The sequence below is a fragment of the Hemiscyllium ocellatum genome, chromosome 33 (assembly GCF_020745735.1).
Source record: "Hemiscyllium ocellatum isolate sHemOce1 chromosome 33, sHemOce1.pat.X.cur, whole genome shotgun sequence".
Classification (NCBI taxonomy): Eukaryota; Metazoa; Chordata; class Chondrichthyes; order Orectolobiformes; family Hemiscylliidae; genus Hemiscyllium; species Hemiscyllium ocellatum.
In genome coordinates, this window is record NC_083433.1 from 9854523 (window position 1) to 9926611 (window position 72089).

Consider the following 72089-nt stretch of genomic DNA (forward strand, 5'->3'; position numbering starts at 1 on the left):
CCTGTCACAAATAGCCATTGAGCATCATTCATTGCTTCCTGCCATCCAGTCAATTTTGGATATAAGTTGTAACTTGTACTTGCACCTTGAGAGTTTCACTTTTATGCCCAGTCTACTACATAGGACCTGTAGACCTGGAGATAACCTTTCTACTTGAGGGCAAGATGCTAGATAATTACTCATAACTCTAACAGGGAAAAAAGGAGAAATGTCTTTGCTCAGTGTTATTGGGATGTGGAGTTCACCATTACAGGAAGTGTTTCACACAATAAGCTAAGGGTACTTTCAAAAGGAAGTTTTAAAATAGTGGTAGAAAAGGATAGACCGGATTTGAAATTTAAAGGTCTAAATTGAAGGAAGGCCAATTTTAAAGATGTTAGGCAAGACCCTTCAAAAGTTGATTGGAGGCAGATGTTTGCAGGGAAAGGGATGGCCGGAAAATGGGAAGCATTCAAAAGTGGGGGAGTCCAGAACTAGAGAGTGTAGGTTTAGGGTGAGAGGGGAAAGATATAAAAGAGACCTAAGGGACATCTTTTTCTCGCAGGGGGTGGTACGTGTATGGAAGTGGTGGAGGCTAGTACAATTGCAACATATAAAAGGTATCTGGATGGGTGTATGAATAGGAAGGGTTTGGAGGGATATGGGCCGGGTGCTGGCAGGTTGGGATATCTGATTGGCATGGACAAGTTGGACTAAAGGGTCTGTTTCCGTGCTGTACATCTCTATGATCTAAACAACTCTGCAACACAGTGAGTTTAAGAGACTTGAGAACGTGCAGTAAATTCTCGATCTGTCCTTTTCACTTTTGAAGTTGCTCACAGGTCTGGATCTCAAAAAACAACCATTGCTGACCAACTGAACAAGGGGAAACCTGCATAAGATTTCACCAGGATTTCTAGACTCATGACAAAGACCAAAAAGAAGAGCAAAGTTGTTGACATTTTGTATAGCAACATAAAAAGGAATATCGATCTCACAAAGTCATCGAGATGTACAGCACAGAAACAAATCTTTTGGTTCAATTCGTCCATGCCGACCAGGTATCCCAAACCAACCTAGTTCCACCTGTCAGCACCTGACCCATATCTCTTCAAACCTTTCCTGTTCATATACCTGGAGAAAGTGAGGACTGCAAATGCTGGAGATCAGAGCTGAAAATGTGTTGCTGGAAAAGCGTAGCAGGTCAGGCAGCATCCAAGCAACAAGAGATTCGACGTTTCGGGCATACGCCCTTCCTCAGGAATGAGGAAAGTGTATCCAGCAGGCTAGGATAAAAGGTAGGGAGGAGGGACTTGGGGGAGGGGCGATGGAGATGTGATAGATGGAAGGAGGTCAAGGTGAGGGTGATAGGCCGGAGTGGGGTGGGGGCGGAGAGGTCAGGAAGAAGATTGCAGGTTAGGAAGGCGGTGCTGAGTTCAAGTACCTATCCAGATGCCTTTTAAATATTGCAATTGTACCAGCCTCCACCACTTCCTCTGGCAGCTCATTCCATATACGTACCACCTTCTGTGTGAAAATATTACCCCTTCGGTCTCTTTTTTATCTTTCCCCGCTCACCCTAAACCTATGCCCTCTAGTTCTGGACTCCTTATCCCAGGGAAAAGACTTTGTCTATTTACCCTATCCATGCCCCTCATAATTTTATAAACCTCTATAAGTTCACCTCTCAGCCTCTGATGCTTCAGGGAAAATTGCCCCAGCCTATTCAACCTCTCTCTACAGCTCAAATCTCCAACCCTGGCAACATCTTTGTAAATCTTTTCTGAACCCTTTCATGATGGCGAACAGAAAAATTTCTGGCTGTAACAGCTGTTCCTTTTTTGAGGTATTTTAGGTGTTAGAGGTGATTTCCTTGAATTTCAGGAGCAGCATTTACTGTTTTAAATGCTGTTGCATTGTTTTGGAACTTTAGGTGTTGATCTGGTAGAAGGTGACCAGTGGCAGGGCTTATGCCTGAAACGTCGATTCTCCTGCTCCTTTGATGCTGCCTGACCTGCTGCGCTTTTCCAGCAACACATTTTTAAGCTCTGATCTCCAGCATCTGCAGTCCCCACTTTCTCCCAGTGGCCACCAATCCAAGCAGGGCTCAAGAGGAGAAGAGTGACCAGGAAAGTGCTACTATTCGTTAGTATTAAATCAAAAGTCCATGAATGAAAACAAAACATTTCAGATGCTGGATATTTGAGGCAAACATGAGAATACGAGAGAAGATTAGATTCCCTGCACTATGGAAACAGGCCCTTCGGCCCAACAAGTCCACATAGACCCTCCGAAGAGTAACCCATCCAGACTCATTCCCCTACATTTACCCCTAACTAACGCACATATCACTATGGATACTATGGCATAGCCAATTCACCTGATCTGCACATCTTTGGACTCAGCAGGTCTGGCAGTACCCAGACCTGCTGAGTTTTTCCAGAATCCTCAGGGTTTGTTGCAAAACTTCAGCAACTCCACCAAGAAACACATATTTTGAACACTGAAGGCATTTCAAAATGATAGATGTCTTTACTAGTGGAGTAAAGATGCCTTGGAACAGGATACATAGGGGATTCTCAGAGGTATACAGGAGTGTACTGCCAGGGCTCAGTCAGTGATGGGGTGGCCAGAGATCTCAAAAGGGATCAAACACATTGTAACTTATTGTGAAACCTGAGATTATACACAACTGCAAAACAGTCCTATCGCCATTGAAGAAAATTCAGCTGATAGACATCAGCAAAGTTGGAAAGGAGTAAAACAATAAGCAGTACAATCTACTTGAGCTCATTGAGATATCTTCAACTGAAGTTGTTCAGAAGAGATTTACCAGGATGTTGCCAGGAATGAGGGCTTAAGTTATAAGGAGAGGCTGGATAAGACCGGGACGTTTTCCATTGGAGCATAGGAGGTTGTGAGGTGACCTTACAGAGGTTCATAAAATCATAAGGGGTATAGGTAGAGTGAATGGCGGGTGTCATTTTCCGAGGGTATGGGACTTCAAGAGTGGAGGACATAATTTTCAGGTGAGAGGAGAAAGATTTTAAAAAGACATGGGGCCATCTTTTTAACATCGAGAGTGATTCTTATGTGAAATGAAATTCCAGGGGAAGTGATGGATTTGGGTACAGTTACTTTTAGACAAGTATATGAATAGGAAAGATTTGGAGGAAAGTGGACAAAGCGCAGGCAGGTGGGACTAGTTTAGTTTGGGATCATGGTCAACGTGAACTGGTTGAACCTTTGCGTCTGTTTCCACTCTGTATGACTCTATAACTCTACGACTTTGATGTCAGTAATAAAACAACACAAGTTCAAGAGCAACATTTCGATCCTTTGTCTTCCAAAGATGGATCTTGCCAGTTACAGCGATAATCCAAAGAAAGCAGCAGACCTGAGGATGTGAAAACATTGAGTTCACCAAGATGACAGATTAAGAAATCCAAGCTGTTTAACTAGATGAAGTGAGGTGTTAATATACTTCAACAAAGATATCTTTGCAGATTGAGAATGAAGGTTCACTTGCACAAAATGAAGTTGTGCTGTATCGAGTTACACAGAAACTTACCCAGAATGCAGAAGTCAGGATACTGTTCAGAAAAAAAACTCCCTCGGATGTAGGTTTGCTCACTGAGCTGGAAGGTTCATTTTCCAATGTTTCGTCACCATACTAGGTAATATTAGATTAGATTCCCTACAATGTGGAAACAGGCCTTTCGGCCCAACAAGTTCACGCCAACCCTCCGAAGAGCAACCCACACATTCCCCAGCATTTACCCACGACTAATCCACCTAACACTATGGACAATTTAGTATGACCAATGCACCTGACCTGCACATCTTTGGACTGTGGGAGGAAACCAGAGCACCCGGAGGAAACCCACACAGACACGGGGAGAATGTGCAAACTCCACACAGCCAGTTGCCCGAGCCAGGAATTGAACCTGGGTCCCTGGTGCTATGAGGCAGCAGTGCTAACCACTGAGCAACCGTGCCGCCCTAATATCTTCAGTGAGCCTCTGGATGAAGCATTGCTGATGATTCCTGCTTTCTATTTTGTATGTTTGCTCAGAAATCCATGATACCATAATGAAATAAAACATGTGTTCCCATGGAGCAGACATCTTCCAGGGGATCTCCCACAAAAAAATCTCCCAGACCATACACAACCTCATCACCTCACGGGACCTCCCACAAAAAAACTGCTCTGAAGATCTTCCATGATGGACATGCATGAGATTAGAGTTCTCCCAGAAGATATTACAAGGCAAATACTTGAGTTGGCAGGGATAACTTCCTCTGCAAAGGGAGTTAAGGAGGTTCAAAATACAGAAAATGGCTAACTAACAGGAGCATAGAAGGGCCAATGTCCTCTACAAAGGATATCCAAGAGATTAAAAGATCTTCCAATGCAGGAAGGATTTACAAATCAATCAAGGTCAATGGTTCTCAAGTCAATCTTCCAAATTCAAAGAAACCATGTTCTGGAGAATTCGTGAAATTTCTGAACTGCCAGAATTTGTGAAGCCAGAAAACTGGGGGTGGGGAGAAGGTTAGTGGTAAATGTGAACTACACTTGGATGTATAAATGTTAATTAAAGGGAGAAAGTCTTGAGAGGAGCTGTTGTACAAGGTAATATTTCTGGAAGGGTTAATGTTGGAGATTGTGTTAAGCTGCATCCAATTTGGTAACGTTACTTAGGGAAGAGGAGGAATCTAGTTTCGGATTCCAATGAAGACAGACATGCCATCATTGTCTCTTAGTAGTTTTAGTGATTATGTTGAACTAGCTAATGTAACTTATATCCGTTGTAATCCTGCATAAACCACATCGCGTTCAGACAAGTGCCTCTTCTTGGTAAGAATCCCTTGTGGCTCATCCTCGATTACTGTTAACTAAACAGAAGAAAGAATGATTGATAACAACACTCTTCCTCATCCATTACCCAGGAGTGGCAGGTTCCACAGTTCATACAACAACCCAGCGCTTTGTTCTTTACTACACCCAATTCCTTATCTTAGTCTTGTTCTTTAATCTCTCCTGCCATGAACCTATCTGATCCCCCCCACCCTGCCCCTGTTTCAATAGCATAAACCTTGACCCAGTTCTATGTTCCTTCCAGTCTGAACGTGAATTACCTCCAACACAAATACTATTTCTTGTACTGGTTTCTCCCTTCATAGACGCTGAATAATTCCAGCATTTTTTGGGTATTACGAAATTGGAACTGGGATAGGTTCAGCCCCTTGAACCCATTCCAACCTTTGAGAAGACCATGGCTGATCTGACTGTGGTCTTAACGCCACTCCCTTATCCACCTTCCATACCTTCACCCATCAAGTATCTTTCAGACCCAGCCTTAAGAATATTCAATGACCTCACCTCCAGTGCTGTCGTGGGGAACATGCTTCCCTAGACCATTGACCCTCTTCACTATTAAATTGGAGGCCTTTTACTTTTAATCTGTGTTCCCTTCTACTAAACCGTCCCACAAGGAGATAGAGTCTCAGCACCAATCCTGTCAAGTCCCCTCAGTTTTAAAAAGGTGCACCTCTTTCTTTGCAATGGGCAAAAACCCAATTTTCCAACCGTTCTTCATAAGAAAACCTCTTGTCCCGAAGCATAATTATAAAGCAAGTGCAGGAAGTGACCAGGAAAGCAATTAGAATGTTGTCAGCTACTGCAGGGCAAATGTACCTATGGGCAGGGATGTTTTGTTATTGTCCCAGGTATTCGTGAGTTCAGGCAAAAGTGAGGACTGCAGATGCTGCGGATCAGAGTCAAGATTAGAGTGGTGCTGGAAAAGCACAGCAGGTCAGGCAGCATTCCAGGAGCAGGAAACTCGACATTTTGGGCAGGAGCCCTTAATCAGGAATGCTAATGAAGGAATTCCTGATGAAGGGTTCCTGCCCGAAATGCCGATTTCCCTGCTCCTCAGATGCTGCCTGATCTGTTGTGCTTTTCCAGCACCACTCTAATCTTGATTAGTGAGCTCAGACCCTAGAGTAAGGCCTCATTAATTTAGAAAAGAACATGAATGCGTTAGGTGAAGTGCGGAGAAGGAAGAATCAAGGAGAAAGTTAGCTTGTGGAGAGGTAAAGACTCTGCAAGAGGTGGAGGAAATATTTCACCCAGGCCCACAAACACTGCTGTAAATCTGAGATACATGGCCTCATTAGTGCAACAACATCTCTCACCTAAGGTAGGAAAGTGGAATTGATAGTTATCAGATCAGTTAGTTTTGAATTATGGAACAGGTCCAATGGGTCAAATGGTCCACTTCTGCTCCTATATCTTAACGGTCTTCCTAAATGCTACCTTAACACTTAACTAGCCACGCTTAAAGTATTGGGGAATCAAATTCCCTGTTTCAGAACTTAAGACCCCTTACCCAACCACATTAAGAGGTTTAAATTGTACCTCTTCCCACACAGACTAACCCCCCACCTCTCCTGCACTGTGTCCCCTAGACCACCCCTGTCTCAATCCTGATTTCTGTCTCTTTTACCTGCGCAAAGAATATGATGTCAATTGTATATACAGACAAATGCCACCCTCTGGTGGTCACACTAAGCATTGCACCACATAATATTGCCAATGCAGAGATAGTGAAAGTACAGCTTTTCTGAACTTTGAACCCACTTCTTATTCAGTATGAGTGCAGCTGCCATGTATCTTAACACAGCTCTACCATGTGGGCTTTCCTTATCACCCCAAACGTCAAAGGTCTATCAAAGGCACAGGAAGTCGATACAGCTAGGGGCGGCACGGTGGCACAGTGGTTAGCACTGCTGCCTCACAGCGCCAGGGACCTGGGTTCGATTCCCGCCTCAGGCGACTGACTGTGTGGAGTTTGCACGTTCTCCCCGTGTCTGCGTGGGTTTCCTCCAGGTGCTCCGGTTTCCTCCCACAGTCCAAAGATGTGCGGGTCAGGTGAATTGGCCATGCTAAATTGCCCGTAGTGTTAGGTAAGGGGTATATGTAGAGGTATGGGTGCGTTGCGCTTCGGCGGGTCGGTGTGGACTTGTTGGGCCGAAGGGCCTGTTTCCACACTGTAAGTAATCTAAAAAAAAAGCTAACATCATTAATGTGCATCTAGACCAGGCAATTAGCATCCCCTCCACCAATAGAAAGATAGATGAGAGGAACAGAAGTAGGCCATTCGGCCCTTCGGGCCTGCTCCACCATACATTATGATCAGAGCTGAATACCCTATCCCACCCTACTCCCCCAGATCCCTTGAGCTATTTCTAACTCCTTCTTGAAAAAATGTAACATCTTGGCCTCAACCACTTTCTGTGGTAATGAATTCCACAGGCTCGCCCCTCTCTGGGTGAAGAAATTTCTCCTCAAATCAATCCTAAAAGGATTTAAACCATGACCCCCCCCCGATTCTGGATTCCCCCACCATCAGGAACATCCTTCCTGTGTTTACCCTGCCTAGTCTTGTTAGAATTTTAAAAGTTTCTAATGGATTCCTACTCCTTCTTCTCAACTCCAGTGATTACAGGCCCAATCTCTCAGGCGCATACAGAGTCCTGTCGATGTCAGTGTTATGCTCACAGCGCCATTGTGAATTTCAGCTGATGTTCCAATTACTCAACTCTCTGCCTCACTCCAATACTCCACATCTTCCCCCAGCTTGACTCTGTAAAGTCTACAGACACATTAGAAACTAAGGGAACAGATTAGAAACCACACATTTTATGATTCATGCTGTTGCTAAAAATAGCTCTGAGTTGCTCGATGTTATGGGTGGTCAGAATCTTTGATGCATGAGAAATGGAAAAGCAAATTTTTGTTTTCAAATTGCTGTTATTCAGAAGGATCAGGATGTTCTAGGACATGGTGTATTGTTAGACTGCAAGTACCTAATGGGTTCTTTAAAGTCTGGTCAAAGTGATTACAAGAGACGCGTGCCCTTTAACATGAAGCAAATTTATCAGCTCAATATATATTGGAGACATATACAAACTAATGAATTAATCTGAGGTTAAATTGCATAATATATATATATATTATGCAATTGTAAGGAGTCTCACACTGCCTTCTACCCATCAGAGACTTTGGTGACAGTGGCATTTGGAGAGTTATCTCAGATCCCATAGCGCTGGTCTCACTTATCCCAGCCCAAAGGAGAAAATCCAGATGAGTGGGGCAAAGTTCCTAACATTAATTATACTCTGAATTTAAGATTATGTGCTGAATCTCCTTTTCTCAATACTTCACATTATTTTACATATTTTCTTGCACTATAAAGAAACTATGGGCTGAATGGCCTGCTTCTTCATGGTGGGATTCTATGGTCTAGTCTGAAGATATCGTTTTTAAGCCCAACAAAACACAAGATCTCTTGATATCCTCAAAACAAATGATTTACACTTTATGCAAACATGTACGTATTGTTCAATAGTTGTAAGTTAGTTAGAGAGGCAATACAATTTACAGGCCATTACACAGGTACATAAGAACAAGAAACAAACAATTAAAAATAGTACAGCAACTGGATGCAGTATGCATGAAAGTACTGCTGAACATTTAAGTGACCACTCCTTAAGTATGTCCCAATGATAGAACAATACAGTGCAGAACAGGCTCTTTGGCCCTCGATGTTGCGCCGACCTGTGAGCTAACCTAAGCCCAAGCCCCCTGCACCATCCCATCATCATCCATGTGCTTATCCAAGGACTGTTTAAATTCCCCTAATGTGGCTGAGTTAACTACATTGGCAGGCAGGGCATTCCACACCCTTACCACTCTCTGAGTGAAGAACCTGCCTCTGACATCTGTCTTAAATCTATCACCCCTCAATTTGCAGCTATGCACACACCCGCTCCGCCCTGTACAAGTTGACATCATCATCCTAGGAAAAAGACTCTCACTGTCCACCCTATCTAATCCTCTGATCATCTCGTATGTCTCTACTAAATCCTCTCTTAGCCGCCTTCTATTCAATGAGAACAGACCCAAGTCCTTTAGCCTTCTCACATAAGACCTTTGCTCCAGACCAGGCAACATCCTGGTGAATCTCCTCTGCACCTTTTCCAATGCTTCCTGTAATGGGAAGACCAGAAGGTAAGGTAAGGGTCCCAAAATAGTCTGCTATGTGTATCAATGGGTCATGGCAGTTTATTGCCATAAGAAGTCATGGTGTACTGCTGCTAAATGAGATGCTATGCAAGGAAAGCCTGCAACTTCTTAAATGTCACATGTGAAGAACCCCTCCCCAGTCGATTGGTGGCACAATAGACAGTTACTGCTTTCCATTCTTTGATTAATGATATCCTTCTGACACAAAGCTAGTCCCCTTTTTTTCTAAAATCTGGTCCTTGGCTCAAGGAGACTCTGTCCTTGATTTTTTTTCAGAAGGGCGATAAACCAGGCTGGGCTCCGATCAGTCTGGTTTGGTACAGAGGTGAAAAGGATTTTGAGAGGCCTTTTGTTTATATGTAAACAGATGAGACTTCAGGCCAAAGTGGTCATGTTTTAGAAGTGACCTGTATAATGAAAGGGGAGCGGTCAGCTCTCTGGCTGAGCAGTTTAGTTTAGTCTTGAACTGGTGAGGATTTCAACAGGGAGCTGTGTGTAAACTCTATCCCTTTCTGCCCTTCAACTTTACCTTGTATACATGTGTTCCATTTATACTGGTTCTTAAAGGGAGTTTGCTTATTGGGACTGTTGTGTATATTCGGAACAGCATACTTAAGTCTAGTTTGGATAGACTGAATTCTATAGGAGTTCTTTATTTTGTTCTTGGTGTTTCATTGTGTAATTTTGTGAATAAATGTTTGTCTGGTTTAAAATCTCTTAGTCAACCTAGCTAACCTACTCCTGGTATTTTTCATTGTACACTTCCTGAAACCAAGTTGCAAAGTTATGGTCTGGGCTGCCTGCTTAAAAATGTTTTGAGTGGTCTGGCCTAGTCCATAACAGACCCTTTGTGAGATTTTAAACACCGGGTAGTAGGTGATATGCTTTTTTTGGGGGGGGGGGGGGGAGGGGGTCGTGCATTGGGTTTGGCTTGGAATAAGATTGGGCCTTTCAATTGCCAAAGGTTTTCTGGATATGGATGCGGTGACTTTGGAGGTTTTGCAAAAAAGTGAATAAAATCAGGAATTAGCAGAGAAGCTGGAATTGGGTCTGCCTGCTTCTGTGAGGAAGGGAGAGAGAATGACAGCAGTAGCTCAGCATTTAAACTTGCGGGAGAAACCATCAGAATCTATAGAGATGGCAAGAATTCAGTTGCAAATGAAGTAGCTTGAGTTAGAGGTGAGAGATCAGGTCAGGGCAGCAGAAATGGAACAGTTTGAGATACGATTAAATGCAGAAGAGAGGGGAAAAGAGAGAGGAGAAAAAGAGAGAGCAGAGAAAAAAAAAGAGAAAGTTTTTGAACATCAAAAACCAACACTTAAAAAGGAAAGTCATCTTAAAAGGCTGGAGATAAAGGCTGATGGTAGGCTTTAGTGTGGATGAGCAAGCCCCTGGTAGCCCAGAGAGAAACTGTTTAAATATGTTCAAGCATTGCCAAAATTTGATGAGAAGGATGTGGAAGCCTTTTTCATTTCATTTGAAAAGGTGACTAAACAAATGCAGTGGCCAGCGGAAATGTGGGTTTTGTTGATCCAAACAAAACTTGTAGGTCAGGCCAGTGAGGTATTCACATCACTATCCAAGGGGGGTATCTGGGGAGTCTGAGGAGGTGAAGAAAGCCATTTTTAGTGCATAAGAGCTTGTACAGAAGCCTATAGACAATGTTTTAGGAATCTAAGGAGGGACCCTGTATTGAGTCTGAAAGGATCAAACAGAGTAAATTCAATAGATGGATTAGAGCTTTAAAAATTGAGCAAACCTTTGATGCCCTGAGAGAGGTTATTATTTTGGAGGAATTCAAAAATTCACTGCCTGAAGTAGTGTGAACTCATGTGGAAGAGCAGAGAGTTAAAACAGCGAGGTTAGCAGCTGAAGGGACTGATGGTTATGAGCTGATCCACAAAACTCAGTTTGACTTCCAGAATCAATTTCGGTCCATGAGGGATAGAAATTGGGGCAAAGAGAAATCGTCACGTGGAAAGGAAAAGGTAGATCTCAGTAAAGATCATCAGGATAACTTACCACAGAGTAAAAAAGAAACCCTTGAGGGGGCCAAAGAAGTTAAAAGGCTCCGGTGTTTTCATTGTAATAAAGTGGGCCACACGAAATCACGCTGTTGGCAGGCTAGGAGAAAACCAGATGTAGGAAATCTGGACAGGCCTTGGAGTTTTGTTGGACTGGTAACAAAAAGCACAAGGGAGGTTAGACAACTGCCTCAGAGTGTACAAGATGATCAGGAGGAAGTGCCAGATCTGCTTAAAAAATATACATGCAAGGGTAAAGTTTATTCACATAGGTCAGGAGCAGTAGGTAAGGAGGTTACCAATATTAAGGGACACAGGATCTCCTCAGTCTGTGATGCTGAAGAATGAGGAGATATGCACTCCTGAGGGACTATTGCCAGAAAAGGTACAGGGAACAGGAATCCATGGTGAGACAAAAAGCGCTCAATTATGTCAAGTGAGGCTAAAGAGTCCAGAGAAGAGTGGAGACTTTGTGGTAGGAGCATTGGACAAACCCTCAGCTCCAGAAGTACAACTTGTCTTTGCCATCGATATAGCTGATTCACTGGTAGGCGTGCTGCCTACTCTCGCTGAAAAGTCAATGGAGACACAAGCTTTAAAAACCTGGAGAATGTCAATCCAGGAATCACAAGATCACAGAGACACAAGCTGAAGCAAAAAGGGATCAAAAGGCACAGATAAGGAAGGTGACATAGCTTTATCAGAAACGTTCTTCGATCAGGTAAGTGGAACAGAGCAGGAGCAAATAGGTAAACATACAAGTATGTAGACAGGACAACAAGGGGCGAAGCCACATTAGATTTGGTACTGGGTAAGGAGCCAGGCCAGATGTTAGACTTGGAGGTAGGTGAGCACTTTGGCGATAGCGATCACAATTCTGTTATGTTTACTTTAGTGATAGAAAGGGACAGGTGTATACCACCGGGCAAGGGTTACAGCTGGGGGAAAGGCAATTACGATGCAATTAGGCAAGATTTAGGAAGCATAGGATGGGGAAGGAAACTGCAGGGGATAGGAACATTAGAAATGTGGAGCTTATTCAAGGAAAAGCTCCTGAGTGTGCGAGATAAGTATGTACCTACCAGGCAGGGAGGAAGCTGTAGAGCGCAGGAGCCATGGTTTCTGAAGTAAGAGGAATCTCTGGTCAAGAGGAAGAAGAAGGCTTATGTTAGGATGAGATGTGAAGGCTCAGTTAGGGCGCTTGAGGGTTACAGGGTAGCCAGGAAAGACCTAAAGAGAGAGCTCAGAAGAGCCAGAAGGAGACATGAGAAGTTGTTGGTGGATAGGATTGAGGTAAACCCAAAGGCTTTCTATAGGTATTTAAGGAATAAAAGAATGACGAGAGTAAGATTAGGGCCAATCAAGGATAGTTGTGGGAAGTTGTGTGTGGAGTCAGAGGGGATAGGGGAAGCACTAAATGAATATTTTTCAATAGTATTCACTCTAGAAAACAACAATATTGTCGAGGAGAATACTGAGATACAGGCTTCTAGACTAGATGGATTGAGGTTCACAAGGAAGAGATATTAGAAATCCTGCAGAGTGTGAAAATAGATAAGTCCCCTGGGCCAGATGGGATTTATCCTAGGATGCTCTGGGAAGCCAGGGAGGAGATTGCCGAGCCTTTGGCATTGATCTTTAATTCGTCATTGTCTACAGGAATAGTGCCAGAAGACTGGAGGATAGCACATGTGGTTCCTCTGTTCAAGAAGGGGAGTAGAGACAATCCTGGTAATTATAGACCAGTGAGCCTTATTTTAGTTGTTGGTAAAGTATTGGAAAAGGTTATAAGAGATAGGATTTATAATCGTCTAGAAAAGAATAAATTGATTAGGGATAGTCAGCACGGTTGTGTGAAGGGTAGTCGTGCCTCACAAACCTTATTGAAGTTCTTTGAGAAGGTGACTAAAGAGGTTGATGTGGTGTATATGGATTTCAGCAAGGCATTTGATAAGGTTCCCCACAGTAGGCTATTGTACAAAATGCGGAGGAATGGGATTGTGGGAGATATAACAGTTTGGATCAGTAATTGGCTTGCTGAAAGAAGACAGAGGGTGGTGGTTGATGGGGAATGTTCATCTTGGAGTCCAAGTTACTAGTGGTATACCACAAGGGTAGGTGTTGGGTTCATTGCTTTTTGTCATTTTTATAAATGACCTGGATGAGGGCATAGAAGGGTGGGTTAGTAAATTTGCAGACGACACTTAGGTCGGTGGAGTTGTGGATAGTGATGAAGGATGTTGTAGGTTCCAGAGAGACATAGATAAGCTGCAGAGCTGAGCTGAGAGGTGGCAAATAGAGTTTAATGCAGACAAGTGTGAGGTGATAGACTTTGTGGAGTAACCGGAATACAAAGTACTGGGCTAATGGTAAGATTTTTGGTAGTGTAGATGAGCAGAGAGATCTCGGTGCCCTTATACACAGATCCCTGAAAGTTGCCACCCAGGTTGACAGGGTTGTTAGAAGGCATACAGTGTTTTAGCTTTTATTAATACAAGGATCGAGTTCCAGAACCATGAGTTTATGCTACAACTGTACAAATCTCTGGTGCAGCCACACTTGGAGTATTGTGTACAGTTCTGGTCACCGCATTATAAGAAGGATGTAGAAACTTTGGAAGGGGTGCAGAGGAGATTTACTAGGATGTTGCCTGGTATGGAGGGAAGGTCTTACGAGGAAAGGCTGAGGGACTTGAGGCTGTTTTCGTTGGAGAGACGAAGGTTAAGAGGTGGTTTAATAGAGACATATAAAATAATCAGAGGGTTAGATAGGGTGGACAGGGAGAGCCTTTTTCCAAGTATGATGACAGTGAGCACAAGGGGGCATAGCTTTAAATTGAGGGGTGATCGATATAGGACAGATGTCAGAGGTAGTTTCTTTACTCAGAGAGTGGTAAGGGTATGGAATGCTTTGCCTGTAACGGTAGTAGATTAAGTACATTTAAGTCGTCATTGGACAAGGATATGGATGTACATGGAATAGTGTAGGTTAGATGGGTTTCAGATTGGTATGACAGGTCAGTGCAACATTGAGGGGCGAAGGGCCTGTACTGCATGTAATGTTCTATGTTCTATATCTTTAGCTCTGCTAAGCTGATTGAATTACAGCAGAGAGATGAAAACTTAAAACAGTTGTATCAAAAGGCATTTACAGCGAACGAAAGTGAATGCACCCCTGTGTGTTATTACTTAACAAATGATGTTTTAACGAGGAAATGGAGACCATCACGCATTCAAGCAGATGAGAAATGGGCAGAGATTCATCAAATTGTTTTGCCAGTAGAAGTGCTGCAAGTGGTGCATGGGTGACCACTTGGAGGTCATTTAGCGGTGAGAAAAACACAGGCTAAAATACAAAGACATTTTTACTGGCCTTGGCGACACAAGGATGTAGTTGAATTTTGCCAGACGTGTCATCTAATTGGAAAACTACAGGCAGTAATAAAACCTGCACCTTTAATACCTATTCCAGCATTTACAGAACCTTTCACAAGAGTCTTGATTGATTGCGTAGATTCCCTAACGGAAACAAAAAGTGGGAATAAGTATTTATTAACAATAATAGATGTGTCAACTAGATTTCTAGAGGCAATTACATTATGCAACATCACAGCTAAAAGGGTTGCAGAAGAACCACTTAATTATTTTACTAAATACGGACTACCAATAGAGATCCAGTCAAATCAAGGATCAAACTTCATATCTAAACTATTTAAGGAAGTTATGGATAACTTGAGAATAAAGCAATTCAAATCTACTGCATACCATTCAGAATCACAGGGAGCACTAGAGAGATGGCATTAAACACTAAAGACAATGTTGTGGGCTTTTGGTCAGGATTATCCAGATAAGGGAGTTACATTTGTACTATTTGCGATCAGAGATGCACTGAATGAATTGACCAAATTCAGTCCATTTGAATTAATGTTTGGGCATGAAGTAGGAGGACCATTAAAATTGAATCAGGAGAAATTAATAAGTCAGAATTCAGAGATCACCCATTTGGACTATGTGTCAAATTTTAGGGAATGATTAAATAGAGCTGGAGAGTTGGCTGGACAGCATTTAGAAGTACCACAGCTACGATGAAACAGGAAGTGGATAAGAAATCCATAGTCATGGTGCCAAAGCTAAATGGTACCCAATGGTTATGTGTGGACTATGCCATTCGAAAGACTGATGCATATCCAATTCCACGGTTAGAGGACTGAGTCGAAAAAGTGGGACAAGTAACTTACTTACAAGTTGGACTTGCTCAGAGATTACTGGCAAAGTACCTCTGTTCAAGAGAGCAAAGGCAATTTCAGTTTTCATAACGCCAAATGGACTATATCAGTTCAAAGTCATTCCATTTGGTATGAAAAACACTCCAGCCACATTTCAGAGAATGACTAATAAGGCCATTGCCAGATTACCCAACTGTGTGGTGTATATTGATGACCCGGTGATTTTTAGTTACTCATGGAAGGAACATTTACAGCATTTATCGGACTTGTTCGATCAACTTTGAAAGGCAGGTTTGGTGGTAAACCTGGCTAAAAGTGAATTTGCCAAAGTCCAAATCACCTTCCTGGGCCATGTTATTGGACATGGATAAATGGTCCCATGGGATGCAAAAATGAAAGTAATTGGGAAATTTCCCACACTGGAAAAAAAGCAGTACTACCGTACCTGAGGTTGAGTGGATTTTACCGAAGGTTTGCCGAATTTTAGCAATGTGGCTGCACAACTCACCGAACTGTTAAAAAAGGCCAAGAAGTTTCAGTGGACAGCGCACTGACAGCCTAAAAACTGTGTGAACCACTGCCCCAGTATTAGCCACAGCTGATTACACAATGTCTTTCAAGTTGGCTATCGATGCCAGTGATGTGGGTGTCGGTGCAGTGCTCCTGCAGGAGGGTGACGAGGGAATAGAAAGACCCATCGGGTATTTTTCCAGGAAGTTAAATGTTCATCAACAGAAATATTCAACGGTTGTTAAAGAGACTTTAAGCTTGGTGTTGGCATTACAACATTTCAGTGTTTATATTACCAGCAATGCATCTGAGACAATCATATACACTGATCATAACCCATTGATATTTGTAGTGAAATTTAAGGACAAAAATGCCAGCCTGTTTAGATGGAGCTTGTTGTTACAGCCATTCGATTTGACAAGGTCGCAAAAACGTGAATGTTGATGCATTTTCAAGACTTGAATGAGATACGGAGATGTTCGGTGGTGGGTGTACCACGGCCTGAATTTGCGTGTAGTTGTGCATGTTTGCATGTGTATAGTTAGTGTACTGTACATGTGTGTTTAGACTACTAACTGGGTTTTGAAGTGTTAAAAATGAAGCCATCTTTTGGCATTGATGATTCATTTTTTTTAAGGGGGGAGGTGTCACAAAGCTAGTCCCTCTTTTTTCTAAAAGCTGTTCATTGGCTCAAGGACATTCTGTCCTTGGTGTTTTTCAGGGGGCAATAAATCAGCACCATGCTCTGATCAGTCTGGTTTGGTACAGAGATGAAAATCATTTTGAGAGGCCTTTTGTTTATATGTAAACGGATGAGACTTCAGGCCAAACTGGTCATATTTTAGAAGTGACCTGTATAATGAAAGGGGAGTGGACAGACTCTGGCTGAACAGTTTAGTTTACCTTGAACTGGTGAGGAGTTCACAGTAAGCTGTGTGGAAACTCTCTCTCTCTTTCTCTCCTTCAACTTTAACCTATAAACATGTGTTCCATTTATACTGGTCTTTAAAGGGAGTTTGCTTATTGGGACTGTTGTGTATATTCGGAACAGCATACTTAAGTCTAATTTAGATAGACTGAGTTCTGTAGGGGTTCTTTATTCTGTTCTTTGTGTTTCATTGTGTAATTTTGTGAATAAATTTTTAAAATCTAGTCGTCAACATAGCTAGCTTACTCTGGGTAATTTTGACTGTATATTTCCTGAAACAAGTTGCAAAGTTATGGTCTGGGTTGCCTGCTTAAGAATGTTTTGATGGGTTTTGTCTGATCCACAATCAATCTGGTTGGATATCGAAGCCTCCCAAATAAAATATCCACTTATTAACCTTTTATTTTCAGATAAGAGGAAAATCATTACAGACCACTGTAAAAATCCCATAATATTAAACACAATTAAGGCCTGGAATATAATGCGGCAAAATGAGGGTAACTCACATAAAACGTCCCCCCATGCACCAATAGTAGGCGCATGGGGATTCCAACCGGGGATTACAGATGCCACCTTTAAACTCTGGAGATCCAGGGGCATCTCATGCTTAGGGGACCTATTTAAAGATGGGATCCTGATGTCCTTTGAGCAGCTGCGTCTGAAATTCGGAATACCTAATGGGGATCTCTTTCGATACTTCCAAGTTCGCGATTATATACAGAGGAAGACTACATTAATAGATAGTCTTTATAAATCAGACAGAGAACGTAATGTCCTACGACCAGCGGGGGTATCCTCCGTTAGTACTATATACCATTTGCTACATGATGGAATCTCAGGAGACATGGATGACCTGCTTAAAACATGGGAGCAGGACTTGGGGCTAGAAATCTCTGAGGATATGTGGAATGACATTTGGGAAAATGCTAGAAGAATTACTATCTGTAACAGAACTCAGGCTATCCAACTAAAGATACTTCATAGGGCCCATATAGCTCCGGCTCGACTGGCAAAATTTAAGGCAGGAGCATCTCCAATGTGTCCCAAATGCAAAATAGAGGTGGGTACTCTTGCACATTGTCTGTGGACTTGTCAGAAAATCCGTAGATACTGGACTAAAGTAGCAAGTACCCTGACAGAAATTTTAGGAACGGAAATTGGGGTCGACCCTGTATCTCTCCTTTTGGGCTTTTCAAACCTTTCATCTCTGGATATGCACGGGAAGAGACTATTTTCTATTCTCTCTTTCTGTGCAAGGAAAAATATTTTGGTGAACTGGGTGGCTGAGGGCCCCCCTGGACTTTCAAATTGGCACAGGTTAATTATGGAATATATCCCCCTTGACTTCCTCACAAATATAGTGCACCGAAAGACTGAATTATTTTATAAAATATGGCAGCCCTTTTTGAATTATATAAATGCAGATATTTCGGCTATCCTAACAAGGGCTTTTATTTAGTGAAGATTTCAGACCGGGCTGCTCCGGGGCCCCTTGGGAGAGGAATCCAGCACGAATGCGGGTTTTATTATATTTGATGTTAATACATTCCGAGCATGTAAGAGACTTAGGTATACACTCTGGTTAGTTATAGGTTAGATTAGTAGAAAGTTGAGTTTTGTATTTTTTTGGTTCTCGTTTTTTTTCTCTTTTTTTTCTCTTTTTCTTCTCTTTGTTAAATTTTGACTATTGTATATATGATTTAATTGCACATCAATGTTTGTATTTGAGAGTTTTGTTTATTTTTGTAAATTTGCAAAAATGTTAAATTTCCAATAAAAATATCTATATAAAAAAAAGAATGTTTTGAGTGGTCTGGCCTAGTCCATGACACTTTCTATAAAAGGGTGGCCAGCATTGGATACAATCATCCAGAAGACACCTCACGAACATCTTGTACAGCCTCAACATGACGTCCCAACTCCTATCCTCAAAGATCTGAGCAATGAAGGTTGTTGTCATCCAACCATTTGTCGTAAAACCTAAAGTCTCCAGATAGCAATGAAGTGGTGAGTTCATGCTACTGTGTCAAACCATATAGCTCTAACAAACTGCAGTGCTTTTGAATGGCTTCAGCTCTAAGATGAGTGTGCTATATTACCCCAACGGTGCTCTCAGCAAATCCCCAAACTATGTTGGTCAGAAACCAATTTGCTAAATCTCTATGTGCCAATGTTTGTTTCATACAGCTGATAATGTAACAGCTCCCCAGTGAGGTACTCAACCTTATCAATCTGATTTTAATAGGGTCTCAATAGTCATCGAATTTAATGCACCTCTTCCTGCTTTCAGTAAGCAGCAAACATTTCATTTTGTGTTATCATCTGTTTACTCTTTCCACCTTTTTATCCCAGGGTTCCCTTACTCCACTTCCTGCACTATGTGAGTCTTAGCTCAGCCTTCTTGTAGACACGCTAACTGTCCTAACACATTACAATGTCACTGATTGAATATCTACATGCATCATTCCATCACCACTGAAGATGGGGTTACTAGATTATCTGATTGAGGATAATTATGATGAGTCCGAGTCCATGTCCCTTCATCTCCGTAACATTTTGACATAATAGCCAATCACCCTTTTATTTTAATTTTATCTCCTTTTCACTAATACCATTTCCATTAATTTTAAGCCACTTTCTCTGGATTGTGTCAGTGCCTTAACATTTAAACTATGTTTCTATGTGCTCTTTCAGGCCATAATAACCATTTTTGCGAGGTAGGTGTTCATGGGCATCACACTGTACTTGGGTGCCATGGTGGCTCAGTGGTTAGCACTGTTGCCTCACAGTGTCAGGGACCTGGGCTCTATTCCACTCTAGGGTGACTATGCGGAGTTTGCACATTCTCCCTGTGCATGTGTGGGTTTCCTCCCACAGTCCTAAGGTGTGCAGGTTAGGTGGATTGGCCATGCTAAATCATACCATGGTATCCAGGAATGTGTAGGTGAGATGGGTTATCAATGGGAAATGCAGGGTTATGTCTGAGACACATACTTCAGTGCATGTTCGCCATGCATTCCCCCATGTTTGTTACTTCAAACATAGCAATTACTGTTGCACACTTACATTGGTATCCCAAGATCATGCCACACATCCTTGATTTTCAGCCAATCTTTTGAAAGATTGTAAATCGATGGAGGGATCCTGCGTATTCTCCCCGCCTGGTCCAGTGTTCCAGATAGTGGCCATATCAGTTCAGTTTTCAATTGGGGAGAGTCCTTGTGTATATTTAAGACAGAGATGGACTCTTGATCAGTCAGGGAATCAAGGCTTACAAGAAAAGGCAGGAAAGTGGATGTGAGGAATGTTGGAGCAGCCATGATCCTATTAAATGGCAGAGCAGGCTGGAGGGGCCAAACAGCCCAATCCTGACCGTATTTCTTATGGTCTTATCATAGAATCCCTGCAGTGTGGAAGCAGGCCATCCAGCCTATCAAGTACAAACCAACCCACCCCATCCCTGTATTTCCCCTGGCTAATCCTCCTGGACACTATGGGCAATTTAGCATGACCAATCCATCTGACCTGCACATCTTTGGACTGCGAGAGGAAACTGGAGCACCCAGAGGAAACCCATGCAGACACGGGGAGAAGATGCAAACTCCACACAGACAGTCACCCAAGACTGGAATTGAACCCAGGTGCCTGGCACTGGGAGGCAGCAGTGCTAACCACTGAGCCACCATGCCATCCTGTGTCATCTTATGGTCGTACAACGCTGCTGACCGTACAACACTCCCTCAGCACCGCATCGAGGATGGTCAGCCTGCATTTCTGCACAGGCCTATAGATTGGGTTTCGAGTCAGGAGGGGAACTCCCACTGAGCCAGAGGTGATCAAAGGGTTACAAAGTGAGACAAGTGAGGTATGCCTTTAACGGGAGAGGCTGCACAGTTTACATTCCCGAGGGAAACTAAATCCATAGCAATTCTTTAATTTGGAAATGTAAGTAATGCAGTTTATAAGTCTGCTTTGCAGTGTCAAAATAAGACACTAGAGGGCGGTCTCAGCCTGTTGGAAACATTCACATTGAACCATGAGCTTTCGAACTCACAAAATGCACACAAATTGGGCACATACAGTCATAGAGTCATGTACAGCATGGAAACAGACCCTTCGGTCCAACCCATCCATGCCGACCAGAAGTTAAAACAAAATAAGTACGACATAAGTCAGGCAAAATTCCTGAAAATCAAACTGTAACTCCCAGGTGGGATATCAGAGCAGGCACAATGGGCTAAATGGCCTCCTTGACTGTAAGATTGTGTGATTGGGTGTGATCTTGAACACTGTGATGGAGCCCACTCCTCACTGCATTTCAATGTGTTGATAATCAGGCAACCAATTTCTGCCTGGGGTTGGATCTACATTACTTCAGTTATACAGTGCAGAATCAGGCCATTCAGTCCAACCAGACCACCTTGGCATTTATTTTCAATTCAAGCCTACTCTTGGGGAAAAGAAAAAAAGAGTCCACCTTACAGGAAAGGTGGCGTTGGAGGGGTTAAAACACATAAAGGCCAATAATTCACCCAGACCTGATCAAATGCATTCCAGGACATTGTGGGAAGCTCAGGAAGAAATTGTGGAGCTCCTAATAGGGGTATTTGTATCATCGACAGCAAAAGGTGAGGTGCCAGGAGGATGGTTAATGTTGTGCCATTATGTAAGAAAGGCTTCAAGGAAAAGCCATGAAACTTTAGACTGGTGAGCCTGACATCAGTGATGGTTAAGTTGTTCAAGGGGATTCTGACAGACAGGATTTACATGCATTTGGAAAGGCAGGGATTAGAATCCCTACAGTGTGGAAACAGGCCATTTGGCCCAACAAGTCCACACCGACCCTCCGAAGAGTATCCCATTCCCAGAACCATTCCCCTACCCTATTATTCTACATTTCTCCCGATTTAATTAGGGATAGTCAGCATGGCTTTGTGCATGGGAAATAGTGGCTCTCAAACTTGATCGAGTGTTTTGAACAGGTGACAAGAAGATAGATGAAGGCAGAACGGCAGACATCATCTACGTGAACTTTAACAAGACCTTTGACAAGGTTCCTCATGGGAGACTGGTTAGGAAGGTTAGATCACATGGGATCCAGGGAAAGCTAGTTAATTAGATACAACATTGGCTTGACGGTAGGAGACAGAGGGTAGTAGTAGAGAGTTGTTTTTTTAGATTAGATTAGACTTACAGTGTGGAAACAGGCCCTTCGGCCCAACAAGTCCACACCGACCCGTCGAAGCGCAACCCACCCATACCCCTACATTTGCCCCTTACCTAACATTATGGGCAATTTAGCATGGCCAATTCACCTGACCCACACATCTTTGGACTGTGGGAGGAAACCGGAGCACCCGGAGGAAACCCACGCAGACACGGGGAGAACGTGCAAACTCCACACAGTCAGTCGCCTGAATCGGGAATTGAACCCGGGTCTCAGGCGCTGTGAGACAGCAGTGCTAACCACTGTGCCACCGTGCCGCCCATGTTGTTCAGACTGGAGGTCTGTGACCAGCGGTGTGCCACAAGGATCAGTGCTGGGTTCACTGTTGTTTGTCATTTATATAAACAATTTGGATGAGAATATACAAAGCATGATTAGTAAATTTGTGGCTGATACCAAAATTGGTGGAATACTGGATAGTGAAGGTTACCTAAGAGGTACAAGGGTTCTTGATCAGATGGGCCAGTGGACTCCCCTCCCAAGGGGAAAAAATATTGGTTATTCACCTTATCCAAGTCCCTTCATGATTTTATAAACCTCTATAAAGTCATCCCTCAGCCTCTGACACTACAGGGAGAATAGACCCATCATATCCAGCTTCATCTTATAGCTCAAACCTTCCAGTCTCAGTAACATTAGAATGGAGATACGGAGAAACGTCTTCAGCCAGAGAGTGGTGAATCTGTGGAATTCATTGCCACAGGATGCTGTAGAGGCCAGATAATCGAGTATATATAAGATGGAGATAGATAGGTTCTTGTTTGTCAAGGGGTTCAAGGGTTACAGAAAGAAAGCAGGAGAATGGGGTTGAGAAATTTGTCAGTAGTGATTGAATGGCGGAGCAGACTCAATGGGCTGAATGGCCTAATTTCTGTTCCTATGTCTTATGGTACGAGGAATGGCAGGTGGAGTTTAATGCAGATAAATGTGAGATGTTGCATTTTGGTAAGACAAATCATGAGAAGATTTAAACAGTTAATGGTGGGGCATTGGGGACTGTTCTGAAAATGTGTTGCTGGAAAAGCGCAGCAGGTCAGGCAGCATCCGAGGAACAGGAGTATCAACGTTTCGGGCATAAGCTTGGGGACTGTTGTTGAACAGAGATGTGCAGGTACATAGTTCCTTGGAAGTGGCATCAAAGGTAGTCAGGGCAGTGAAGAAAGCGTTTGGCATGGTTGCCTCTATGGGTCAGAGCACTGACTACAGGAGTTGAGATGTCATGTTACAATTGTACAGGACATTGGTAAGGCCACATGTGGAGCACTGTGTTCAATTCCGGTCGCCCTGCTATGGGAGGGATGTTATTAAACTGGAAAGGATGTGAAAGAGATTTACAAGGATGTTACCGAGACTGGAGCGTTTGAGTTATAAGGAGACTTTCTTCCCCCTGTAGTGTCAGAGGCTGAGAGATGACTTTATAGAGGCTTATAAAATCATGAGAGGGCATGAACAAGGTAAATAACCAAGACTTTTTTCCCTAGGGAGGTGAGTCCAAAACTAGAGTTTAAGGGGAGAGGGGAAAGATTTAAAATGGACCTGAATGGCAACTTTTTCATGCAGAGGGTAGCACGGATATGGAATGAACTGCCAGAGCAAGTGGGAGAGGTAGGTACAATTACAACATGAAAAAGACAGTTGGACAAGTACATAGATAGGAAAGGTTTAGAAGGATAAGGCCAATGGAACTAGTTCAATTTATGGAACCTGGTCAGCATGGAGGAGTTGGACCAAAGGGTCTGTTTCCATGCTGTATGACTCTATAACTCTATGACCCCATTCTTCTCATCTAAATCTATCAGTTTATCCGCAGTCTATCAAAACCATCCTCCTCAAAGACTTGTCCAGCTTCCCTTCAAACACATTATACAACATTATTCCCTTCAAGCACTTGCTTTGGTAATGAGCTCCATATTTTCACCAATCTCTGAGTGAGGAAGCTTTTCCTAAATTCCCGGTTAAGTTTAGACCATAAGACCCAGCAACCAAAGTAGACCATTCAGCCCATCTAGTCTCCTCTGTCTTTCAAGACCAAGGCTGATCTAATCATTTTCAACTCCACTTTCCTGCTTTTTTGTCATAACCCTTGATTCCCTTACTGATTAAACATCTGTCTATCCTGACTTTGAATATACTTAAATACCCAACCTCAACAGCTCTCTGTAAGATTAGATTCCCTACAATTTGGAAACAGGCCCTTCGGCCCAACAAGTCCACACCAACCCTCCGAAGAATAGCCCACCCAGAACCATTCCCCTACATTTACCCTGAACACTACGGACAATTTCGCATGGCCAATTCACCTGACCTACACATCTTTGGATCGCAGGAGGAAACCAGAGCACCCGGAGCAAACCCACACAGACACGGGGAGAATGTGTAAACTCCACACGGACAGCCACCTGAGGTGGGAATCGAACCCGAGTCCCCGGTACCATGCGATAGCAGTGCTAGCTACTGAGTCACCGTGCCACCCCTCTGTAATAAACAAATCCACATGTTTACTACTGTCTGGAGGGAAAATGTCCTTTGCATCAAAGCAGGTGACCCTATACTCTGGTCAAACCCTCTCACAGAACCCCTCCAGTGCAGAAAGAGGAAATATAGCCCATTGAGTCAGGATCAATTACTCTGAAGGGCCATCCCATCCAGACCCCTATACTATCCCTGTAACCCCACATTTTCACCACCGCCAAATCTATCTAACCTACACATCATTGGACTATGGGAGGAAATCAGAGCACCCAGAGAGAAAACCCATCCCTACACATGGAGAATGGACAAACTCCACACAATCACCCAAGGCTGGAATCGAACCTGGGTCAATGGCACTGTGAGGCAGCGGTACTAACCACTGAGCCACCACGCCACTCCTGTTTTAGGCTTTCTTGTAAGGGTAAACATTTTCTCCAACACTGCCCCGTCAAGCTCACCAACAATCCCACAAGTTTCAATAAGGTCGCCTCATTCTTCTCAACTCCAATGAGTAAGAGAACGTATTCACTGATGGTCTCAAATTATACTCTCCCTTACAAAAGGAAATATCCTCTTAATATCCATTCTGTCAAAATCTTTATTACCGTAAAGGTCTCTGCTTTGTAACCATCCACCCACTCCAGCCTTCTCTCTTCAAGAGAGAAGAAAAACAACTTGTTATTTCTTTCCTGATACTTCTGGCACCATGCAATGCTGCATCCCCTGTCTGTATCCTTTTTATAATGTGGTCACCAGAACCCCTTACAGTGTCAGTGAGAGTGGCAGCTCTGATGGCTCACAGGCAGGGGATAGAAGTCCTGAACATAAATAAACAAATACAAAGCCACAAAATTATGACACCACACAACTTTCAACAGACTTCAAAAATATTTAATCGCTTGTAAAGCATTTTATTATGTCAGGAAATCTTGATAGGTGCTGTATAAATGTACACGTTTCTCTTATTTTGGTACAACTTTCCTCTTCTGCCAGGTATCATTCCCTTCATCACAAACAGATTAGTGTTACTACTTGGCAACAAATGAAGGAATAGCAGACTATCACATGGAATTGCTAAGACAGGATTTTTTTTAATTTTTCTGCTTTTTAAATGTGGCCTCCAGTGGGAAAAGAACGATTTTAAAAACCAAGTATTGTCAAAGGGTTCCTGCCATTTTCAACAGCAAGTTGTTGTAAGCTCGGTTTACCCTGTTGTTTGTTCAACTGGTTGGAGGGAGGTTAGCTGCAGACAAACTGGCACCAGGGAGTATATGCAAAATGAGATTCAATTGGCAATAATTACCAGATTGATCATAGAGTCATAGATTCCCACAGCACAGAGACAGGCCCTTTGGCCCAAACTGGTCCATGCCGACCAAAATATCTGTCCACGCTAACCCCATTTCCCTGCCCTTGCTGCATATCCTGTAAAACCTTTCCTATCCATTTATTTGTCCAAAGCCCTTTTCAATGTTGTTAATGTACCTGCCTCAACCACTTCTGCTGGCAGCTCATTCCATCTATATCACCTTCTGTGTAAAAGGGTTGCCCCTCAGAGTTCCCTTTTATTCTTTCCCCTCTAACCTGAAACTGATGCCCTCTAGTCCTCGAATTCCCACCCCTGGGAAAAAGACTGAGTGCATTCATCTATTCATGATCTGAGACACCTCTGTAAGGTCCCCCTTCATCACCAGCACTCTAAAGAAAAACGTCTTAACTTGTCCAACTTTTCCCTATAACTCAAACCATTGAGACCAAGCAACATCCTTGCAAATTTCTTCTGCACACTTTTTAGTTTAATAGCATCCTTCCAATAACAAGGTAACCAAAATTTCCTGAAGAAGAGCTCATGCCCGAAACGTCGATTCTCCTGTTCCTTGGATACTGCCTGACCTGCTGCGCTTTTCCAGCAACACATTTTCAGCTCTGATCTCCAGCATCTGCAGTCCTCACTTCCTCCAACCAAAATTCATCACAATACTCCAGGTCCAGCCTCACCAACATCCTGTATGACTGAAGCATAACTTCCCAAATTCTACATGCAATGCCTTGATTGATGAAGGCCAGTGTGCCAAAAGCCTTTGTCACTGCCCTGTCTACCCGTGACTGTACTTTCAGAGAACTGTGAACCTGAACTCCAAGATCCTTCTGTTCCACTACACTCCTTTAGGTCCAACCATTCACAGTGAAATTCCAATCTTGATTTGACTTTCCAAAATGCAAGACCTGACACGTATCTATATTAAACTCCATTTATCATTCCTCGGCCTACTTCCCCAGCTGATCAAGGTCCTGCTGCAATTTCTGATCACCTTCCTCACTGTCCACGATACTGCCTATTTTAATGGAATCAGCAAAAATGACTAATCATGCCTTGTACACTCTCATCCAAATTATTGATATTGATAACAAACAGTAATGAGCCCAGCACTGACCCCTGAGGCATTCCTCTAGTCACAGGCCTCCTGTCCGACAAACATACTTCCACTACTACCCTTTGCTTCCTACCATCAAGTCTACGGAATGATAACCAGTTATCAATGACGAAGACCTTCTGCCTGCTGACAATTATGTGATTGGCTCCCAGGCAACTGAATAGCTTGTGGGAGTGAATAATTAGTCAGAAGCCATTGGACTCCCAGACCAGGAAGGTACCATCCTTCTCTCAGCATGTTTAAAATAAGCACTTAAAATCTGAAGAAAACTAGATTATTTTCCCTCAACAGTTGCTCGTAAGTCGTTATTTTTAACTAGTAAGTCTGATACTTTCAAAGTTGTGCCTCCTACAGGCAGGTGAAAACACTTGGAGAATTGAGAGACTGACAAGTAGCCAATCTTTGTCAGTCAAAAAGATTATCTCAGTGAATGCTGTGATGCGGGACCATTAAATTGCCTTGCCTGGTTTCCCCTCCATCCATAATATTCGAGTAAAAAATGAGGTCTGCAGATGCTGGAGATCACAGCTGCAAATGTGTTGCTGGTCAAAGCACAGCAGGTTAGGCAGCATCTCAGGAATAGAGAATTCGACGTTTCGAGCATAAGCCCTTCATCAGGAATAAGAGAGAGAGAGCCAAGCAGGCTGAGATAAAAGGTAGGGAGGAGGGACTAGGGGGAGGGGCGATGGAGGTGGGATAGGTGGAAGGAGGTCAAGGTGAGGGTGATAGGCCGGAGTGGGGTGGGGGCGGAGAGGTCAGGAAGAGGATTGCAGGTTAGGAGGGCGGTGCTGAGTTGAGGGAACCGACTGAGACAAGGTGGGGGGAGGGGAAATGAGGAAGCTGGAGAAATCTGAATTCATACCTTGTGGTTGGAGGGTTCCCAGGCGGAAGATGAGGCGCTCCTCCTCCAGCCGTCGTGTAGTTGTGTTCTGCCGGTGGAGGAGTCCAAGGACCTGCATGTCCTCGGTGGAGTGGGAGGGGGAGTTAAAGTGTTGAGCCACGGGGTGATTGGGTTGGTTGGTTCGGGCGGCCCAGAGGTGTTCTCTGAAGCGTTCCGCAAGTAAGCGGCCTGTCTCACCAATATAGAGGAGGCCACATCGGGTGCAGCGGATGCAATAGATGATGTGTGTGGAGGTACAGGTGAACTTTTGGCGGATATGGAAGGATCCCTTGGGGCCTTGGAGGGAAGTGAGTGTGGAGGTGTGGGCGCAAGTTTTACATTTCCTGCGGTTGCAGGGGAAGGTGCCGGGGGTGGAGGTTGGGTTGGGGGGGGGTGTGGATCTGACAAGGGAGTCACGAAGGGAGTGGTCCTTGCGGAACGCTGATAGGGGAGGGGAGGGAAATATATCCTTGGTGGTGGGGTCCGTTTGGAGGTGGCGGAAATGGCGGCGGATAATACGTTGTATGCGCAGGTTGGTGGGGTGGTAGGTGAGAACCAGTGGGGTTCTGTCTTGGTGGCGGTTGGAGGAGCGGGGCTCAAGGGCGGAGGAGCGGGAAGTGGAGGAGATGCGGTGGAGGGCATCGTCGATCACGTCTGGGGGGAATCTGCGGTCCTTGAAGAAGGAGGCCATCTGGGTTGTGCGGTGTTGGAATTGGTCCTCCTGGGAGCAGATGCGGCGGAGACGAAGGAATTGGGAATATGGGATGGCGTTTTTACAGGGGGCAGGGTGGGAGGAGGTGTAGTCCAGGTAGCTGTGGGAGTCAGTCGGTTTATAATAGATGTCTGTGTTGAGTCGGTCGCCCGAGATAGAAATGGAAAGGTCTAGGAAGGGGAGGGAGGAGTCTGAGACAGTCCAGGTGAATTTCAGGTCGGGATGGAAGGTGTTAGTAAAGTTGATGAACTGTTCAACCTCCTCGTGGGAGCACGAGGCAGCGCCGATACAGTCATCGATGTAGCGGAGGAAAAGGTGGGGGGTGGTGCCAGTGTAGTTGCGGAAGATGGACTGTTCCACATATCCTACGAAGAGGCAGGCATAGCTGGGGCCCATGCGGGTGCCCATGGCAACTCCTTTAGTTTGGAGGAAGTGGGAGGATTGAAAAGAGAAGTTATTCAGGGTGAGGACCAGTTCAGTCAGTCGAAGGAGGGTGTCAGTGGAAGGGTACTGGTTAGTGCGGCGGGAAAGGAAGAAGCGGAGGGCTTTGAGTCCTTCGTGATGGGGGATGGAGGTGTACAGGGACTGGATGTCCATAGTGAAAATAAGGCGTTGGGGACCGGGGAAGCGAAAATCCTGGAGGAGGTGGAGGGCGTGGGTGGTGTCCCGAACGTAGGTGGGGAGTTCTTGGACTAAAGGGGACAGGACCGTGTCGAGGTATTGGGAGATGAGTTCGGTGGGGCAGGAGCAGGCTGAGACAATGGGTCGGCCGAGGCAGGCAGGTTTGTGGATTTTGGGCAGGAGGTAGAAACGGGCGGTGCGGGGTTGTGGGACTATGAGGTTGGAGGCGGTGGATGGGAGATCCCCTGAGGTGATGAGGTCCTGGATGGTCTGGGAGATGATGGTTTGGTGGTGGGAGGTGGGGTCGTGGTCAAGGGGGCGATAAGAGGAGGCGTCCGCGAGCTGGCGTTTGGCTTCAGCGGTGTACAGGTCAGTGCGCCAAACTACCACCACGCCTCCCTTGTCTGCGGGTTTGATGGTGAGGTTGGGATTGGAGCGGAGGGAGTGGAGGGCTGCACGTTCTGAGGGTGAGAGGTTGGAGTGGGTGAGAGGGGTGGACAGGTTGAGTCGGTTGAATACAGGTCAGTGCATAATATCCCAAGTTATTTTTTGTCTGTGTGTGTATACAAAGTAAGTTTTAAAAACAGTTAGTGTTTTAACTAGAGTTATATGTCAATGGTTCATAATAGAGCTAGAACCTACTGGTTAGTCATAAATAACAATTCTTGTTAAGTACAGAAACTGGGTCCAAACTTCTTTTCAACCTAGGTCTGAAAGACAGGTCATTTAGGAGACTTGGAGTGTTTTTCTGAAATCTGTAAACTTTGTAATGAGTCTGGAAATAGCAAGAATCATACCGCCCAGATATCCCAACCTAATCTAGTCCCATTTGCCAGCAATTGGCCCATATCCCTCCAAACCCTTCCTTTTCATATTCCCATGAGATGCCATTTAAATGCTGCAATTGTACCAGCCTCCATCATTTCCTCTGGCAGCTCATTCCATACACGCACCACCCTCTGCATGAAAACGATGTCCATTAGGTCCCTTTTATATCTTTACCCTCTCACCCTGAATCTATGCCCTCTAGTTCTGGATTGTACATCTCTATGACTCTATAATCCCTACAGCGTGGAAACAGGTCATTTGGCCATCAAGGCTACACCAGCTCTCCTACCCTCACCTCCCTACCCTGCATAGCCTATGGCTAATCCACATAGCCTGCATATCCCCAGACACTATGTGCAATTTCTCATGCCCAAGTCACCTAACCTGTATATCTTTGGACTGTGGGAGGAAACCAGAGCACCGGGAGGAAACCCATGCAGACACAAGGAGAATGTGCGAACTCCACACAGACAGTCACCCGAGGCTAGAATTGAACGCAGAGCCCTGGTGCTTTGAGGCAGCAGTGCTAACCACTGTGCCAGAAGGTTGATTGCCTGCATGCTACCTGAGTGAGGTGAAACAAAACATTATCTTCTAAAGTCTCAAGGGCAGACAATGAATCCAGTTGATGGGGGCCATTCATCCCATTTTCATTCCCGACCCAGCATCATCAATATTGCTGTTTCTACTGGTTTGCTGTTCTAGAGTTGCAGCTCCATCTTTCAGTTCCACATGTTGATCATTCTTTGTGTGAAGATTAGCTTCCTAGCTTCAGTTCAAAAAGTGCCTTTTAATTGTCCTCTTCCTGTGATTTTTAAGTTGCGGTCCAGGTCCAACACGACAGTAACAGAACCTCAGGAGAAAATGAGGACTGCAGATGCTGGAGATCAGAGTCGAGAGTGTGGTGGAGGAAAAGCGCAGCAGGTCAGGCAGCATCCGAAGAGCAGAAGAATCGACGTTTCAGGCAAACCTTGCAATGTTCAGAGATGGTAATTAGAGCTGTTAGCCAGCAGAGGGCAGTGAATGAATACAAATGTTGTGGAGATTCTCATGATTTTTCTCTTTATCTAATCCAGTGCTGTCCCTGTCCTGGGGATGGTTGATGGTGACAGTGTAGAGGGGGCCTTACTCTGTATCTAACGCTGTGCTGTCCCTGTCCTGGGGATGGTTGATGGTGACAGTGTAGAGAGAGCCTTATTCTGTATCTAACGCTGTGCTGTCCCTGTCCTGGGGATGATTGATAGTGACAGTAGAGAGAGCTTTATTCTGTATCTAATCTTGTGCTGTCCCTGCCCTGGGAGTGTTTGTTGGAGACTGTATCATCTGATGTTGATTGATTTGATTAGATTAGATTTGATTTATTATTGTCCCATGTACAGGGAAAGGTTTTGTTTTGTGGCAGATCACACCACACAAAATGCATCAGGGTAATAGAACAGAGCAAGGAATACAATGTTACAGCTGCTGAGATGTACAGAGAGCGAGATCAACATTAAATTTAAAATTTGAGAGGCCCATTCAGAAGTGTAAAAACAGAGGGGAAGAAGCTGTTCTTGAATCTTAAACTTTTGTATCTTCTGCCCGATGGAAGAGATCATCACGTTAGCTGCATTTCCAAGGTAGCGGGAAGTACAGACAGAGTCAACGGTTGGCTTGTGTGATGGACTGGGCTCTGTTCACAATTCTCCGTAATTTCTTACGATCCTGGGCAGAACAATTGCCATACCAGCCTCTGAATAGAATGCATTGCTCCATGACTGGTGACCATACCTTAATGTGCGAGGAGTTTAAATTATGGGATTACCACCCTATCCCTCCACATCTCCCTCCCCTCCTTTGATGGTCCAAAAAGCAAACCCACCCCCTTGACAAGGCTTGTCCTAAAACCGGTGTTTGGATTCACAGTTATGCTCCCAGGAAGCTCCCTGGGTCTTTATACATCCAAACTCCTGTATAAATGTGAGCTGCCGCTGCTGAAACATGTGGATTCCTTGCTGGAACATGTGAAAATTGCAGTGAGGATAGGCCCAGGGTCAGCCAGGCTGCCTCTTGAATTCAGTTAGGCAACATGCAGTCAATCCTGACCCAAGCCAGCCCTTGAGAAAGAAACCAAGACACCTTCTTTTCTAGATCGAGTTTATTAACCCCCTCAGTCTTATAGCTCCTTCCACACAGTGGTCAGTGTATGGGGAGGGACAACATTCAAAGGTCATGACCCACCAGTAAAAAGAGACATGGGTTTCTTGTTGCAGAATATATAGAAAGCTAGAAAAACATTGAAATAGTGGGACCTCATAGATTGTAATCTCAGAATTATCCTGGTGCCATGTGTTAGTGAGATCAGGAATGGGAGTACAGATTTACTGAACGTGTGACTTCAGTGATGGTGTAGAAGGGAGGGATTCAGTTTCTTAAGATATTGGTTGTCATTCTGGAGAAGATAGGATACAGACAAGCTGGGTGGGGTCGATACCAACAGGGCTGGAACCAATATCCTCACTGGGGCACTGGAACCAATATCCCCACCCCTCGCGAGCAAAGTGAGGGTTTAAACTTGGGAGATGGGAACCTGAGCAGAGAATCAAGACTGAGGTAAACAAAGGTGGAAATGAAAGATGCAAATACAGAAAGCAGAAGTAGAAGGCAAAGGAGACAAGGACTAACAACAAAGAGCGAGAGTACAAAACAAAGCGCGTAAATATGTCAAAAACCTTCGATCTTTAGAAGGATAGGCAAAATGGGAAAGGAGGTGGAGTGGCAGTTTTATTGAAAGATGAAATCAATGCAGTAATGAGAAAGGAAATCTCGATGTGGAATCAGTCTGAATGAAGCTCAGAAACATACAAGTGACAGAAACTGTTAGCAGGGTTTGTCTATGTCCCTTCAAACAGAAGTAGTGAGGTGAGGGTCTAGCATTAAACAGAAAATTAGGAATGCATGCAACAAAATTGTTACTGTAATCATGGTATTTTAATCTACATATAAAATGAGCACACCATATTTATGGTAATACCGTGGTGAATGAATTCCTGGAGCGATTACAAGATTTTTAGATCAGTGATCAAGCTACTTAGGGGTGGCTATCCTAGATTTGGTTGTGTATAATGAGAAGGGATTAATTATAAGCCTTCCACAAGGACCAGTCCCTCCTGGACACCCTGGTTCACTCTTCCTTCACTCCCAACATCCCTCCTACAACCCCATGGCACCTTCCGCTGCAACCACAGAAGATGTAACGCCTGCCTGTTTACTTCCTCCCTGCTCAGTATCTATGGGCCCAAACACACCTTCCAGATGAAGCAGCGCTTTACCTACATTTCACTCAATCTAGTCGACTGCATTCACTCTTCACAATGTGGCCTCCTCTACGGTGGGGAAACAAAGGGTGCACTGGACGTCTGCTGTCGTCTTTACAGAACACCTACAATCTGGCCATAAAAAGGATCCTGAGCTGCCAGTTGGCTGTCACGTTAACACACTCACATGTTCCCTGGCCGACATTTCTGTCTCGGGCTCATTGCAGTGCTCCAGCAAAGCTCAGCACAAGCTGAAAGAACAGCATCTCATCTTCTGCTTAGGAACTCTACAGTCTTCTGGACTCAATATCAAGTTCAACGACTTTAGGGTTAAGGCACCGTCACCCAAGTCCTTACTCCAGCCCCCACACACCAGGCCTTGTTACCACATGTCCTGTTACTACACACAACCCATTGTTAGTCACTAACAGTGTCCATTAATATCTATTCACTCTCCCAGCCTGATTGTTACCCACTTCTTTGATTGTCCAACTGTTCTCTCTTTGGGGTCTATCATTTACTCCTTACGTCCCACCCCCACCTTATCTTCTGTATAAAAACAAACTTTTCCCAGCCACCATCAATTCAAAGGAAGGGTCATTGGACCTGAAATGTGAACTCTGATTGCCCCTCACAGATGCTGCCAGACCTGCTGAGCTTTTCCAGCAATTTCTGTTTTTGTTTCTAATCAATTAGCTTGTTCTTCAGGAAAAAGCAATGGTAATGTCTTAGAATTCATCACTGGAATAGAAAAAGATGCAGTCCAAACCAAAACACAGGTCCTAAATCTAAGCAAAGAAAACTACGTAGACATGAGGGGTTGAGTTGTCTGTGATAAACTGGGTGACTTCATTAAAAAAAGCATGTCAGTGGACAAGCAATGTTCCTGAAAGGAAAGCACACGCACTGTGTGGCAGTTAGACATTTGAATGTGGCCATCAGAAAAACACAATAGGAAAAGTGGTCCAACCGTACATCACAAAAGAAATTAAGGATAGTATTACATCGAAGAGCAAACCCCATCAAGAGAAATATAAACTTTGAATTGATTTGATTTGATTTATTGTGCTTAAAGGTGAAGCTTAATGGAGATTTGAAATTGTTCTTTTTTTTTCCCTTTCTTGGCACAGTGAAGATTCCAGCAGTAGTTTTTCTGTTCAATTTTAAAGCAATCAACCTCTTAAATAGGATTAATAAACTATTGTAAAATCCCATCTTGTTCTAATGCCTATAAACATGTTGAACTTTACTACATGAAACATGAAGTCTAATTTTAAGACCCATGCTTGATAATGTGCATTGCCCTTCATTGCTCAGACCTTTGAGTATAGGCGTTAGGATAACATGTTGCGGTTGTACAGGACAATGGTGAGGCCTCTTCAGCAGTACGGTGTCTATTTCTGGTCGCCCTGTTGTAGGAGGGGTATTATTAAGCTGGAGAGGCTTCATAAGAGCTTTACCAGGATGTTGCTGGGAATGGAGGGTTTGAGTTATCAGGAGAGGCTGGATAGGAGGGGACATTTTCTTCAAAATGGAGCATTGGAGGTTAAGGGAGGACCTTTTTATAGATTATAAAATCATGAGGGACATTGATAAGGTGAATGACAAGAATCTTTTCCCAAGGATGGGGTGAGCATATTTTGAAGGTGAGAGGAGAAAGATCTAAAAAGGACACGAAGGGCAACTGTTTACAGTGATTCATGTGTGGAATGGACTGCCAGAGCAAGTGATGGGTGCAGGTACAGTTATAATGTTTAAAAGACACTTGGGTGAGTTCATGAACAGTTGAAAAGTGTGGCACTGGGAAAGCACAGCAGGTCAGGCAGCATCCAAGGAGCAGGAGAGTTGACGTTTCAGGCATAAGCCCTTCATCAGGAATTGGTGGGGAAAGGGGGCTGAGAGATAATTAGGAAGGTGGGGGTGGTGCTGGGGCTAAGGTAGCTGGGAAGATAATAGGTGGGTACAGGTATGGGGGGAGGGGTGATGGTGATGGGTCAATGGGGAGAGTGGAGTGGATAGATAGGAAGGAAGATGGATGGGTAGGACAGGTCAAAAGGGCTGTATCGAGTTGGAGGGTTAGATCTGGGATGAGGTAGGGAGAGGGGAGGTTTGGAAACTAGTGAAGTTGATATTGATGCTGTGTGGTTGAAGGATCCCAAGGTGGAAGATGAGGCGGTCTTCCTCCATTCATCAGATAACTTGGATTTGGCGGTAGAGGCGGCCCAGGACTCTGATTTGCAGTCTCACTTTCTCCTGGGTTCATGAATAGGAAAGGTTTGGAGGGATATGGCAAAAGTGGGTACTGCAGATGCTGGAGATGAGAGTTAAGATTACAGTGTTGCTGGAAAAGCACAGCAGGTCAGGCAGCATCCAAGGATCAGGTAAATCGACATTTCAGGTAAAAGCCCTTCATCAGGAACGATGGAGGGGTATAAGCCAAGCGCAGGGAGGTGGGGCTAGTTTTGTTTAGGATTATGTTCACCGTGGATCAACTGGACTGAAAGGTCTGTTTCCATGCTGTATGACTGTATGACTCCATATAAATTACCAGAAAAAGTAGTAAGCCTGAGGACTGGGAGCAGTTTAGAATTCAGCAAAGAAAGACTTTCAGGTTGATTGAAGAAAGGAGTGGACCCAAGTGATGGTAAACGGAGAGGGCAGAGGAACCTTAGGTAATTTGGGCACACACAACTATTTGTACCAGGGATGGCGGTGAAGATACTAAATTAGGGGATTCCAGGGACAAGAGTTCATCAATGGGATAATTAGGCCTCATTCCTAAAACATATCCCTCATCCCCAGCCACAATCCCTTGGAATGCCAGTAGGATTGTGAGGCAGCTTCTTCTCAACCCACCCTATAGAGTTCTGATGCAAAATGACAGAGACCCCTGTCTGCACTGAAGGTCACTCAGCAAGGCAACTCTGCAAAGCAGGCCCTTGCCAGTCCTTTCAAATTTGAACAATCACCACAGCAACCAGTCCAACAGCCAAATGTACCGGACTGTTCCCAGTAAAGCTCCAGCAGAGGCAATAAAGATCTTTCCTTTGCATAGCGCCCCTGAAACCTCAGAGCATCCAACCACAGCTTTACCACCAGTGATGAGCAAATCAGCCGGGAATTGCTTCAATAGTAGCCTCCATATGATGAAGCAGAGATAATGAAGGCAGGGGGAGGGGGGGAATGTTAAAGTAAACAGTTATAATTGATATAAACATCAAATGTGTTTCTGACCTTTCCCTGGGCAATTAAAAGTGTGTGTTTCACCCTCTGATTAAGAGCTGCTCTAATCTATTATTTAGTGAGTGGGTGACCTGCTGTTTATCGAAGTGGCTGAGAGTGGGCACAACACTCAGTCCACTTTCAGACAGCTTTCGCTGGTGAAGGCCTCCAGATGGAACGGAGACAAGGAATTGCATTTGCCTCATTGACATGAAAGCATTTCACATACGGCAGTGAACACCCCGTGTTAATGGAAACACAAGGCTGCTCAGTCTCTTCGGATCAGGCAAAGGTGTCGTCAAGGTCTAAGGGTACAGGGTGGCTCGCTTAGGACTCCGATGAGGAGAAACGTCTTCTCCCAGAGAGATGGAGGGGGGGGAGCCTGTGGAACTCTCTGCCACAGAAAGTGATTCAAGCAGGAGTCAGATATAACGATTGTGGAGGTGCCAATGTTGGACTGAGGTGGACAAAGTCAGAAGTTACATGATGCCAGGTTATCATCCAACAGGTTTATTTAAAATCAAACTTTTGCAGCAGGGCTCCTTAGTCAGTTGAAGTCTGCAAATAAACCTGTCGGACTTTGACCTGGTGCTGTGTGACTTCGGAGGTAGACATAGTTCCCAAGGTTAAAGTGGGAAATGAGGGGAGGCGGGGAACTGAGTTGGAGGGATGATGAAGGGTCACTGGATTCGAAATGTTACCTCTGCTTACTTCCCACAGACACAGAGTTTCTCCAGCAATTTCTGCTCTTGCTTCAGACCTCCATCGTCCACATTTCTTTGTTTTAACTGAGCTGGAGGGGGTCGTGTTGTGGGGGAAGGGGGGGGATGTGAAATTTCTCAGCGAACACCTGTGAAGATTCGTAACTGAAGCATGTGCAGTGGAAGGTTAATGAAAGGTTCTCGAACAGGAAATACCTGCACCCTGTCTAAAACACGGCCTACCACAGGAGGCAGCTGGCTCATGAAAACATCAGTGTTGTGCTCCACAGCAAGTGCTGGCAGCTGAGTGATCAAATGAGGCATCGCGGTGCACAAATTAACAGTGATGACCCCCCCTCCGCGCCATTCGCATTCGTTCTCTGTTGGCCAACTGCACGGAAGCCTGCCAGGAGTTCCTCATGGGCACAGTTTCGTGTCATGTCACTGAGTTCCTGTCTGCCAATCCTATCCATCTTTTCTCTCAGGAATTCCAATAGCTGGCTTAAACTTCCCATTTTGCCTTGCCTTCACATCAAAGTGCAATAGGCACTCTGCAGGACACCCGCAAGGAGTCGTCCAGAGGAGAAAGTGAGGACTGCAGATGCTGGAGGACTGAGCTGAAAATGTGTTGCTGGAAAAGCGCAGCAGGTCAGGCAAGGGCTGAGAAGGGCTCATGCCCGAAACGTCGATTCTCCTGCTCCTTGGATGCTGCCTGACCTGCTGCGTTTTTCCAGCAACACATTTTCAGCTCAGTCCTCCAGAGGAGTCCAGAATGCAGCGACATGCAACGCCAATGTGAGAGAACATTCTGGAACCCTCATTCTCACCACAGCACACCACCATTTGCCGCACAAGTCACATGCCCAGGCAACAACACTGTTGTTTCATATCGCAGTTAACAGACAGAGTTTTAGTCTTTCAAGAACCCAAGAGATTTGAGGATTAGATGGAAAAGTGGTTTATTTTATTAATTCACGGGATGTGAAGATCACAGGCTAGGTTCAGCATTTATTGCCCATCGCTAATTGCCCAGACTACATTGCTGTGGGTAGGGAGTCACATGTAGGCCAGACCAGGTATGGGCAGCAGTTTCCTTCCCTAAAGAACATTAGTGAATTTAATGGGTTTTCTCCTAACAATCAGCAACAGTTTCATGATCATCGTTAGATCCCTGATTCCAGATTTTTACTGAATTCAAACCCCTCCATCTGTTGTGGCAGGATTCAAACTCAGAACATTTGCTGGGTCCCTGGATCAATAATTTTGAAATAATACCACTAGACCATCACTTTGCCATGATGTAGAATTGTCTCATAGTCTTGAGGGGCTGAATGGTCCACTCCCGTTATTCCATGTGTTTTAAGCATGGTCTATTTCACTACTAAGTTTCTTTGTTGAATGTAAAGTAACTATTACTTTCACCACGGTGGTTCAGTGGTTAGCACTGCTACCTCAGCCCCCGGGACCTGGGTTCAATTCCTGCCTCGGGCAACTGGCTGTGTGGAGTTTGCACATTCTCCCCATGTCTGCGTCGGTGTGCTCCGGTTTCCTCCTACAGTCCAAAGATGTGCAGGTTAGGGTGAATGGTCAGGCTAAATTGCCCCATAACATCCAGGAATGTGTAGGCTAGGTGGATTAGTCTTGGGAAATGCAGGGATAAGGTAGGGTGGTGGGTCTGGTTGGGATGCTCTTTGTCGGGTCAGTGTGGACTTGATGGGCTGAATGGCCTGTTCCACATTTTAAGGATTCTATGATTCAGAAGAAGATTGGAATGATTTTATAACACACTTAAAAATATTCCAAATAGACACAGTCTATTGATATTTATAACGTGAAAATATCTATGTCTGGCTTCATTCAATAATTTATTTAAGCCTAATAAAACATAAATGGGCACAAATTTATCACATTTCATACATGAGAATGCAATAAATTATTTCTAATGGGTTGAGGAAGGGGCAATCAACCCAAAACATTAACTCTACTTTCCCTCAGATGATGATGCCAGAACCGCTGAGCTTTTCCAACAATTTCCGCTTTTGTTTATGAAATATTTCGAGTTTCCTTAAGTTATCATTAATTCTGATGAGCATTTATTTTTAAAAGGGGAAAGCAGCGGTGGTGTAGGGCTGGTAGGAGTCTTCTGCCCTGGCGAGGAGTCCCCAGGGGAGGGTGGGATTATTATGGGATGGCAGTTATGTCAGCCTGGGAGAAGCCAGGAGCAACCAGAAAGGCTGGGTCTGTGAGGCAGGTTCCAATCTCTCCGTCTCCAGCTCCAGCCCTCTCTCGACTGCAGATGCTATCCAACATAAAAGCCTGGGTGTTCGTCAGAAGCGAAACCTGCCAAAGGATAGCTCGGTCGGGGGCACAAAGGGCTCATTTACCTTCTTTGATTCGTGCTCTCCCACTGGAATCCATGATGAGATGTCAGTGTCCAGCACACTTCACTGCAAATTTAACATTTCGTTTCAAAGTCTTTGAAGGGAAACAAAGATGGACTCTGAGAGAACAGAGCGATAATTCTGTCTCCCATAACCAGTCCACAGTTTGCATTGTTTAACTGCGCCGCTACTGTTTACATAAATTAAGAGCCCTCCTTCCGGGAAACTCATATACATTTCACACCAATCTCCGATTAAACTGCTCAGACTGGGAACTTGGAAGAGGCGGGGAAAGCTATTCTGACCGACCGCGAGTTCAGGTCTCATGCTTAATTGGAAGTTTACGTTCCAATTCATTTAGCAAAGTTAATTATCTTTCTCCTCACCACTGCTCACGTTTCCAGTGGCTCGCTCTCAGACAGAAGATGAGTACTTGCATTTGTGTAGCACCTCTTCACGACCTGCTTCACAGTCACAATACTTTCCAAGTGCTGTTTCCGGGCTGCTGGGGAAATCCTAGATCATTGATCCCTCCATTTATCTGATAACTGATTAATAGGTTGTGTGTACTTTAATGCAGAACGCTAGTTTAGACAAATACCAATTATTCCAGATTTTTAAGGCAAGTTATGAAATTTTATTGACAAGCAATCCAATTATTTATACAAACAGTAAAAATTTTTAAAAATTTTGCATTTGTTCTGGTCAGCATCCAGATTTTTCTCGAAAAACAGATTTCACCATAGTGTAATACTCTCCAGAAAAAAAATCCTTCAAATTAACAGAAGGCAGAAGTAAAACAAGTCTTGAAAGTCATTTATATTTGCTTCATTGAGCTAGATTCAGGGTAGGGTCCTCAAATATTCAGGTAAAAGGATGCCTTCCTCGAAGAAGCTCTCTTCCTCCCTCTACAAGGATCTCAGTGCCTGCCTGGCACCCTCTCCTCATTCCTGATGAAGGGCTTATGCCCGAAACGTCGAATTTCCTATTCCTTGGATGCTGCCTGACCTGCTGTGCTTTAACCAGCAACACATTTTCAACTGTGATCTCCAGCATCTGCAGACCTCATTTTTTTACCCGAAGATTTTAACCTACTGCGAATCCTTTTGCAAGGATGCCTTCCTTGAAGAAGCTCTCTTCCTCCCTCTACAAGGATCTCAGTGCCTGCCTGGCACCCTCTCCTCATTCCTGATGAAGGGCTTATGCCCGAAACGTCGAATTTCCTATTCCTTGGATGCTGCCTGACCTGCTGTGCTTTAACCAGCAACACATTTTCAACTCCTCAAATATTCATTCCAGATTTTATTGGTTTCTACCATCTCAGAGAGTTCTAATAGCAGGGATCAATTTTTTATAGTGTATTATTGGCAAGTCTTTTTCAAAAATGTACTTTATTCTTAAAATTTGTAAAAGTACATTGCAAAACAGTTCCATTTGGAAATTACAAAATTTGCAATAAAATTCAACATGTCTCCATAGAGCAGGTTACACTCTGGTGTTTCAATACAAATATGTTCATCATAACATTAACAATATACATTTCATGTAAGGTATACAGCCTGAAAGCAAAAGGATTTGATTAGATTAGATTACTTACAGTATGGAAACAGGCCCTTCGGCCCAACAAGTCCACACCGACCCGCCAATGCGCAACCCACCCATACCCCTACATTTACCCCTTACCTAACACTACGGGCAATTTAGCATGGCCAATTCACCTAACCTGCACATTTTTGGACTGTGGGAGGAAACCCACACAGACACGGGGAGAACGTGCAAACTCCACACAGTCAGTCGCCTGAGGCGGGAATTGAACCCAGGAATTGAAATGTACAGAAGATGCAATATAAATACAACTTTCTCCATACCTGTACACCATGTTCCACACTGAGGATACAATTTTGATCTCTACAGTGAATGCTCCTTGTATGTCAGACTGAAAACCCAACACTATCCCTCATCCCTGATTCCCCAAGACTTATCAAACTGAGTGATTTGCTCAGACCATTTCAAGTAATAGTTAAGAGGCAACTGCATCACTGTGGATCTGGAGTCACGCATCGGCCAGACCAGGTAAGGACAGCAGATTTAGAATTGTAGAATCCCTACAGAGTGGGAGCAGGCCATTCAGCCCATCAAATCCACACCAACCCGCTGAAGAATATCCCATCCAGATACACTCCATCCTTGTAACCCCGCATTTTCCGTGGCTAATCCACATGCCCTACACACCCCTGGATACTACGGGCAATTTCGCTTGGCCTGCACATGGTTGGATTGTGGGAGGAAACCAGAAAATCCGGAGGAAATCCATGCAGCTCCGCACAGACTGTTACCCGAGGCTGGAATCAAACCCAGGTTATTGGCACTGTGAGGCAGCAGTGCTAACCACTGAGCCACTGTGCTGCCTTAAGGTTAGCCATCTGGGATTTTACAATAATCCAGTGGTTTTGTGATCTTTATTAATGAGACTAGCATTTTAGACTAGTTCTATCAATTAGTTGAGCTTAATTTCGGTTTAATAAATACAAATGAAGTCAATTCCGGATCACATCTGGTTATTTAAAAGAAGACTTCAATTAAAAGACTTGTAACATGATTTGAACGTACATACGGCCCAAAGATCATGAAACAGGGGTCTTTATTCTATTGGGATCAGGTCACAACAAATTAGAAGGGATGCTAGCCAGTTTTGAAACAGTTTCTACCCCACTGTTGTTAGAACACTAAATGGACTCACAAACTCTTAACATTCGCCTGTACCTTCAATTTTGTTTTTGCCGCTGTTTACCAGTTATTTACTTATCTATGCTACTTAACTAGGTGATCTGCCTGCATTGCTCACAAGACAAAGTTTTTTCACTGTGCCTTGGTACACATGACAATAAATTCAATTCAGTTCAAGGATAAATAATAACGATACACTCAGAGGGAATGAATGGCCATGCCATTTAATTTGGACTCAGGAATTCATTTGTCTATCTCCACCATCACCCCACAACTTCCTATCTACCCTCCCTCTTCCAAAGGCACTCTTTTTTCCCCAGCAAGCATCCCTTTGTCGGCTCCAGCTGCCCTCCCTCACTGCCACCCCCTGCTGGTGGACATCCGATAGAGCTGCTCAGTTTCTGATCTCAGTGTCATCAATCATGATTGCCACATTCTGCTGGAGGTCCCATTATAGACTGCTTTGATTTACAGTTTCAACAAATACTTAGTAATGATGCTACATATTATCCCAGCCTATCCATCCTCTCCTTATAACTCAAACCCTCCATTCCCAGCAACATCCTGGTTAATCTCTTAAAACCCTCTCCAGCTTTAATAATATCTGCTGCACCTATATAACATTTTGGGCATTAGGACACTCCAATCGCTAAGCACTACAGATTTCTGCAATATTTCTCGATTTAAGTTTTATACTGATTTTCTGATCTTCCTGCCAAAGTAGATGTGTTCACATTTTCCCACATAATAGAAGCAAAATACTGCAGATGCTATAAATCTGAAATTAAAACAGAATTTGCTGGAGAAACTCAGCAGGTCTGGCAGCATCTATGGAGAGAGAAACAGAGTTACTGTTTTGAGAGTGATTTGATTTTTCTTCAGGGCAGATGTCACTTCTGAAGAAGAATCAGATCAGACTCAAAAAGTTAACTCTGTTTCTCTCTCCCCAGATGCGGCCAGACCTGTTGAGTTTCTCCAGGACTTTGTTTTCATTCCACATATTTACACATTGTGCTTTATCTGCCAATGTTTTGCCCACTCACTTAACCTATCCATATCTATTAGATCCTTATGTCCTCCCCACAACCTAGTTTCTTACCCACCTTTCTATCAACAACAATTTAGCAACCATGCCTTTATGGAGTCATTGAGCTGTACAGTATAGAAATATACCCTTTGGTCTAACTCATCCATGCTGACCAGATATCCTAAATTACTGGATCCAATAGCTGAGATCATTGTGGCACTCCCATTGGTTACAGGTTGTTACCCCAGAAATTATGCATTTATCCCCACCCTCTGGTTCCTGTTAGCCAGCTAATCTTGTATCTATGATAATGTTACCCCGCACCAATCACACCTCTTTCCCACCTCCCCACTGCTCCCACCCCACACTATGAGCTCTTGTTTTATGTAGTAACCTTTGTGTGGGCATCTTATCAAATGCCTTCTGGAAATCCAAGTGCATCACATCTACATGTTCCCCTTCATTCACTTCATTTGTTAATTCCTCAAAAGAATTCTAATAAATTTAAAACTTGGTCTAAAAGGAAGGTTTAAAAGAGAGTGGTAGAGATGGAGTGATAGAGAGGAGTATGGAAGGAATTCCAGAGCTTAGACAGCTAAATATAGAGGGGCCAGTGTTGGACAAAGTTAAAAATCACACGACACCGGGTTATAGTCCAACTAGTTTATTTGGAAGCACTAGCTTTCAGAGTGCTGCTTCTTCGTTAGGTAGCTAGTCTGATTTTTAACTTTAGACAGCTAAAGGCATAGCTGTCAATGGAGATCGATGCAAGTTGGGGATGTGCAAGATGGCAGAGTTGGAAGGGCTGAGAAAACACAGAGGATGGTAGAGCAGCCAGAGGTTACAGAGCTAGGGAGGACGGTGGTAGAGGGATTTGAATACGAGGATGAGAATTTAAAACCTGAGGCATTGTCCAGTGTGGAAGCAGTGCCAAGTCAGTGAGCATTGGTTGTGAATAGGATTTTTGTGCCAATTAGGACATGGGATTTTTGGGTGCACTTCCCTTTACTGTTTACCCCTCACTTCCCTGAAGAAGAACATTCCTGCTCCATGAATGGGCGCTCTGAACAGGCTTGCTCACATTCTCAAGGTATTTTAGATTAGATTCTCTACAGTGTGGAAACAGGCCCTTCGGCCCAACAAGCCAACACCGACTCTCCGAAGAGTAACCCACCATTTCCTTCTGACTAATGCACCTAACACTACGGGCAATTTAGAATGGCCAATTCGCATGAATGAACATCTTTGGACTATGGGAGGAAACTGGAACACCCAGAGGAAACCCACGCAGACACGGGGAGAATGTGCAAACTCCACACAGACAGTCGCCCAAGGCTGGAATTGAACATGAGTCCCTGGTGCGGTGAGGCAGCAGTGCTAACCACTGAGCCACTGTGCTGCCCATTTCAGCTCAGCCTCGTAATGACCTGGCTGGAGTTCAGGCATTCTAGGTGTTGCCAATTGAATCATTGATGCGCCCCAGTTCTGAAGCCAAGAAAGCAAAGCACACAGAAGAGTCTCCATCCCTGTTCCCACTCTCCAGCAAGGCAGGCAGAGTGTCTGTGGAAATCAATTGTACTAGGTATAAAGAGGGTCATGGAGCCATTCACTGCACAGATGGACGGTACTTGGAGTATTGAGGCTATGCTGAATGCCCATGAAGGAATTGGTTTGGCCCCAATCCAATGCTCTGTCCCCATCGACCTGCATATTTCAAGCAGTCATCATCATTGGCAATCACGCACTAAGGAGTATGATTTTCCACTCAAGAGATTCCATGTCTCTGATCATGGGTCATGTGGGTCCTTGTGTTGCTGATGATTCTGATCCTAGAATGTCACTCTGACCACACATTTGGCAAGTGTTTCCGGGAGATGGAAGTGGTCTTTGGCATTGCTGGCAATACTTTCTCTGATTCTTTTTACATTCCTCCTCTGGATGACGAGTTCTCTCAAAAAATTACATCCCCCACATCCAGTAGGTTCCTCAGTGTCTGTTCCTCCTGAGCGAGGGTCCAGCCTTGACATGCTTGTAGCATTTCTGTAGCCTAGTGCTCTGGGACACAGATACAAGGCCTACCACAGCACCTTGTGAAGTTTAAATTTAATTAATTAAAAAATCCAGAGTTAGATGCTAATCTCAGTAATGGTGATAAGAATGGAGTCTTCCCAGGTTGATTTGCTAATTGGGAAAAAAGGGGGATTTTAGGAGTAATAAGATTGCAGAGGGGAAAAAAATGTTTGATTCCCTAATCAAATTTTGAAGGTCAGGGTGAGAATCTCACTGTTGAGAGGTCTATTTGCACGCTGTCATTACTTTAGCCTGCCTTGTTGATGTGCAGTTTCCAATTATCCCACCTTCTCCCCATTTAGAATCTGGACGTTGACAATTCCCAAAATGAATGTTAAGGCGGTAATGTGGTGGCTCCAGCTCTCTGCCTGCTCATCTGAGTGCCCGTCCTAGATAGCAGTTACCTGCAACTCTCCGTAGGCAGTGACCACACTGTAATCCTTATGCTTAGAGGCTGGCATCAGACATGAACCAGCACCTCATGGCACAATGCCAGCTGACTTCCCTGTGAACTTTGGAGCAAATGAGCACCTATCATTACAATGTATGATAATGCTGAGGTTTAAGAGGTTATTTTGTCCTTTTGTTTACAGAGAGGTTTAAAGACAGAGGTGACTAACAGTCTACTTATGAAACCAGTAAACCAGCTTGTGAGGCCTTGGATTTTTTAAAAATTGAAACAAAAGAAGCAGCTTGGCTGGGTGCGGCCAACTCTCAGACCAGGATTTCTAGATTTTATAGTTTTTATGTTTAACTTTAAGCAGTTGCTATTGGAGTCTCAATAGGGCAGATGCTAGGGTTTCTCTCTGCTGCTGGGTTACCTGTGATACAAATCTATTTTTCTGAATTTTCCTATTTGCCAAAAGATGTGTTAATGGGATGTTGTTATATTGGAACAATTTGTCAGTAATAGTTACTATATCTATTGTTCTATTAAGTTTGCCAATAGAGTTAGGTTATTCTAAGTTCTTCTTTCTTTTTTATATTGTATTTTAACAACAATTTTTTGTCCTTAAGTAAGTTGTGTTTTGCTTAATGTCGAGTAGTTTGACCAATTGAATTGCATCTGGGACACAGCACATTACATTTGTCTTTAAAATAAGAAAAAGTTAGTGTCTGGACTACCTTCTTAAAATATTCTGAGGGGGCTGGTCCGGTCTGGTCTATAACAAACACCAGAACACTTTGGGTGCAGGGACAAATACCCATGTCATGGAGCCAACCACGAGTGTGTATATCTGGGATCCTCATTTTGTCTCTCATCGCTCACTCCCTTGGATTTTTACAGTATCTCTGCCTTGTCTAACCTTTTCAAATATTGCCACTTCAGCCAGAGTTTAAATGCTCGCAGTACTTCTTTCTTGTCTTGCATTTTAGCGCAGACCCAAACTGGGCAGCTTTTCACTGATGTCAGCAGTGATCAGTCAAGGGGGTGAACACGTTACTGTACAGCTCCATGCTACATCAATCTCACACTCGCGACATGTGCCAGAGGCTTAGACGGCAAACATATTGCCTGTGCATCAACCACATGGCCACGTCTCAAAGTCTAACAGTGGGGTGTTCCTGAATCGGCCCAAGAGAGACAGCCATCAGTTAGGAGTTCTAGCACAGTAAGTTAACCAATATCAGGCCAGGGGCTCCATACCACGACAGTCTGGGGAGGGGGCCATGTTCAGTCCTTCAGGTCCAGTGCAATCTGTCCAGGAAGCAAGGGTAATTCAGCCAGTGTGTCGTGCAGATATCATTAGGGGTCAGGTCAGTCAGCAGTTAGCATTGTCCGTCCAAGTTGGTCTGAGGCCACAGCTGTTCCTGGGAGTCAGGGCAATGAAAGTCAAGGAGAATTATCAAGGATCATTGCTGTGACAGGGAAGTGTGGGAAGTCAACTCTGGGGACATCAGGCTGGGATGCAGAGCGACAATGATTGTGAAGGAACGGAGATGGAAATTCAACATACAAGGGAGGAGATCATAGTGCCTTGGAGGACATGGGCTACATTGGGAGGAAAGATCATTGACAGTCTTCACCAGTCTGGCTTCAATAGCAGCACAGTGGTTGGCATGTCAAAGCTGAGGGACCAGGGCTCAGGGACTGATATTGGTGGATGAAGGTGAATGGCAATTTGTGATGGGCAACAAATGCTGGCCTTGCCAATGATGCTCACATCCTGTGGATGAATGAAGAAAAAGTGTGAATGAGGCTGAAGGTCCAATTGTGGGACTGACTGGGGGTGGGGAGGCAGCCAGATGGTATGCATTCTGTCCCTGTGGGCTCTAAACCCAAGCTCCATCCCACAACTACAGCAGCGTTAGAACGTGATGAAAGCAGCCTGACAAGTGATCTATGGACTTTAATAAACTCAGACTACAGCAGGCCTTTCTGTTTGTTTCTGCAAATGAAACAGACCTGCATCTTGCAAACTACAGTAATTATGTGTTGGACTGAAATGATAATTGTGCAATCCTTTTTATTAGTTGATGCTTTTGTTTTATTTTAATGATTTCCTGTAATTATGTTATGGACTGTGATTCAAACAATGACAGAAAGTGCTGGACAAACTCAGCAGTTCTGGGAGCATCTGTGGAAAGAAACAGAGTTGACGTCTGAGTCCAGTTATCATTCGTCAGAACTATTTTGAAAAGTATGATTACTTATTTTATTTCTATCACCTTCACAATTTGGTGCTAATCACCAGGATGACTATCTCTATTTCTCTCTCTATCTCTACCAAGCTATCTATCTAATCTATCTTCAATTCCACAGTTTGAGAGTTTAAATCACCACAATTTCTCTTCCAGGTATACCCACCTTGAATTAAGTTGACAACAATGGAATTTCTGTTTTAATGTTTCAGCTTGGTCACCTTCATTGCTTTCGATCTCTCCTCTGTTCTGAAACAGAGTCATATCAGACTTGAAACATTGACTCTATTTCTCCCTTCACAGATGCTGCTAGACCTGCTGAGTTTCTCCAGTGGCTTTCTGTTATTTCAGATTTCCAGCATCCCACAGTACTTTGCATATCTCTCTATCTCTCTACCTATCTATTCACTAGACAAGGATCTGGATCAGTGGTGCTGGAATAACACAGCAGTTCAGGCAGCATCCAACGAACAGCGATATCGACATTTCGGGCAAAAGCCCTTCATCAGGAATAAAGGCAGTAAGCTGGAAACATGGAGAGATAAGCTAGAGGAAGGTGGGGGTGGGGAGAGAGTAGCATAGAGTACAATGGGTGAGTGGGGGAGGAGATGAAGGTGATAGGTCAGGGAGGAGAGGGTGGAGTGGATAGGTGGAAAAGGAGCTAGGCAGGTCGGACAAGTCCGGACAAGTCATGGGGACAGTGCTGAGCTGGAAGTTTGAAACTAGGATGAGGTGGGGGAAGGGGAAATGAGGAAGCTGTTGAAGTCCACATTGATGCCCTGGGGTTGAAGTGTTCCGAGGCGGAAGATGAGGCGTTCTTCCTCTAGGCGTCTGGTGGTGAGGGAATGGCGGTGAAGGAGGCCCAGGACCTCCATGTCCTCGGCAGAGTGGGAGGGGGAGTTGAAATGTTGGGCCACGGGGCGGTGTGGTTGATTGGTGCAGGTGTCTCGGAGATGTTCCCTAAAGCGCTCTGTTAGGAGGCGCCCAGTCTCCCCAATGTAGAGGAGACCGCATCGGGAGCAACGGATACAATAAATTATATTAGTGGATGTGCAGGTAAAACTTTGATGGATGTGGAAGGCTCCTTTAGGGCCTTGGATAGAGGTGAGGGAGGAGGTGTGGGCACAGGTTTTACAGTTCCTGCGGTGGCAGGGGAAAGTGCCAGGATGGGAGGGTGGGTTGTAGGGGGGGCGTGGACCTGACCAGGTAGTCACGGAGGGAACGGTCTTTGCGGAAGGCGGAAAGGGCTGGGGAGGGAAATATATCCCTGGTGGTGGGGTCTTTTTGGAGGTGGCGGAAATGTCGGCGGATGATTTGGTTTATGCGAAAGTTGGTAGGGTGGAAGGTGAGCACCAGGGGCGTTCTGTCCTTGTTCACTTGACAACCCTATATGATATGCTGAGATAAAATAGGCCATCAAAAATGATCAAGGGAATAAGACTGGTCTAGTTAATAAAGTTGGGAGGTTTAGGAAATTCTGAAGAAGCGTCACACGACCTGAAACACTAACTCTGATTTCCCTCCACAGATGTTGCCAGACTTGCTGACCTTTTCCAGAATTTCTATTTTTGTCTCAATTTACAGCATCCGCAGTTCTTTCGGTTTTTAATAAAGTTGGGAGTACAGTAAAGTGGGGAGTGGTGGATCTGAAGGCTGCAAAAATTGAGACTGGTAGTCAGGAGAAACAGGAGAGGCATGAATCTGGAAGTGATGAGGCAGCCTGTCCAACATCTGCCAGGGCCAGAAGGAGCTGTCAGCATGGGGTTAAGAAGCAATAGGTCACACCTCATGAAGCTAATGGAATTCCTGGAGGAGATAAATTGAAGAATGAAGAATATCCAGTGACTCTAACATATGTGCCTTTCACATTAAGCTCTCAGTAAGCTTCTTTAAAAACTGCAGAGCTAATAGAACAAAGGTTTAAAATGTGTTTGTTGGGTTGAAATCTATTTCCTATTCAGGGACCTAGGAAGGAGGGCCATGTGGGACCCCGTGAAATGGTCATCTGGAGTACTGTGTGCAGTTTTGGTCGCCATACTATAGGAAGGATGTGGAGGCATTGGAACGAGTGCAGAGGAGGTTTACCAGGATGTTGCCTGGCATGGTAGGAAGATCGTATGTGGAAAGGCTGAGGCACTTGGTGCTGTTCTCATTGGAGAAAAGAAGGTTTAGGGGAGATTTGATAGAGGTGTAGAAGATGATTAGGGGTTTAGATAGGGTTGATAGTGAGAACCTTTTTCCGCTAACGGAGTCAGGTGTTACTAGGGGACACAGCTTTAAATTAAGGGGTGGTAGGTATAGGACAGATGTTAGGGGTAGATTCTTTACTCAGCGGGTTGTGAGTTCATGGAATGCCCTGCCAGTATCAGTGGTGGACTCTCCCTCTTTATGGTCATTTAAGCGGGCATTGGATAAGCATATGGAGGTTATTGGGCTAGTGTAGGTTAGGTAGGCTTTGGTCGGCGCAACATCGAGGGCCGAAGGGCCTGTACTGCGCTGTATTTTTCTATGTTCTATGTTCTAAGACATGGGAATTAGAGTCATAGGCACACCAATTCGTCCATGCTGACCAGATATCAGAAACTGATCTAGTCCCGTTTGCCAACACCCGGCCCATATCCCTCTAAACCCTTCCTATTCATATACCCATCCAGATGCCGTTTAAATGTTGTAATTGTACCAGCCTGCACCACTTCCTCTGACAGCTCATTCTGGACACGCACCTCCCTCTGTGTGAAAGTGTTGCCTCTCAGGTCCCTTTAAAATTTTTCCCCACTTACCTTAAACCTACTCCCTCTGATTTTGAACTTGCCTCACCACAGGGAAAAGACCTCGGCTATTCACCCTATTCATGACCTTTGTGATTTTATAAACCTCTATAAGGTCATCCCTCAGCCTCTGATGCTCCAGGGAAGACGTGCCAACCTATTCAGCCTCTCCCTACAACTCAAACCCTCCAATCCTGACAACATTGTAGGAAATCTTTTCTGAACAGGTTTAACAACATCGTTCCTATAGCAGGGAGACCAGAACTGAACGCAGTATTCCAAAAGTGGCCGAACCAATATCCTGTACTGCCACAACATGATGTTCTAACTCCTATACTCAGTACACTGACCAATGAAGACAAGCAGACCAAATGCCTTTTCATCTCCCTGTCTACCTGTGACTCCACTATCAAGGAACTATGCACTTGCACACCTAGGCGAGGGTGAGTACTGCAGATGCTGGAGATTAGAGTCAAGAATGTGGTGCTGGAAAAGCACAGCAGGTCAGGCAGCATCCGAGGAGCAGGAAAATCAACGTTTCGGGCATAAGCCTGATGAAGGGCTTTTGCCCGAAACGTCAATTTTCCTGCTCCTCGGATGCTGCCTGACCTGCTGTGCTTTTCCAGCAACACACTCTTGCTCACCTAAGTCTCTGTTCAGCAACATTCCCCTGGGTCCTACCATTAACTGTATAAGTCTTGCCATGGTTTGAATTACTAAAATGCAGCACCTCACATTTATCTAAATTAAACTTATCTGCCACTCCTCGGCCCATTGGCCCATTTGATCCATGTCCTGTTGTACTCTGGGGTAACCTTCTTCGCTGTTCACTATACCTCCACTTTTGGTATCACCTGCAAACTTACTAACTATATCCTCCACTTTCACAACCACATACTTTAAATAAATGACGAAAAGCAGTGGACCCAGTACCGATCTTTGCAGCACACCACTGGTCACCCTCCAGTTCAAAAAAACAGCCCTCTACCACTAACCTCTGTCTCCTACCTTCAAATCAGTTTAGTATCCAATTGGCTAGCTCCCCTTGGCTTTCACGTGATCTAACCTTGCTAATCAACCTATGTTGTTGAACATTTTACTGAAGTCCAAATAGGCAATATCTACCACTTCACTTGGCATTTGTAAACCCAATCCCACAATCCCAGACCACATTCCCAAAATTTTGCTACAATTCAACACAAGATTCCAAATTCCAGTCTGCTCATCTGGGGAACCCCACACGACTGGTACCTGTGATATTGTTCATAAAGTATCAGGAACTGACTGTTCTGAAATTGCCCACCCAGAATGTCACATGTACCATGGAATTGCAACAGCGCTAAGCAGCCATTATGACCTCAGCAGCTGGGTGGAGAGTTTAAAAGTAATAGTTATGATGAAGCCACAATATTTGAGTCTAAAAGTGTGATTATTTGGCACTTCAGGAAGGGGAAAAGACTGAACACTCGCTATTACGACGAGAGCCCAGCTGCAGCCACTGTTGGCAGGGGGAGGGGCCTTTTCTCAAGGACAGCTGCGTCCTTTTAATGGTCAAATTTTTTTACACTCACCAAAGGGCTCTCGTGGTGCAGTGGTAGTGTCCCTTCCTCTGAGATGGAAGGTTCAAGTCCCACCTGGCCCAGAAGTACATTCTAACATCGTTGAGCACGTTGTTTAAAGTACTTTGAAGATCTCAAAAAGGCAAGGCCAAGCTGAGATGGAAAAAGAACCATTTTTGACTCAATTTGCATCATCATCTATCTCTTTAATTAGCCTCATTCAAAACTAAATACTGCAATGGTCATGTCTTGGACTGTTTCTGCTAGATCTATAGATTGTGCTTCTCCCATGGACTGAACCATAAAATCCCTACAGAGTGGGAACAGGCCATTCAGCCCATCGAGTCCATAAAAATGCCCAAAAGAGATTCCCACCTAGACCCACCCTATTCTTGTAACCCTGCCCTTCCCAAGGCTAATCCACCCAGGCTGCACATCCCTGGACACTGTGGTCAACTTAGCATGGTCAATCCACATCCACCTAACCTGCACATCTTTGGACTGTGGGAGGAAACCAAAGCACCCTGAGGAAACCTACACAGACAAGGGCGGCACGGTGGCACAGTGGTTAGCACTGCTGCCTCACAGCGCCAGAGACCCGGGTTTAATTCCCGCCTCAGGCGACTGACTGTGTGGAGTTTGCATATTCTCCCCGTGTCTGTGTGGGTTTCCTCCGGGTGCTCCGGTTTCCTCCCACAGTCCAAAGTTGTGGGGGTCAGGTAAATTGGCCATAATAAATTACCCGTAGTGTTAGGTAAGGGGTAAATGTAGGGGTATGGTGGGTTGCGCTTCGGTGGATCGGTGTGGACTTGTTGGGCCGAAGGGACTGTTTCCACACTGTAAGTGATCTATCCTAATCTATAAGGGGAGAATGTGCAAACTCCATAAAGGCAATCACCCGAGGGCAAAATTGAACCTAGGTCCCTGGCACTGTGAGGCAGCAGTGCCAACCACTAAGCCACTGGGACTGGCATCACCTTCACAAATTCAGTATCTCCTGAGTTCTCTCGAAACTGACCTGCAAGACTGCTACAGCTCTGGATACATTGCAGCTCTTATTTATCCTAAATTTCGCTTGATTTTCTGTCAGGCATGCTGTAGATTCTATTTACACATTGGTATACATTATACTGAATATAACTCCCTTATAATAAAAAGCAAACTACTGCAGATGCTGGAAACTTTGAAAACAGAAAATGCTGGAGAAGTTCAGTGGGTCTGGCCACATTTGTGAAGAGACGAGCAGAGTTAACATTCTGAAGAGATGTAATTTTGGATTCTAAGTCTATTATTTTGCTGTTATTTATTGTCCTACTTGTTGAAGTCTGCAACAAGATCAGATTTTTCAATTAATTTAGAATTAGAGTTAGCTTTATTATCACATGTACTCAAATGAGTACAGTGAAACGTTTATAATTCACCACTTCCAGCACCATCTTGGGTACAAAGGTACTGCGATGCACATTCTTACGAGAAAACAAAATGAGAAAAGTGAAGAAATAAGAAGTCCAGTGTTACAGTAGTAATAAATTAGAAAGTAAGGAAATCAATAAAGAGTCCTTCCAATCCAGTTCACACCAGCCCCGAACCTCTGGCGGGCCTTGATTCCAAACCACGCTGGGTTTAACCTTGAGACTCTCGAGGCCAGGGGACCGCTCCGGAGTCATCTTGGCGTTGGAGGTTCCATCAGGCCGCTGAAAGACCACTGCACCGAGCCACTGAGGGACCACCACACTGGACCAGTGAGACACCAACACACTGGGCCATCAAGACACCACCATCCTGGGCCAGCAAGAGACCACCATGCTGGGCCAATGAGGGAGCACCACACTGGGCCATCAAGAGACCACCATGCTGGGCCAGCGAGAGAACAACACACTGGGCCAATGAGAGACCACCACACTGGGCCATGAACAGACTACCACACTGGGCCACCAAGAGACCACCATGCCAGGCCACCAAGACACCACAACATTGGGCTACCAAGAGATCGGCACACTGGGCCACCGAGAGGCCACCATGCCAGGCCACTGAGAGACCACCACACTGGGCCTCTGAGTGACCACCATGCCAGACAACTGAGAGACCACCACACTGGGCCACCGAGTGACTGCCACACTGTGCCACCGATAGATCACCGCACTGGACCACCGATAGATCGTCACACTGGCCACTGAGAGACCACTGCAGCGGATCTCCGAGTGACCACCATGTCAGGCCATTAAGAAGGCCATCGATGCTCATTTGTGACATTTATTGAGTTGTGGAATAAATTGACAAGATTCCGAGGACAGGTTCGGATGTTGGTTACTTTGGGTCTTTTTTCAATGCACACCCAGGAGGTGCAGAAAGAGAAAAACACTCTTGGCCTATGAAAAACAAAGCAGCAAATCAATGAAGATATAATATTTACGGTGGTGAAGACAAACAGAATACAGGCTTCTTCAAAGAGATGAGGGAAAGGTCAGAGGCCAAAGGAAATAAAAATTCATTCAACAAGATGATCTTGAATATTCAAAACATGCATTTGGAAAGAAAAATGCATTGCTGCTTTGGAGAAACAGCACGAGAGTGAAATCAATTGGAGAGCTCTCTGCAAGATCTAGCACAGACGAGTGGGCTGAATGGCCTCCTTCTGCACTGTATCATTTATTTTTCTACTTGACAGCAAAAATGGTCAAGCAAATCATAATAATTACTTACACTTATCTCTTAATTATGTTAAATGGTCTTCTTCAACTGATTGACTTACTCCCTCAACCTCTTGTAGATTCATTGTATTAAATTGCTGCTTTAAGCCCCTTCAGACCTCTACAGATGCAAATTGAATGATGATATTTTACTAAATTCTCTAATAGTTTGTGCTCACCAGGTTTCAGAGCGAACTGGCTATAATTACTAAGTTCAAATCTCACTGTTCAATCTAAAAATCTAAGCCTTAATCATTCACTCCCTCCACTGCTGATGCAAGGTAAGTGCAGTGTGTAATACAGCGATTCACCAAGGCCGTAGCACCTTTCAAATCCATCACCTCTACCTCCTGGAAGAGTAAGGGCAGCAGATGTACAGGAATACCAGCAATTCCTTCCAAATTGTACAATATCCTGCCTTGGATACTGGAACGCCATTTCTTCATCACTCTTGAACCAGAATCCTGGAACCGACCTATTTAATTATGGATGCACCCACACTAACATGGGCTCAGTAATACAAGAAAGGTCACCCACCACAACCTTCCCACGGACAAAAAGGGATGGGTAATGAATACTGGCCTTGCTAGTAGTGCCCACATCCTATGGAACATGTACTAGAAATATTTGCTGATGCTTAATCAATCACAACATTCCTAAAAGCATTAATGAGAATTAATGAGAATTAATCAGAATTATACAGGAACAGGATTAGGCCATTCAGCCCATCAAGCCTATTCCGCCATTCAGAAAAGTCTGTGGCCTCAGTCCATATACCTGCCTTTGACTCATATCCCTTGATACCTTTGCTTAACAAAAATGTATCGATTTAAGATTTAAAATTAACAACTGGACCTGCAGCTACTGTTGTTTATGGAGGAGCATTTCAAATATTTACCGCCCTTTGTGTGGACAGTGTCAGAAATCACATAATACCAGGTTATAATCCAACAGGTTTATTCGAATTCACAATCATTAGAGTGCTGCTCCTTTGCTGGATAAAGTATGAAGTGACTTCACCTGACCTCCGAAAGCTAGTGGTTTTAAATAAACCTGTTGGACTATAACCTGGTGTCATGTGATCTCTGACATTGGCCATCCCAGTCCAACACCAGCACCTCCATGTTATGACCCTTTTGTGTGTAGAAGTGCTTCCTAACAATTTTCCTGAACTGTATGGCCCTAATTTTTAGTCTAGCCCCTAACTCTGGAATCTCCAAACAGGAAAAATAGTTTATCTAGGCTGTCTTTTCCTGTTAATATTTTGAAGACTTCAATCAGATCACCTTTTGGTCTTCGAAATTCTAAAGAAAAAAGTATTAGTTTGTCTAATCTTTCCTCACTTAATCCCCAAAGTCCAGGTATCATTCTTATAAGGTTATGTTGTATGTCCTCCAAGGCTAGTATCTCCTAGCTAAGATGTGGTGCCCAGATCTGCTTGCAGTATTCCAAGTGAGATCAAAAAGTCCATAAGGCCATAAGAGATAAGAGCAGAAATTGGGCCATTCAGCCCATTTAGTCTACTTCGCCATTCAATCATGGCTGATACATTTCTCAACCCCATTTTCCTGCTTTCTCCCCATTACCCTTGATCTCCTTGATACTCAAGAACCTACCTATCTCAGTCTTACATATACTCAATGACCTGGCTTCCACAGCCTGCTGTGGCAATGAATCCCATAGATGCACCACTCTCTGGCTGACGATGTTTCTGCTCATCTCCATTCTAAAAGGTCTTCCCTTTACTCTAAGGCTGTGCCCTCATCTCTCCTACCAATGGAAACATCTTCCCAAAATCTACTCTGTGCAGGCCATTCAGTATACAGGGTTTTATATAGCTGCAATTAAAAGACATTGTGATGTCAAAGGCAAGGGGAAATTGTTCACTCTGATAGAAGGATCAAGAACCAGAGTACGCCAGTTAAAGATGATTGCCAAAATCAAATTCAGGGGAAGCAATGGCCTAGTGATATTACTGTTAGATCGTTGGTTCAAATCCCGCCAGAGCAGATAGTAGAATTTGAATTCAGCTTAAAAAGAAATCTGGAATTAAGAGTCTAATGATAATCATAATCCATTGTCAATTGTCGGAAAAACCCATCTGGTTCACTCATGTCCTTTAGGGAAGGAAACTGTCATCGTTAAGTGGTCTGGCCTACAATGTGACTCCAGACCCACAGTAATGTGGTTGACTCTGAAATGCCCACTGGGCAACTAAGGATGGGCATTAAATGCTGCCTAGCCAGCGGTGCCCTCATCCTGTGAATGGATAAAGGTAAAGAAAAGTAACAATACCAACTTGAGGAAAAGCGTTTATTTTTCAATGTAGTGAGAGGTTAGGATCTAGAATGCATGCTCAGAAAGTGCTTGGAGAAAAAAATCAGTTTTCTCAGAAGGAGACTGGATATTTGTCTGGTGAAGAAAGATTTACAGAGTCATGGTGAAGAGGTAAGGCAATGACGCTACATAGATTCTGTTCCAGAGAACCAGCACAGACAGGATGAGTTGAATGGCCCACTTTCTGCATTGCAACCCTGCTCTGATGCACTGCCCCAGCCCAGGATCCCATGTGCACTTAATTCCTGAGGAAGCCTTCACTTTTGAGAGAGAGAAGTCACCCCTTTCAGGTGAGCATGTGACATCTTAGATTTCAAAGAAGAGCAAAGGGGATTCTCCCCAATGTTTGTCACCAATGTTCATGACCTCATTACTGCTTGTGGAATTGTGCTGTGCACAAATTGACTGCGCAGTGAGGACACTTCAAGAAGTTCTTCATTGGCTGTAAGGTGCTTTGGATCATCCTGAGGAGCTGGACAAATGCAAATTCTTTCTTTAACAGCAGAGCATAAGATACAGGAGCAAGAGTAGACTATACAGTCCCTCAAGAGCATTCATTGCCTTACCTCTACAGTGCAGAAAGAGGTCATTCAGCCCATTGAGTCTGCACTTAACCTCTGAAGAGCATCCCACAAGATCCCTGTAACCCTCATTTAGCATGGCCAACCCACCTAGCCTGCACATCCCTGAGGCAATTTAGCATGGCCAATCCATCTAACCTGCACACCTTTGGACTGTGGGAGGAAACCAGAGCACTGGTGGCAACCCATGCAGACCCGGGGAGAATGTGCAAACTTCACACAGATAGTCACCTGAGGGTGGAATCGAACTCAAGTCCCTGGCACTGTGAGGCAGCATTGCCAACCACTGTGCTGCACTTGTTTATAATCCTTGCTTATTACACCATGACAACCATTTCACATTGTGAACCAAAAGCGATTGGAATCAGGCTTGTTACAAAGATTGATGTGAGGAATTTTGTTGCCAGGGTGCTTTTGCTTTTGCAACTTTGTACTGACTCACATTGCAGGACAAGTGCTGCTCAACTCAACTGATATCTGGTGCCGAAGACAAGTGTGAATTTAGACAGTAATTGGTGGCAGATGATGGGAGAAGCCTGCCAAGAATTACAGTCCAGGCTTGCACTTGGCACAGTTGATGATAATTTAATCTTTGCGTGAGGAGGTTGCAGTTTCAAGCCCCACTTTGACAAGAGTGCATCCATCCTAGAGATGCCTCCGGGTTGTTCATGATGCACGACCTTAATGTTGCTGGAATCAAGTCAGATGGTCACCGTTTGGCAGCAATGTGAAGTACAACTTCCTGCCAAATGTATGGGTTTACACTTCTGAGGAAATTTGGCCACTGCATTCCAGTTCATCTCCAACCTCGAGCTGCATCGCCCAGGCCTAAACCATCCTTTTGCCTAAAAAGGAAAGCTCAGTGGATTGTCCCAGACTGCTCTGACAAAAAGTACCCTCAGTCAACACTAGTGCCACTTTCCCAGCACTTGGCCCTTAGCCTTGAACATTATGACACTTCAAGTGTTCATCCAGGTACTTTTTAAAAGTTGTGGGGTTTCCTTCCTCAACTACCCTCCCCTGCAGGCCCCCCCCCCCAGCGTCTTCTGGGTGAATCTGTGTTTCCTCAATGCGCCTCTAAATCTCCTGCCCTTTCACCTTAAAATTATACCCACTCATTATTGATCCTTCAACTAAGGGGAACAGCTACTTCCTGTCCAGACTGTCCGTGCCCCTCATAATATGGCACACCTCTATCAGGTATCCCCTCAGCTTTCTCTGCTTTGAAGAAAGCAACTTGGGCTTATCCAGCATCTCTTCACAATTAAACTGCTCCATCCCAGACAATATCCTCGTGAATCTCCTCTGCAGCACTGTCCAGCACAATCAGATCGTTCCTATAGCGTGGTGACCAGAATTGTACATACTACTCCAGACTGTGGCCTAACAAAAGATTTGTACTGTTTGAGGTACACAGTGAGACGATGAAGGTGACAGGTTTGTGATATGCGTAAGTGGAATGGACAAAGAAAGCTGTTCCCATTAGTCAATTGTATCAGGACCAGGGAAACTGATGTTTCTCTCTTCATGTGGAGCAGTTTCTAGGAAAACTAGGACCCTGTGGGAACTCTGGAATGCCACTTCTCCGAACACATTTGCAATGCAGCTCCATCCTAACACTGCATTATAGATTGAGTACAACACTGCAGTGTGTGATTGTCATTTCAAACAACATGAGAACAAGATGAAGGAATCAGCTCACACAATTGTTCCTCTGTGGGCAACTGCTTTGCCACTTTCTTCCCCCATCACCACCTCCCCCACAAGCCACACCAGAGGGAAGGTAGATAATTTACATACAGGCAGTGACACTCAGTGAGCTATTCACCCGTGGAGGCCATCACACCAGAGCCTAGTCTATTTCTCACTTGGTGTCCACAAGTATGCATGCACAAATAGAGAACCACATACGAAAACATAGAGTGACCTTACAGCAGAAATCATTAGTGCTCAGGAGCCTACATATCCCACTCTATATGTTGGGAGTGGTGAAAACAACTGTGCCAGCGTTGTCCATGTTGTCTCCTCATGTCTGTGCCAATATTTGAAAGAGCTATCCAATTAGTCCCACGCCCCCTGCTCTTTCCCCACAGCCTTGCCATTACCTTATTTTCAAGTATTTATCCAATTACATGTTGATATTAGACCATAAGTCCATTAGAAATGGAACAGGAGTGGGCAGTTTGGCCCCTTTAACCTGCTCTGCCATTTGATAGGATCCTGCTTTTTCCCTGTACCCTTGATTCCCCCAACTGAGTAAGAATTTATCTATAAGAACATAAGAAATAGGAGCAGGAACAGACCATCTGACCCATTGAGCCTGCTCTGCCATTCAACAAGATCATGGCTGATGTTTTCACAGACCCAGCTTCACTTAGCCAACTGTTCACTATAATGCTTAATTCCTTTACTGTTCAAAAATCAAACTATCTTTGCGTTAAAAACATTCAATGAGGTATCCTCAACTCTTCACCGGGCAGGGAATTCCATACATTCACAACCTTTTGGGAGAAGAAGTTCCTCCTCAACTCAGTCCTAAATCTGCTCCCCCTTATTTTGAGGCTATGCCCCCTCATTCTAGTTCCACCTGCCAGTGGAATCAACCTTCCTGCTTCTACCTTATCTATCCTTTTCATAATTTTATATGTTTCCATAATATCCCCCCTCATTCTTCTAGATTCCAATGATTATAGTCCCTGTCTACTCAATCTCTACTCATAAGTACTCTGTTCTTTTGTTCGCCCTTATAAAACAAACAACTTCACATTTTCCCACATTATACTCCATTTGCCAACTTTTTGCCCATCTAATTGACCTATCAATATCACTACACAATGTTACCGTTGAATCTACTTCCATAGTGCTCTCAGAGAGCACAATCTGAATCACACCAACTCAATATTTGCCAATATAGCCTCTGGGGTTTTGCCAATTATCTTACATCTGCGTCCTTTGGTTAACAACATTCCTGCCACCAGCAAGCGTTTTTCCTCAGTTATGGCTGAGGTAGAGGAATCACTTTGCTTTCCTAGTCCCACTCCTCGACTGATCACAATAAATTTCAAATGCAACCAGGTTGATGATATGGTCAGTTATATCGGTCTCAGACTGTGTCAGGTTCAGTGTTAAGAACATATCAGTCAGGTCCCAATAGTCAACAAAATAGTTGGCTTATGACCAAAAAGAAATCTACTCAAGCAAAGATACAAATAGGAGGAAGTGAGGACTGCAGATGCTGGAGATCAGAGTTGTGCTCAAAACGTCGACTCTCCAGCTCCTCAGATGCTGCCTGGCCAGCTGTGCTTTTCCAGCACCACATGTTTTGACAAAACTACAAACAAACAATTTGGATTCAAACGAACAGTGCATTTTGCAAAACTGCATATGTCTATCCCACAAACAAACTCACACATGTACATGCATACACACACACAAACACACACACACACACACACACAAACACATACACAAACATGCACACACAAACACACACAGACACACATGCACGCAGGTCAGAAGAGAGCAGTGATTGTAATGAGGTCAACCAGGTGGACCTCATAGAATCTGAGTCCCTCGAGTGGGGCTGTTAATCTGGTCCAATCAGGGAGCACTGGCTGACATATGTAAACAGGAGTGTCAGAGATTCTGTTTACTCTGAGAGCTAGCTCTGACAAAGCCAGACCATGTTGAGCACGGTGTGCATGTAAATAAAAGGTGACTTGGTGAAGGAATGCTGGCCTCTGTGAAGTTATTTCTGGGAGAAGCAAAGAAATTAAAGTACTTTGGCCAAGTAAAAGTTAAACTCATTGAGAAAGGATAAGTCATGAATTAAGCCTATAAGATCCAGGAGTCGAATTTGGCCATTCAGTGTACTGTGCCATTCAATGAAATCATGGCTGATCTGATAATTTTGAACACTCCTTTCCTGCCTTTTTCCCAGAATCCTCAATTCCTTTATTGATTAAATGTCTGTCTATCTCAGCCTTGAATATACTTAAGCACTCCAGCCTCAATAACCTTTTTTTCATAAGAATTCCACAGACTCACTAATCTTCGAAAGAATAATTTTCTCCTCCTTTCTGTCTTATATGGATGACCTTTAACTTTGAAATTATGCTCTTTGGTCCCAGAGTCTCACACAAGTAGAGACAACCTCTCGATAACTACCCTCAGAATCCCGGAAGAATCTTGCATGTTTCAATAAGGTCACTTCTCATTCTTATAAAATATAACAAGTACAAGGCTAAACTACTTGACCTTTCCTCATAAGACAATCCCTGCATACCTGGAAATCAACCCAGCAAACATTCTTTGGAAACCTTCCAATGCCAGTATCTCCTTAGATAAGGGAATCAAAACTACTCACAGTATTCTAGGTGTAATCTCACTCGTGCCTTTTCTAACTAATTTTAGTAAGACTTTACTATTTTTATAATCCATTCCCTTTGAAATAAAGACCCAACATTCTGTTTGATTTCCATCCTACTTGCTGAACCTGGATGCTAGCTTTTTGTGATTCATGCATGACAACTCCCATATCCTTCTGTGTTGCAGTTTTCTGCAGCCTTTCTCCATTTAAATAACATTAAGCTCCTCTATACTTCTTGCCTAAATTGATAAGCCCATATTATATTCCATCTGCCAATTGTTTTCTCACTCACTATGTCCCTCTGCAGACTTCTTTTGTCATTCTCACCAATTGCCTTCCCATCTGTTTATTGTGTCATCCACAAACTTGATGATAATACATTCACTTATATCATCCGTCATTAATATATGTTGGAAATATTGGTGGCTCCATCACTGATTCCTGTGACACGCTACTAATTATTGGTTGCCAATCCAAAAATACTCTCATTATCCTAACTCCTTCTACTAGTTACTCAATCATCTATGCAAGTGAAAATACAACATCAAACACTGTGGGCTCTTGTCTTATTAAATAGCGCAACTTGTAATATCTTACCAAACGCCTCCTGGAAATCCAAATATTTTATATTCACACTTCCTCTTCATCTTTTCGGCTTGTTCCCTCTTCAAAGCCTTCCAATAAATTTATCCCAGGCATAATTTCCTTTTTGTGCAGCAATGCTAATTTTGCTTGATTACATTTTGTATTTCTAACTGATATTACATCCTTCCTTATAGATTGTAATATTTTTCCCAGTAAGACATGATAAGCTAAATGATCCGGGTGGCTCTGTGGTTAGTGTTGCTGTCTCACAGCACGAGGGACCCAGGTTTGATTCCACCCTCGGGCGACTGCCTGTGTGGGGTTGTACATTCTCCCTGTGTCTGCATGGGTTTCCTCCGGGTGCTTCCATTTCCTCTGACAGTCCAAAGGAGTGCAGGTTAGGGTGGACTGGCCATGATGAATTTCCCATCATGTCCAGGGATGTAAAGGCTAGGTGGATTAGTCATGAGAAATGCAGAAATGGGTCTGGGTGGGATACTGTTCAGAGGGTCAATGTGAACTCGACGGGCTGAATGGCCTGCTTCCACACTGTAGGGATTCTATGAACTATATTTTCTGTTTTTGCCTCATTTTCCATTAGGCGAGGAGACTAGGACCCGTGGACACAGCCTTAAAATTAGAGGGGATCAATTCAGAACAGAAATGCAGAGACATTTCTTCAGCCAGAGAGTGGTGGGCCTGTGGAATTCATTGCCGCAGAGTGCAGTGGAGACCGGGACGCTAAATGTCTTCAAGGCAGAGATTGATAGATTCTTGATGTCACGAGGAATTAAGGGCTACGGGGAGAATGCGGGTAAGTGGAGTTGAAATGCCCATCAGCCATGATTGAATGGCGGAGTGGACTCGATGGGCCGAATGGCCTTACTTCCACTCCTATGTCTTATGGTCTTAGTCTTGTTTTAAATAAAAATGTTACTTTGGCAGTTTACAAATCCTCTGACACTGCTCCAGAATTTAAAGATTCTTCGAAGATTACCCTGTAGGTACTTCCTTTAAAATCCTGGTATACATTCCATCAGGTCCAGAAGATTCATCAGTTTTTAGCCCTGTTAGTTTCCTTAATAGTTTTAATCTTATCCCTATATCCCAAATACTGTTCTGATTTTCAGGCTTTTCCACACACACATTGGAAGTGTCTTCCTGGAAGAGTGGTAGTCAGCTGAATTCCCTTTGTTTCAATCAGTGGGTTAGATTTTAAAGAATCCTCCCCAGGAAACCTCTGTGAGCAGTAAAGATGATTTCTGGTGTGATTTCAGCTCATACAGAGGGATTATAAAGAAAGAGAGAGCTTGCAATTCACTGATGCTTTTCAGGCAGGTCAAATTCGCCCCTGCTGAGTTCAGGAAATGCAATAATCTTATAGCATCCATAAACTGGGCTGTATGAGTTCTCTTTGAAAATTCTCCAGAACATATGACTCCATCTGAGTCCCCTACATTTTGCAAGTTCATTATCATTGTTGATCTTCCCAAACTTTTCCTTAGCAAAGTGTCAAGTCAATTCTTAGTGCAGAACTGGAGTATAATTGGAAAAAGGTATGTTTTTGTTGAAACGTTTTGCCTTGCACTCATCAGGACAATTTGCAAAAATGTCAAAAAGTATCATTTCAACCAAATGTGAGGAGTGCACTGTTTGTTTGGAAAATGGAATCTGATTGACAGAGATATGCCATGGAAAATGCAGCCAATAATGACGATTGACAGTTAACTGCCTGAGTTTGTAAAGATTTCAAACCAGGTACATTAACTCTGGTGAAAGCATTGCTCTGAGAAATGAACCAGCAAATGGCTGTCACCTATTTTGCTGAGCTAAGGCAGACACGGAGTGTTCACGTGTTGCAAAGAAGGGGATCCTGTATATTGTCAGGGCCTAGTTCTTAAGATTAAAGGGATCAAAGGGCATGGGGAGAAAGCAGAGTGCAGGCACAAAGGGCTGAATGCTCTACTCTGGCTCCTGTTTTCTATGATTTTTCTAAGAAAAATAATTTCCAATATTTTGTGTAGCATGTTGCAAGGCTGACTGACATTCTTCAATTGGTTGTCAAGGTAAATCTCTTCACACTTGGGAATTTCCAGAAAATGTTGGCCAATTGCAGAATCCGATCTAATTTTGGACACTGTGCAAGTGTTTTGCACTATACCAGTTGGGTACAATCTGTACTTTTTTGAGTGGAGATCCAAAGAATACACTTATCGATGTTCTTACAAATTGCCCCTGTTACATACAAGATGAAAAGACTCCTTTGTTTAAAAGTTAAAGATAAATTTGTATGACTCCACAAGGAATAAACATTGGATCACATCTCTTCATAACATCTTACTTACTTTTCCAAATCCTTCAAGGTTCTGAAAACTTCCAATAAACTTTACCTGGTTTAAAGAGGACAGTCACAGCTTCTCCAGTCTGTCCACATAACTAAAGTCCTTCAATCCTCGTCCAATTCTAATAAATCTCCTCCGCACTCCCTCTGAAGCATTGACACCTTCCTAATGCTCAGCGCTGGACATAATGCATCTTGTAAGACTAGAGTGAAGCCAGGCTGTGATGCCTGCTTTAGTTGAATAGTCTATACACTATTATCTGAACTCATATCTGAAGAGTAGACGCATGAGAAGTCTCCCAAAGTCTGATGGAGTCAGTGAACTTAACGGAAGGAAGGAGAAATAAAAACCCTTATGTTGTCTTAATGTCCAACTTTGGTACAACGAAGAGGTTAAATTAGATAATGATGTATTAATCAGCGTGAACGTGATGCTGCCTTAAAACCTTCCAGAAATAACGGCCCTGCAATTAAAAAAATCATATCAGAAGCAAGTGATGAAAGTGAAATTAGTGAAATGAATTATCTTGGGACTTCAGACTGCCTTCTGCAATAAATCGCACTTTAAAGACATCCGAGAGGGATCTGTCTCACTAATTACAGCTCAACACGCTGGTCTCATGCTCAATTCAAACCTGCCTTGCTAATTTACACAAGCGCAATAGCGCAGCCGTACAATCTAGGGAGCCTGGATTAGCCAACATATTCAAAATGACAGTCTGATGCTTGATGGCCTCTGGGCAATAGGGTGGGAGGGACGTGGGGTAGTTGTGCAGCAAGCGGAGAATGAGACAAAGCAGAGGGGCAAGGGTTCCTCTCCCTTGGTGCAACCGGTCAAAAGGTTGCCAATTCTGGCTGGACACATTCCTGGAGGTTGTGTTCCATACACCTCCAGCAACTCTGCATGCACATTTTCAGTTACATGGCCAGGCCTTAGAAATGGTGCAAGAGAGATTTTTCAGAATTATATTGGAAAGAAAAGGAATACTTGCATTGATATACCCAGAAGTGAAAGGTTTGTCTTATGATGAGAGATTGAGCAGTTTCGGCCTACACTGGCTATAAAGTTTAGAAGAATGAGAATGGATCTAATTGAGGTACATTAGATGCTAAAAGGGATTGACAAAAATAGACATAGAGCAAATGTTACCCCTTGTAACTAATCTGGAACAAGAGGTCATAGTTTTAGAATAAAGGGTAGCAGATTTAACGCAGAGATAAAGTGAGATTATTTCTCTCAAAGGGTCGTGAATCTGTGGAATTCACTACCCTAGCGAAGTGAATCTGGGGAGGAAATAAACATTTTTAAAATTCACCATGGATTAAAGAGTTATTGGAAATGGTCAGGAAAGTGGAGACAGGGCTGAGATGAGATCAGCTATGATCGTATTAAATAATAGAGCAAGGGGCTGAATGGCTGCCTCCTGCTTTTAGCTCTTACGTTATGGTGCTTTTCACAACCACTGGACAGTCCAAAGTGCTTTCCAGCCAATGAAGTGAACTCCCTGCTGAAATGTTTGAAATGCAGTGGCCAATTTGCGCTTGGTGAATTCCCACAAACAAGTATAAAAGCCACATAATCTCCTTCTGTATAACGATTGAGAGATAAATATTCACCAGGACTTCAGGGGGATCACACTTACTGGTTTTCTTCAAAGAGCAGATAGATATGGGTTTGATTTATGAAGTTATTTTGTTTGAACACATGATAGGCATCTTCAGGGCTGGTTGGGACTTGAACCTGGAGCACATAATCTGGATGTACAGACTTTACCACTGTACCACGAGACCCTCATAGACGGCTTTGATTTATGTAGAAGGTTTGACAGTAAGTTTGCTGTTCAGATAAAAATTGATAGCGTGATAAATAGTGAAGAGAAAATCCTCAGACCGAAACATTGAGAACCCACAGGCCTTCTCTCAGAGTATTGCAATGTTTAGGAATGAGGTGTTGCCAAGCAAAATACAACAGATGCTGGAAATCTGAAATAAAAACAAAGTGCTGGAGGAATTCAGCAGGTCTGGCAGCATCTGTGGAGAGAGAAACAGAGTTAATATTTTGAGTCCAAAATGATCAGAACTCAGTTGGGGGAAGGCAGATATTTTGGGTAGCACGTCATCACCGAGGCAGCACTTCCACAGTACAGCGCTCCAGTATAGCATCAGCCTGGATTCTGTACTGAGCTGGACTAGATCACAGGCCTTCCTAACTCAAAAGATGGAATCCACTGAGATCCACAGGTTCAAGCGTCTGAAGAGGTCACTTAGCTCCAGATCTGACCTCAACTTGCAGAGGACTTGGCAGCTGCTGTGTCACAGCTTGTAGTTTTTTTGCCAGGAACTGCGGGTAATTTAACCAGGAACGAATTATCACTGCCTGCTTGCAAGCCCATTATGCATCTCGCCGTCCCTTTTAATTGCATCCAGTACATTTGTGTAACACGTGTTTTATGCAAATTAAAAACATTAAAAATGGAATGCAGAATAAATTATGCAAATTGACCAAATGTGAGATTCTTTTTGTTAGCACCCAAACTCTGCGCCCACAGCTGTTAAATAAAACTCAGCGCTCCGATAACGGGGCGTAACCACAGCTGACAGATTCCCAGTCCTGCTGTATAAATGTAAAGGTCACTTGTACCTATTAGCTGTTCCTTTTAGATGCAGCTTACAACAAGTCCCCCAACCCCCCCCAGTAAAAACTGAGAAGTTATAGAATCAATAGTGACTTGTCCTGCAACTACACCAGCCATCAGTTCCATTGAGTTGCAATTGCAGGAGCTCTGTATGTCAACACGAGAAGTCAGATGATAATGCTTATTGCTCAACAAGACCCTAAACTGCGTTCTGGGGCCCCAGATGGGATCAGGAGCACAGACGGACATGAACTGAGAATACCTGTTGATTCCCCAGCCCCACTCCCTCCCTTGGCCTCTGCGAATGTGTGGGGGAGGGGGATATCAAAGACAGGTGAATGGTCCCCATGTCTTTGTGTTCAGGGCCAACATGTGTCCATGACACTGGTTTGTCTAATGCACCATATGGGTGGATTTGAGAGAACTCCAGTGAACAACAGCACAATGAAGGTGGCAGAGTTGCCTACCTGCATCCAGTCGTAGCCAAACACAACCCATTAAGGATCTAAAATCTGATTGAAGATTTGCAGCTCGGGTATCCGTTGTTGTGGTTCTGCTCGCCGAGCTGGAAGTTTTTGCTGCAAACGTTTCATTCCCTGGCTAGGGAACATCATCAGTGCTGTTGGAGCCTCGTGTGAAGCGCTGCTTTGATGTTTCTTCCGGTATTTGTATTGGTTTGTTCTTGCCGCTTCCGGGTGTCAGTTTCAGCTGCAGTGATTTGTATGTGGGGTCCAGGTCGATGTGTCTGTTGATGGATGTTCTTGCCGTTTCCGGGTGTCAGTTTCAGCTGTAGTGGTTTGTATATGGTGTCCAGGTCAATGTGTCTGTTGATGGAGTTTGGGGATGAATGCCATGCCATGACACCATATACAAACCACTACAGCTGAAACTGACACCCGGAAACGGCAAGAACATCCATCAACAGACACATCGACCTGGACCCCACATACAAATCACTGCAGCTGAAACTGACACCCGGAAGCGGCAAGAACAAACCAATACAAATACCGGAAGAAACATCAAAGCAGCGCTTCACACGAGACTCCAACAGCACTGATGATGTTCCCTAGCCAGGGAACGAAACGTTTGCAGCAAAAACTTCCAGTTCGGCGAGCAGAACCACAACCATTAAGGATCACTTAGCACCAAGTAAAGGAGGCCAACTGAGAATTTCCAGGCAGCTCCCTAGTATCTGGGAAAAGACTGACTGCTGAAAGTTCCTACTTTTACACAAAACGTGGAAAATAGGAACAGGAATAGGCCATTTGGCTCCTCAGGCCTGTTTCACTGTTCTAACATATTCTTGCTCATCATTTGTCTCAACACCATTTTCCCCTGCTATCCCCAGATCCTTTAGTATCTACTGTAGGACCACATTTTAATCGTCTCTCCTCAGGTCCTCTATATATTCTGACAAGAAGAATCTGTGAAAGGACTTAACATCGCAGAATATCATTCAAACCATTGGGTCTTCTCCAGCTCTCCTAATGAACAAATCACCTGGTGTCGCTTCTCACTGCAGCCCTCTACATTCATCCTTTCCAAATTCTCAAGTTCTGGATAGACAGTATTGATGGAGCCTGCCTTCACCATACTTACATTCATTGAACAGTGTGGAAGCAGTGCACAGCGACCCTCCAAAGAGTGTCCCACTCAAACCCACTCCCGTTCCCTATCCCTTAACCCTGCATTTCTTATTCCTAACCCACTTTATCCTGCACATCCCTGGACACTATGGGCAATTTAGCATGGCCAATTCACCTAACCTGCACACCTTTGGACTGTGAGAGGAAATTGGAGCATCCAGAGGAATCCCTCACAGACACAGGGAGAACGTGCAAACTCCACACTGCCTGAGGCTGGCATCAAACACAGGTCCCTGGCACTATGAGTGCGGAAATGCTAACTACTGAGCCACTATGCTGTCAGGCATTACACGTCCAATAGCTTCATTATTTTCCAGGATTCCTTGTAAGGTCACCACAAAGCTTATGTTGTTGTTATTTAAATAGACAAACATAATTCCTGAGCCTACCTGATTAGTGACGGATCTTCAAAAATTCTCCTCTGGAAATTTTCCAAGGTCCTGATATGAGGGTGGTGAATCTTTGAAATTCACTGCCCCAGTGAGCTGTGGTGGAGATGTTGAATATGTTCAAGACTGAGATCAACAAATTTCTACGAAGAATACATGGATAGTGCAAGAATATCCACTGAGGTAGAAGATCAGCCATGATCATGTGAGGTGGGCAGGTTTTATGGACTGAATGGTCATCTCCTGTTCCCAGTCTTATTTCTTATGTTCTGGTGTCACATAGAAGGGGGCCATTTATCCAATCAGATGCCAATATAGTACTTCCTCTTTGGAAACCTGCCTGATGTTGCCTGAACTGTAGTGGGTGAGAAAACCCTCAGGCTCCTTCCATGGCCTGTCATAAGTTAAGGAATCACAGTTCAGATATCTCAGTTAGTTTTATTACCTCAGTATTAGAGAGGGGAAAGCTCAGGTGGTGTTCCCACTCCTAACCTGTGTTTAGAGACAGCTGGAGGTTGCCTTGGGAGCTGAAGTAATGCAGTAGTAATGTTTTGGCTATCAGACTGGGTGGTGCTAGGTTCAAATCCCATTCCAGAGCTTCTGGGGGAGAGCTGTATTGGTGCTTGTCCATGGTCTACATGAATCGGAGAGGTGGAATTTAGCAGTGTGAAGTGTGAGAACCTAGCTTTGAAAGAACCTTCCTAATCCAAAAAGGAAGAGTGTTCAGCCAGTATTCTGGTAACCTTGTGTATCATACAGAACATTGAAATGGATATCAAGATGCCTCCCATCTTGTCTGCATGAACTTGCACAGAAAGAATGAGGTACTTGACAAGGCAAATGGAGGAGAATTCTTTAATACAATGAATCTGTCTGTGGTGCTGAAGGCTTTGTGAAGCAAGTTTAATCATGACTTTGGAAAAGGACCTGGATATATACTTCAAGAGGAAAAGTCTTGCTGGGCTATGGGAAAAGAGCAGAAGGGAGTGGGACAGGCTGATTTAATAGAGATCTTCAAATCCATGAGGGTTCTGGACGAAATGAGAGGGAGAAACTATTCCTCTGAGTGGAAGGATCTAGAATGAGATGGCACGGGTTTAAGGTTAATGGCAAAAGAAGCAATGTTGACATGTAGGAAAATCTTTTTGCACAGCAAGTAGTTAGGTTCTGGAATGCATTGCCTGCGAGTGCAGTGAAAGCAGGTTCAGTCAATGCTTTCTAGAGGGAATAGGATAGCTATCAAGAGAAAAAGAATGTGCAGAATTGTCAGGGAAATGGCACCAGGTGAATTTCTCCTTCAGAGAGCCAGCACAAGCATGGCAGACCGAATGGTGGTCTTCCATAAAGTAATGATTCTGTGAGCCATTTTGCGGTTCATTACGCCAATTGGAAAGCTCTTTCAATGAAATTCCATGGACACAATCGGCTGAATGACCTTCAGTGTTGTATCATTCTAAAATGACCAATTTACCATCCAGGTAGAATGTTAACTCGTGTGTAAAACAAAGAGAGGGAAAATGGGGGAGAGTTGGCATAAAAGTACGCACCAGAACAGATGGGCTTAATGGTAGAACTCCTCATGTGAGCCAATTCGATTTGTAGCAGTGACCTTAAAGGAACAGGAGTTGAGCTCAGACTTGTTTGCAGAGGGTCTAACTTAAGTTGTGTAAAACCAGAAGTAAATTACAGGACAGAAAATGCATTTTTTTCCCAGTGAACAGCTGAAACGAGAGATAAAGCAAGTTGAAAGAAATTCCTAATTCGGAGTTGGCTTTCCGAAAGCTAGTGCTTCCAACTAAAGCTGTTGGACTATAGCCTGGTGTTGTGTGATTTTTATCTTTGTACACCCCAGTCCAACACCGGCACCTCCAAATCACAGTTATTGTTGTAGTGGAGATCTCATTGACTATGAGATCCTGGATTGCGGTTATTAACCTGGGCCAGTCAAGGAGCCCTGGCTGTTAGATATAAATAGGAGATTGGTGAGTCTCCTCATTCTAGGGACTGGCTCTGAGCTGCCTGGTCAGAGCCTGAACTGTGCTCATGTAAATAAAGGGTGACTCAATAACGAGATACCGGCCTCTGTGCAGTTCTTTCAAGAGGAAATAACAGTCAATTTGCACACAGCAAGCTCTCACAGAAAACAATGCAACAATGAGCAAATAATCCACTTTCTTTTAGTGACA